The 54,825-nt window shown below is 45.7% G+C and overlaps 1 protein-coding gene and 1 pseudogene across 1 annotated transcript; one reads left to right on the plus strand and one right to left on the minus strand.

Annotated features, from left to right (window-relative positions):
• Nucleotides 1–18,945: 18,945 nt before the first annotated feature.
• Nucleotides 18,946–26,151, minus strand: LOC136356064 (uncharacterized; annotated as a pseudogene).
• A 14,943-nt stretch (nucleotides 26,152–41,094) lies between these two features.
• LOC112938641 (salt stress-induced protein) lies at nucleotides 41,095–42,090 on the plus strand. Its single transcript, XM_026024696.1, has 2 exons — nucleotides 41,095–41,355; nucleotides 41,830–42,090. Exons 1-2 carry the CDS (start codon nucleotides 41,095–41,097, stop codon nucleotides 42,088–42,090), a joined length of 522 nt encoding a protein of 173 aa, XP_025880481.1.
• The last annotated feature ends 12,735 nt before the right edge of the window (nucleotides 42,091–54,825 follow it).

The following is a 54,825-nucleotide window of genomic DNA, read 5'->3' on the forward strand; positions in this document are numbered from 1 at the left end:
ATGAGTTAGTTTTCTAATCCATCAAATCCTTGTCATTCGTAATTGTACGTCTGGCATCATCATCACGTCAGTCGCATGTTAGTTGCAGTCTGTTTCACACATGCAAGTCCCTTTTTCATACGACAATTGCGTGCGACATGTGTGTGCCTTTTTTTATCCGAGATGCACGTGCTCGAGTTCCTTTTTCATGTGCCCCTTGCCGCGCGCCGTGATTGGACGTGATTGGACCTGTGACGGCTCGCGCGATTTGTTTCCTCTGCCATGCAGCCATTGGGCCCACAGTTGCATAAAATTGTATATGATTCTCTATACTGCACATTTTTTACGCATCGACATGATCTCTGTTTCCCATTTTATATATACGTAATAAGTAGCCAGTGTAACCAGTTTGTCTCACTTGGGAAACCGAAAACTCTTGAAGTGACTAAAACTCTTCAAGTGCACTAGAAATTGATGTATGTACCTAAAAAAACATAAAAAGATTGAAAGTTTTGTTTCTCATGCGCATAATCGGCTTATTAGGCTAGAAAATCAGTTTTTTTTTAATCTCTAACAAGATCCCATTCCCTCTCGCTCTAGCATATGCCACCTCCCTTGCTAAGTTGCTGTAGAATAACCACACTATCTCTCCTTCCACATTGCCATCTTACTTGGTTTTTTTCATATTTTCTTCCCGTTGCAACGCACGGGCACTTTAGCTAGTAAAAATAAATTTCCATAGTTGGTAGAAAAAGAAAACAAAAGTCCGACTAAAAAGGTGAAAAAAAGAAAAAAAAAGTCCGACTCAAAAAGCAATAAAAAAAGCTTCTGTGTCGTCAGTAAAAAAAAATTGTCCGATTCCAGAAAAAAAAAGAAAAAATGTCTCGCTAGTAAAAAAAAGTACGTTTGTTTTTTTGCTCCGGTATTTTTCCGAATTGTTTTTGCACGCAAAAGAGTTTGTTTTGTGTGCATTGGTTTTTTTTCCGGTTGTTTAAATCCGTTCACCACGCCCCTCCTAGGCGCTTTTGGATTTTTGTCTGTCAATTTCTCATCATTTTCTCCCTGATTTTCCCTGCTTTATTTCAACGGATTTAATCTAATAGTTGCCAATGATGATGCTTCATATCGATCGTGCGTTTTCTATTCTAATTTGATTGAAAAAAAATCGATTCCCACCCATGCTTCATCATTTTCTCCATGATTTTCCTGGCTTTATTTCGTTGTATTTAATCTAACAGTTGCCGATGATGACGACGATCTTCCCCAATCGTTTTTACCCCGACTTTTATGTTTTGATTTTGGGAGAAACGGAAAAAGAAGATCGAGTGGATAAAAAAACTCTCAACCAATTTTGGGTGGATTTGATAGGTCCAAGAAAGCATGCCAAACGGAGGGAGGTAGTGACTGGCCTAGGGCTGGAAACGGCTTCACTCATGGCTGGGTCAAAGGAAGCAGGCCAAACGGAGAGAGCTAGTGGACTGGCCTAAGGCTGAAAAGGAAGGAAGGCTTTCGATCCAAAAACCCATGAAGTATTTTCATTAACTTTTTTAATTATAATCTATAGCGATCCTAATATTAGGATTTTAATTTATAGCGATCTCAATTGTTGTCGAAACGACAACTACATACGTCGAAAGACGTGGTTACTCAATTGTGTTGGAAAGCATTAAACTATATTAACTTTGAGAATTTTTCTTCGAATCCCCCTTTACATGACCATAGGGGTCTATTTATAAGCCTATTACAGGCCCCCCTATTAGGGTTTAGGTTTTTACAGGAGAATTTACATGGTTGCCCTTATAAAAGGAACATTTACATGGGTACACAGTGTCATTTGCATGCATGGGCTCCTAATGGGCCAACAGATTGGGCCCGGCCTATGGCGAATGGGCTCGTCAGGCCGAAGCAGCCCGTGAGGCCGCTTGCTTGCCGAACCCATCCTGACGAAGGCCTTGCGGCTTCGCCATATGCACCCTTCGCTATATGCCGTTCGCCCAAGATGCTTTTGCTTCGCATGGACCCGACGCGGCTTGTCAGCCTACGGCATCTTCGCCCATAGCCTTCGCCATAGGGCTTCGCCCAATCAGCTCTGATGTCTTTGGCTTGAATCCCCGCTGGTCCTGGGGTTTCGGCAGGCCCGGCCGAAGGGCCTCATGGCATACCGCCAACAAGCCCCTCACGGGCAAGGGTGAGTAAGGAGCTTCGGCCGAGACAGTGCAAACCATGTGGTATTGTATGAGGCGCCCCCTTTCAGCCGACGTTCCTGCTGAAACCTCTTCTCCGAGTCCTGCAGGAAAAAGGTGAACACTTGGTGTTTTCATGGTTTGGTTAGTAAACTGTAGCATTCGCCCTTTCAGAAAGGATGAAACTGCATTGCTTTGACTTTTGGCCCGAAGTGCGATATTAAGGGGCCCTTCGTGGGCCGGTATGTTCCTCTTGGATTTCAGTCTGTACTGTGCGGCCCAGGCCGATGGGAATTTACCATTTCGTCTGCCCCTGGACACGTGTCGCGCCCTGATTGGGCAGAAGTCGAAACGTCGTGGGACTGGATTATATAACCCCGCCCCGGGTTACCACTTTTCTCCCCTCACATTTTACTTTCACCGCTGCTACGTGCTCGCACCCTTAGGGTTCGATACCTTCGCTTTTGTGCGCTCTTGTGCCTTTCGACCACTCCCTTCCTTTCGCCACGGACTCGATGGCTCCTCGCAAGCCTACGAAGGCTGGGTCGACTGGCGAAGACCCTGGCAGCCTTGGCGAAGGATGTCACATCCTAATTTTCGTTTCAGGATTTATAAATTATTTAATAAATTATTATTAGAATTTATATTAAATGTTCATTAATTTACAAGTGAAGTTAAATGTGGGAAATAAAATTTCCTAAATTTAAAGCATGGATGGATTTAATTTTTATTAAATTCTCCATGATTAATTATACTCTCTGAAATTTCCTCGGATTTTTCAGAGCTCAATTATTAATTTTAATGATACAAAGAACAGTTCAATCAATAATCATTAATGATCTAGTTAACTTTGCTTGTTTAAAAATCCTTAAATTATAAATTGTTGTTTAAAAGGAATTATTAGAAATGATCTTAAAAGCCTAAAAGAGAAGATCTAATTTTAATTTGTTAAATCTCAATATAAAAGTGGGCTAGATAAAATTTTGTTAAATACTTCTCTTGTATCTATAGTTCCTAGATTTTTTTGGGAGTTATTTGAGCCAAGTAAGTATTTTTAATAAATGGAACTGCATTTCATGAATAATTTAAATTGAAAAAGGTTTTAAAATCTCTCTTTTGGCTTTGGGCCGAAAGTCGGACCAAAACCCTTTCTATCTCTCTCCCTCGGCCCAGTCGGCCCAAGTCAGCCCGCAACCGAGCCGCCGCTCGCGCGCGCGCGTCCGCCCGCTGACAGGTGGGGCCCATCTGTCAGGGCCGAACCCTAGCCGAGCCGCGCCGCCGTCTCCTTCCAAATTCGCTCGTCCCTTTCCCGATCCGGTGAAATTGATAAAGGGGAAATGATCCCCGAGATCTCCTCTACATTTTCCCTTTTGGAATCTATCGCTAATTCGCTTTGGAAATAGCTGGATTCGATCTCGAATCAGATTCGTCTCTCTCTCCCGAACCCTAATGTTTCCATCTCGCCGCCGGCCGCCGTGGGCCTCCGTCGCCGCCCTCTAGCCCCTATTTAAGGACCCCCGGGACCTCTCTCCGCCGCCACTTTCGCCTTCGCCCGCCGCCGTCTGTAGCGCCCTAGCCCTGTGTAGCCTTGCGCCGTCGTCGCCGCAGTTCGTCTAGTCGTGCGCCGCCGCCGTTTCGATCGTCGTCGTCGCTCGGGAAGGTCGCTGTCGGGATCGCCGAGTCGTCGCCGTCCTTGTCCACCTCTCCATCGTCACCGAGGATCGCCGGAAGACCGCCGTCGTCGTCAACCCGACCGCCGCCGCCGCTTCAACCTCGTCGCCGTCGTCGTCCAGTCGCCGTTCGGGGCCGTTCGTGCCTCGGTAAGGATTGCCGTGTCGCCCGCTACCCGTAGGTGCTCTCCGTTTGCGCCGCCGCGCTGTCGTTCACCGGCGAGCGTGCGATTCTGAGCCATCGCCGGTGATGACATCATCGCCGACGTCATTGTTGCTGTTCACCATGGACCCATGGTAGACCGAATAGATCTCGGCCGTTCGTTGTGGATAGGTTAGATCTCGGCCGCCCGATCCGTAGACCGCCGCCGTGCACCCAGTCCACCGTGAACCCGAGCCCGCTGACGCAATAATCCTCTTTTCCTTTTCAAAAATATTCTTTATTGCGTCATAATTCAATTAAAATTTATATAAAGGTTTTAATCCGATTTAATCTTTGAAAATTCATAACTAATTCATTGTAACTTGGTTTAATGTGGTTCAAGTTGCAAAAGTTGAATAAAATAAAGATATATATATATTAAAATTATCCATAAATTGAATTAAATTTATTTTATCCTTTTTAAATGGGCTTTAATTAGATTGAATCTTGTAAAATTCGTAATTAATTCATATGAAGTCAGAATGAGGTCGTTCAAGTCTCATAATTCATCTAAAATCATGATCTACATGTTTGTTTACTTTTTATGTATTGTTTATTTTGTTTTTATTAGTCTTTTTCCTCGTTATGCGTGTTAGCTTGTCGTTTCCGTCGTTTCGAAGGTTCGCGAGTGCGCCGGAAGTGTTCAAGAAGATTAATTGAAGACCGATTATTGCAAGGCAAGTCACACAGATCCCAAACACAATTCCTTTGAGCATGTTGATCCTATATTTAAATTCTCTATTTATTTCAACTGTGTATTTATTTTCGAATGTAACCGGGTGGTGTGAACCTATTCCTTTGTTATGGCCAATTTGCATTGATTACCCTATTTCTTGATTACCTTGAGTTATTATAATTTGACTAGTTGAGCTTTATATATTGGTTCAGCTAGATGTTAGACATAATTGCTTAGCCATGCTTAGAAATATTAGTACACGATTGGGATAACTAATGTTTCACTATTACTTAATGATGGATATTTAATGATAGCTCACGATGGTTAATCGTGATTGGTTAATTAATTAATTTGCCAACTAAAACTTGATAAAGGTGCGTTGTGAGCACATGGTTTTGATGGTAGTGCTCATGACAATTAAGGACCGGTTTACGAGTTTCGGTTGTGAAACATTAACCGTGCCAACCACAAGCCAGCATGGGCAACGGCTTTACCTTTTGTATAGCATGGTTCATTGCGGGGCACCAGACTGAGAAGTGGCGGAGATAAGCCCACGGGGGTCGCTGGGGAGTCCATGCCTTGTTTATAAGGGAGTGATTATGATCCAGGAACGGTGCGCTGTGGTGGATTGTGTTGTGCAAGGGGTACTGTCACAGTTCCTTTCCGAGGTACCGTGGTGGTATTGAGGCGCATGGTGACATGTCGTGGAGCTGTGTCTTGTGGGTACAGTGGTACACCTCTGGCCAGAGTAAAACTATTCGAATAGCCGTGCCCGCGGTGATGGGCTGGTCGAACAATGTCTTTCGTGATTAGTCTCACACTTCTCACCATAATAAATGATGCTATAACTGGTAATAATTTGATTAGCTCCTGGTTTGGAATGGTACATTCCTGGTTTGGAGATAGATCTGTACAGCCGGGTATGGTTGTTCAGGATGGTTGGGCCTGTGCAGCATGGGTGTGCTGTTCAATGTTGATTAATATTGATGAATAAGTACTCTACTGTTTTACAGTTCTTAAATGTTTGCTAAATACTGCTTTCGAAAATGAGCCCTATATTATGCCATTCTTTGGTATCCTTGTGCACTTGCATATTTGCTGTTGTCATGACCGGAATTAACCCAACGGGCATTCCTTACGTGCGTGTATTATTCCTTGTCCCAGGAGGCAAGGTACACCAAAAGTTGATACGTTTCAGAGTTTATCAAGCGGAAGCGTAAATAGTTAATTTATTACATGGGCGGCGAAGGCCCAGCACACACAAAGACAAACGGGAAACAGCGGAAGACTAGGGTGACGACCACAGGCGCTTGACGGCAGGCACGAGCTAGACACCAAAGCCTTCATTTTCCAGGGGCTCCTCTTCTGGGTTTGGGAAAAATTGAGCAAGACTGACTACAACCACCGTACTCAACAAGACACACCCACAAGTGCAGGATAAATGCAAGGGAGTACAAGGGGGTTATAATATAAGGGTTAGGGTTTGCAGTAAACAGCATTAAAAGACACTTAGTTGCTCAAAGCTATTTTGTAAACACGATTCCAGAGCTATACAATATTATTAATCAAGGCCGTGGACCCACACGAACCTGCCTTAACCCAAGGCCTACGATGATTCAGACCGAACTGGCAACCCGACCCTGGGTCCCAGCTCGTCCCAAGCCAACCCAGGCCAACCATTCCACATTTTAGTTGTTAAGCAGGTTTTAAGAATTAAAACACTAACTTGGGTACATTGCTCGGCTTGCCCATAACCGAGGGCGCGGCTATTCGAATAGATTATACTCTGATCAGAGGTGTACATCTTTACCCACAAGACACATCTTCCTCACGTGTAACCACGTGCCACATACCACCACGGTATACGGACGGAAGACGTGACATAGTTTCCAACCCATCCTAGCCATAGACAAGAGTACCGACCCAACCCCACCTACGGCCGAAACCCTCGGGACAGGTAGGCAGGACTGAGCCCCTAGCAGCAGGACACCGGCCCTGTGCCAGGACATCTCGACTACCGGTCCTTATATGGCCGAGGTGCTACTATCAAAACCATGCACCCCGAGCCCAGCCTAAAACCATTTTGAGGATTTTGAATAGAGGGGGAGGTGTGAATCCAATTCCACAATAATCCAGCCATTCCATAGTGTCCAGGTGATATGAATATCCCAAAGTCTAGAGTTGTAAAACCACCTAATGTTGCCTAATTAACCAGCGAAGCATCTACCTAAAATCATACTAGTGGTACCATGAGTAGAGTGTCCACTAGTTGGGGTTTTGTTTATTCTAGGGTGAACAAGGAAATAATAACAATAACAATAATAAGGTCATAACAAAGGTAAATAGGCATGGCTAGATAAAACAGTGATAACGCGGGAATTTAAATAAAGCGATAATGCAATAATTTAAATCAACATAATTTTATAAACTGGGATTCAATATGTTCAAGGATGATGTGACTTGCCTTGCTCGCTTTCCCAAACGTCGGCTTCAACGTCCACGAAGAGCGGATCTTCCGAAGCTGCAGCGTCTACACGACCAACGGAAAAGAAAAGGCTTTTACTCTAATAAACTCCATATAACAAGCAGGAACAAAGCACAAAAATGGGTTCTTGACTTCTTAAGGAAAAATTAGAGACTAGAACGGTCCAATTCCGAGTTCAAATGGCCAAGTTATGGCCATTTGAAGTTTATATGCTCTTTAAATGAATATTTGCGAATTTCTTCATTTAAATTTTAATTTTAAAAGGGTATATTGCATCAGCCGAGGGGAGGGGGCACGCGGACCGGGTCCACGGGAGTGGGGCCCACGCGGTAGCCTCACGGTCCACGGTGGACCGGGTGCACTCGGGCTCACACCGGCTGGCGCCGTGGGTCCCACGCGTCAGCCGCACCCGAGGGCGCGGGCGGCTGACGGCCGGGCCCCACGCGGCAGCCGCTCGGTGCGCCCGAAGGCAGCCACGTCGGCGCGGCCGGCGGGAGGCGGCGCGCCCGCGCTCCTATGGTCGCCGGCGGCGGCCATGGGCACATCGGAGCGGTGGCCGAGAGAGGGGAGGGAAAGGGGGAAACGAGGCGGCGGTCCACGTCTCACCCTAGGTCGACGGCGACGACGAAAAGGCAGTCGGAGCAGAGGAAGGCGGCGGCGCGGCTCGGGTCGACGGGGACGGCGGCGCTCCGGCGGTCGACGAGCGAAACGGAGGGGTGGACGAGGTCAGCGAGGATGCGGCGAAGCCGAAGGAGGCGGCGCCGAGGTGGGAGGTGGTCTGGGGCGATGACGGTGGCCGACCGGAGCTCGGCGGCGACGGCGGAGAGAGAGAGCGACGGCGCGAGCTCGATTCCGGTGAGGAGGAAGGGCGGCGAGAGGCGGAAACGGACGGAGGAGGTGCGGGGAGGGTTTAAATAGGGTTGGAAGGGGGAGAGAGCGGCCGGCGGGGAAGGAATAGGCGCGGGAGGTCCGGCCGCCATCAATGGCGCCGGCGAGATTTGCGGGGGCAAATCCGCCCGTTTGAACGCGAGAGAGAGGGAAAAATGGGGGGAAAGGGAGAGGGGATCACGGGGAGTGATTTTCCCCTCTTTATTGCACGTGGGGACGGTGGGAGGCGGCGGGATTCGCGGCGGCGGCGGCGTTAGGGCACGGGCGAGGCGGCGGGAGCGGCGGGAGGAAGGGGATGACGGGTGGGCCCCACCCGTCAGCGAGGGTGGCGGGCGGGCCCGCCCGTCAGCGGCGCGCGCGCGGGGAGAGGCCGGATGGGCCGCTGGGAGAGGAGAGGGAGGGGGAGGGAGATGGGCCGTGCCGGCCCAAGAGGGAGAGGGAGGGAAAGGGGACTTTTTAGAGTTTTTCTTTTTATAAAATCATTTTAACTTTGTTTATTTCTTAATAATTATTATTTGTGCTCTGAAAATTCCACTAAAATTTATTTACGCATTTTAGGCTTTTAGGAAATATACAAAAATCCTCCAAGCCTTATTTGACTTTTAACTTTGCACATTTTAATTGTTGGAGGCTTTCACACGGATTTTAATTATTCTAGGCATAATTTAGAGGATGTATTTTAGAGTCGTTTTGGGACGTGACAGCTGTGTGGCTTGTTGAGTATGTCATATGCTCACCTTGCAATAATCAATCAAACCTCAGTTGAAGAAAGATGATCCATAAGGAGAAGACATTTGGCTTATACCCCAGTTGAGCTGCCTGTGGGAGTGGAGCTGAAGCCATCGCTAGATCGTTATTCCGCTGCTGTTTTTCTTTTGGTTTGTAAGTAAGTAACATTATTATTATGATGGATTTGTATATTAAATTGTCAGTTTGTGTACCTCGGCTGATTCCTGGACGAGGATTTTATGCACAAATTAGTTCAGAAATTACTAGTGAATTTCTGGGCGTGACAAAGGGTGGTCGTGCTTCCTTGGCAAATCACTTGTCAAGGAGGCCGCCTTGGGTGAGCTTGTCCTATCTGGCGTTCTCACGGAGGGCCAGGCGACCTGTGGGGGCGAAGCCATCGTCCCTTCGCCCAGTGACAACCAGACTGTTGTCTTCGTCGCCATCTTCACTGTCGGACTTCGCCTCCCTTGCGATGACTTTCTGCCATCCGTGTTGGAAATGTACGAGGTCAAGCTTTCCCAGCTCAGCCCATCAGCGTTCCTGAAGTTAGCTGCTTTTGCATGGATGTGCCGAACGTGTGGGTTCGATCCCACTACCGAGCTGTTCGCCGTCCTGTTTACGGCATGTGCGACGACGAAGGACGTGAGCACACTGGCCGATCCGAAGAGGACGGTGTTTGGGTGCGTAAATTTCATACTCCGCCCTGAGCGCTCGGACGCCTGGCTGGTGCCTTCCTCGGTGGCGAAATGGGAGCGAAACTGGATGCAAAAATGGTTTTACATCAACAACCCATATTCCGCCGAAGATAGCAGGGCGAACTGGTTTAGGTTCGAACGTGCTGCTGTTTCGATCGCTGCTAAGCCGAGCGTGGAGGTCAACGGTGTTCTTGAGTCTCGACTTATCCTCCTTCGCAAGGTCGCGCGGCGGCTAAGTACCCGCGATCTCTGTGAGGAGTTTTGCCTGCTTCGGATCTGTTAACGACCAAATTTGGTAATATCAGTATCGGAAAAGATGATTAGATCGAAGCGGAATCGAAGACGAAGATCGTTGCGGAAATAGAGCAAGAATCAGCTGCAATCCGAATCGGCTATGGTCAGGATCGGCAGAGTTCGAGTCGGACAGGGCTAGCCGATACAGCCGATTCCAAGAATACGACTCGGTGTACATTATCAGGTTGAGTTGATATGCTTCAAGATGATTGCCACGCATGGATAGAGTCCTGATAAGGCAATTGTATCTATTAATTAGGATATTTTATGTAATTTCCTTAGAGATATGTTTGGGCAAAAGTCTACCGCAAAGACTTATAGTATCTTAGGGTTTGTTAGAGATAATAGTCGTGTCCGGTATGGACATATCTTGTAATTCTCGGGTATAAATAGACCCTAAGCCCTATGTAAAAAATAACACACACGTTCAATACAATCTCGGCGCATCGCCACCCTTTTTGCTTTAGTTTTATTTCGACGAGTTCTTGCTTTCGTGTTGAGCTGCATCGGTTTCGATCTTCAACAAGAGGTAAAACTTGTTATGGCGACTTGTGTTTTCGGGATTAGTGCTTCCATCTTTATGAAACTCTAATCTTGTTTATGTGATTCGTCAAGTTATCATATATCTTATATAATCTTCGGTAATATCGTCATCTAACCTACAATCGACTAACATCTGTTAATAGAAAGCGGCCGATTAGGTTAAATAGTGATGTTAGCTTGGATTGTATAAGATATCTACCACTCTATGAAACATCCAGCGGCTTGATTGTCTAGATATTGTTCTTCTTTTCATACTTAATGCTGCATCAGTTGAGTTTGATCTATTAAGTCGTCCTTAGAATATCAATCTCTAGCTTGCTTCCTGGTTACCGATTAGGGTAGCATCGGGGTTTCAGCCGATCTACCTGATTTAACTTCTTTTACCTTATATGCATGATTGACATGTTAAATCTGCCCTTTATGTTAAGATCTTGTTGCATTTAAGTATATTATGCTTCTGTTTGATATATTCTACTTGCTTTAATATCTTAATATGGAGTGGTATCAGAGTATTAGCCGATACATGCTAGATCTATCTGATCGGCCATGCTATGAACGTATATAGTTCTGTTGTTAATTTATATTTCGATCAAAGTGATTTATACGGTCTCGGCGTGGCGACCGATCTATCCCAATCACTTGATTTAAGTATACATCGACATAAGGGTTATATATTGTTAATATCTACAGCCGATCGAGTAGATTTAGTTCTTCTTTAATTATTCACGACTGTCGATCGATGTACACATGACATCAGCCTAAAATAAATGATATGTCATCGGTACCTAGCCGATCGGCTATCATTTATAGGATTAATTGCGGTTTCTTTGTCCCTATTTCTTATTGATTGCAGGATCAAATCAACTGGCATGCTCATACATCCGAAGGCGAGTTTTGGACCTGCACTGGAGTTAAGCAGATCTCCCAGGCCTCGTGTTTTCTATCAACACGCTTTTAGCACGCCCGGTGGGACCGATTAGAAGTCAGAAAGTAATTTTCCTCATGGCCGAGAAGCCGCCACCATCACCGTCCTCGGCTAGCCCAAGTTCTGTTAAAGAAAAGATTCAGAAGTTAGGCTTGCCCGACGTCAATGAAGGGAATATCGTGACCATTGATCCAGAAAAATTCACACCCGACCAGAAAAAAGAGTTCGAGGCAATGATGCAACAAGCACGAGATCAATTCTTAAACTCGTTCATGCAGACTCGTAAGGGAACGCTTGTTCAGAAGTACAAGATAAAAGTGGTTGCTGAGGATACTAAGACCAGTTCTTCTAAGGAGGAAGAAAAGAAACAAGCTCTAGATGACTCGGCTCAACCGAGTGATAAAGATGCTACAGATGGATCAGCTCAGGAGAATCAGGGTAACCACTCTCAAGGAGTTGACTATGCTGTGCACAATGTTTTAATCAATCAATCTGGGGTATTAGTCAATACCTTGTCAAACATGATGAAGTCGATAGCCGATGGTTCAATAGCTGAACATCAGGCTGCAGGCCCAGTCTATTTGCAAGGATGTACCTTTCCAAACTATCGGCCTTTGGTCACCGATATTCATCCGCCAATTCATGTGGTTCCTCCCATTGCATCATCAGCCCAGCCGACGGTGCCAGTATCGATTCCCCCACCTGCTCCGTCAACGCCAGCACCGGGCCAGCTGGTTAATCCTCGGCTGTTGATGAGAGATCAGCCACAGCATAGTGGGCAGGTTGTGAATCGGCTAACGCAAGATCAAGTCGCTGCCATGTTTCTACCACCTCAATCTACTGTTGATCCAGTCCAGCGGCAGCCGATTCGACAAACACCCCCAATCCAACAAGTTGTACAACCAATTCAGCAATAGGTTGTGCAGACGGTTCAACAAATGCCACCAAGGCAGCAGGTTGTACAACCAATTCAGCAAACGTCGTCAAGACAGCGAACCACCCAGCCGATTCACCAGCAAGGCTTGCTGAATCCATCGGCTGTGCAACCTACTCTGAATCAGGTTATTCCAGAGCATTTGGTCCATCATGTGCAGCCGGACCATACAGTAATACCTCAGATTGTCCCTGAGCACTTGGTGCAAAATATTCAACCAAACTACCAGAATTACAAGGGGGGCAATTTAAGTTATCAATATCAACCTCCTTCCCCGCAAGCCCAATATCAGCAAGAGGGGTTAGTTCAGCCTCAATTTGCTCCTCAGTGCAGCCAATTCGAGCCTATGCAGCAACAATCACAAGGAGCAACTCAACAACGACCGTGGGCCGATGTGATTGCTGACGTGATGAGGGAACAGTTCGGGCTTAAACCAAAAGATACTGGAAATATATACTGACAATCGTATCCTGAGTGGTTTAAGAGAGTTCCTCTTCCTAACCGGTTCAAAGTTCCAGATTTTTCAAAGTTCTCAGGGCAGGATAGTACATCAACTTATGAGCATATTAGCCGATTTTTAGCTCAGTGTGGTGAAGCATCAGCTGTAGATGCCTTGAGGGTTAGGTTGTTTTGGTTGTCTTTGGCTGGATCGGCTTTTACATGGTTTTCTGCTTTGCCGTATGGATCGATTAACAGCTGGTCCGATCTAGAGAAGCAGTTTCATAGCTATTTCTATAGTGGGGTACATGAGATGAAATTGTCTGACTTAACAGCAATCAGGCAGAAACATGACGAACCGGTGCATGAATATATTCAGAGGTTCAGAGAGATGAGGAATAAGTGCTTTAGCTTGAGTTTAACTAATGCCCAGTTAGCCGATTTGGCTTTTCAGGGTATGTTTGCTCCAATCAGGGAGAAATTCTCGTCTGAGGATTTTGAAAGCTTATCGCATCTTACACAAAAGGTAACTTTGCACGAGCAGAGGTTTGCTGAAGCTAGGAGGAATTCTAGGAAGGTTTATCATGTCTGTTCTTATATGTGTGGGTCGGATGATGAGGATGACGATTCTGAAATACCCGTAGCTGAATGGGTAAGGAGCAAAAAGGTTATACCATGCTAATGGGTGAAGAATTCTGGAAAAGAGGAGAGGTATGATTTTGATATTACCAAGGCTGACAAGATTTTTGATGTGTTACTCCGAGAAAAGCAAATTCAACTCCCTGCTGGTCATACCATTCCATCGGCTGAGGAATTAGGCAAGAAAAGGTATTGCAAATGGCACAATTCTGGATCTCATACTACCAATGATTGCAAGGTCTTTAGGCAGCAGATCCAAGCGGCTATCGAGGGAGGCAAAATCAAATTTGATGATTCCAAAAAGACAATGAAGGTTGATGGCAATCCTTTTCCTGTCAATATGGTGCATACATCTGGCCGAACAGCCGATGGGGGTCGTGCAAGAGGTTTTCAAGTGAATTCGGCTAAGATCATTAATAAGTACCAAAGGAGGTATGATAAGCAACATGAGAGGTATTATGAGGAAGATGATGATGGCTTTGATCCTCATTGGAGTTGTGAGTTTTTTCGATTTTTTTAGAATGAAGGTATGAGGCTACCATCTATTGAAGATTGTCCTGAATGCGGAAATGTTGCAGAGGGTTCAAGCCGGTCGTATATTAAAGGCAATCAGCTGAAGCATGCAAGGGTTCCTGTTCATCAGAGATTGGGCCCGGTAAATCAAGACCATAACCCAGCGGATGACGAAAATAGGAAGACTCAATGGTGTCCTCATGGTATATTTACGAAGAATCAGAAGAGAAGGGTTCAAAGATTGAGAAGCCGAGAACTCTTTCAGGAAGTCGAGCAAGAAGTCAATCATCGGGTAAAGAAAACAAAGCCGAAGCAGGAATGGCGCGTTAAGAAACGAGCTCCTGTAGCCGATGAAGCTGTGGCTAATGAAGCGAAGAAATTGGCCAAAGGAAAAAGCGTTGTGATTGCGTCAGTTAACATGGTTTTTACCTTGCCAGCCAAATTTGGGGTCGACCAAGCCGATGTTGATGAGATAGAAGAAGAATCGGCTAAGTTGGTTCTATTGCCAGAACAAGCAGTCTTTGAAAAGCCTGAGGGTACAGAGAATTGGCATCTTAAACCATTGTATATAAATGGCTATGTTAATGGGAAGCCGATGTCTAAGATGATGGTCGATGGTGGGGCTGCAGTAAATTTGATGCCTTATGCTACGTTCAGGAAGTTAGGCAGAAATGCCGAAGATCTCATCAAAACAAACATGGTGCTCAAAGACTTTGGTGGCAATCCATCAGAAACCAAGGGTGTTCTAAATGTGGAGCTGACAGTCGGCAGTAAGACTATTCCTACTACATTTTTTGTCATCGTGGGAAGGGTTCTTACAGTTTGTTGCTTGGAAGGGATTGGATTCATGCCAATTGTTGTATTCCTTCAACTATGCATCAATGCTTTATTCAATGGCAAGGCGATAAGGTAGAAATCGTGCCAGCCGACAAGTCAGTCAATGTTGCTAGTGCCGAATTAGCTCTTTGGGAGATGGACGGTCTTGATTGTTTATCTGGCAAAGTTTGGGGTGGAGATTTTCTAAAAGTATCCGATTCTGATATACAGCCAATTGAAGATGGAGAACCCAAGCTATTACTTTGAGGGCGTCATGGAGAGTTCAAACGTCTACACCAAGGACACAGTAGATGATCTTGATGACAAACAAGGACAGGGTTTTATGTCGCCCGATGATTTGGAAGAAATAGATATAGGTCCAGGCAATCAGCCAAGGCCGACATTTATTAGTAAGAATTTATCTGCAGAATTCAGAACCAAGTTGATAGAACTGTTGAAAGAATTCAGAGATTGCTTCGCTTGGGAGTATTACGCGATGCCAGGACACAGCCGATCAATCGTTGAACATCGGCTACCTCTTAAACCGGGGGTTAGACCGCACCAACAGCCTCCGAGAAGATGCAAAGCCGATATGCTCGAATCTGTCAAGGCTGAGATTAAGCGTTTATATGATGTTGGTTTTATTCGTCCTCGCCGATATGCCGAATGGGTTTCTAGCATAGTTCCGGTTATCAAGAAAAATGGCAAGGTCAGGGTATGCATTGATTTCCGAGATTTGAATAAAGCTACCCCAAAGAACGAATATCCAATGCCAGTAGCCGATCAACTAGTTGATGCTGCTTCGGGACATAAGATTTTGAGTTTTATGGATGGAAATGCAGGATATAATCAGATCTTCATGGCTGAAGAAGATATTCATAAAATGGCTTTTAGGTGTCCTGGTGCAATCGGCTTATTTGAATGGGTTGTGATGACTTTCGGCTTAAAGAGTGCTGGAGCTACTTATCAATGAGCTTCGAATTATATTTACCATGATCTAATCGGCTGGTTGGTTGAAGTCTATATTGATGATGTGGTTGTTAAGTTTAAAGAAATAGAGGACCACATAGCCGATTTGAGAAAAGTTTTCGAGTGGACCAGGAAATATGGCTTGAAGATGAATCCAACAAAGTGTGCTTTTGGTGTATCGGCTGGCCAGTTCTTGGGATTTCTTGTTCATGAGAAGGGGATTGAAATAACTCAGAGAAGTATCAATGCAATCAAGAAGATTAAACCTCCAGAGGACAAGATAGAATTGCAGGAGATGATCGGCAAAATTAATTTTGTTCGAAGGTTTATTTCTAATTTGTCTGGAAGGTTAGAACCTTTTACACCATTATTGAGATTGAAGGCCGATCAGCAGTTTACTTGGGGGGCAGAGCAACAGAAGGCTTTAGATAGTATTAAGGAATATTTGAGTTCCCCTCCAGTTTTGATTCCTCCACAGAAGGGGATACCTTTTCGGTTGTATTTATCGGCCGGAGATAAGTCAATCGGCTCGGTCTTGATTCAGGAGCTCGAGGGAAAATAGACGGTTGTGTTCTATTTGAGCCGTCGGCTCTTGGATGCAGAGACTAGATATTCCCCTGTGGAGAAGTTATGCTTGTGTTTATATTTTTCATGTACAAGATTGAGGCATTATCTACTGTCCAATGAGTGTACTGTCATTTGCAAGGCCGATGTCATCAAATACATGTTATCGGCTCGAATTTTGAAAGGAAGGGTTGGAAAGTGGATATTCTCTTTAACTGAGTTTGATCTTCGGTATGAGTCGCCGAAGGCAATTAAGGGACAAGCTATAGCTGATTTTACTGTGGAACATCATGATGATTCAATCGGCTCGGTTAGGTTGTGCCATGGACTTTATTTTTCGATGGGTCAGTCTGTACTCATGGTTGTGGCATCGGCTTGGTTATAATCTCCCGTCAAGGAGCATGCTTTGAGTTTGCCTATACTATTACACCTTATGCAACTAATAATCAAGCAGAGTATGAGGCAGTTCTCAAGGGGTTGCAGCTACTCCAGGAAGTTGAAGCTGATACTATTGAATTCATGGGGGATTCTTTGTTGGTGATCAGTCAATTGGCAGGAGAATATGAGTGCAAGAATGATATGTTGCTAGTTTATAATGAGAAGTGCCAAGAACTGATGAAGAAATTTCGGCTAGTAACTTTGAAGCATGTGTCTCGAGAGCAGTATATTGAAGCTAACGATTTAGCCCAAGGGGCATCGGGATATAAGCCAATGATCAAAGATGTTTAGATTGAAGTTGCTTCCATAATAGCCGATGATTGGAGATATGATGTCTATCGGTATTTACGGGATCCATCTCAGTCGGTTTCTTGGAAGTTAAGATATAAAGCATTGAAGTATACATTGTTAGATGATGAGCTTTATTATCGGACGATTGATGGGGTGTTGCTTAAATGTTTGAGTATCGATCAGGCAAAAGTTGCAATCGGAGAAGTTCATGAAGGGATATGTGGCACTCATCAATCGGCTCATAAGATGAAGTGGTTGCTTCGACGTGCTGGATATTTTTGGCTGACAATGCTAGAGGATTGTTTCAGATATTATAAGGGTTGTCAAGATTGTCAGAAATTTGGAGCAATCCAAAGAGCGCCAGCATCGGCTATGAATCCTATTATTAAGCCATGGCCGTTTAGAGGTTGGGGAATTGATATGATCGGCATGATTAATCCACCGTCGAGTAAAGGACATAAGTTTATATTGGTGACAACCGATTATTTTACCAAGTGGGTAGAGGTGATTCCTTTGAAGAAAGTTGATTCTGGGGATGCTATACAGTTTGTTCAAGAGCATATAATTTACCGATTTTGTATTCCTCAAACCATTACAACTGATCAAGGTTCAATCTTTGTGTCCGATGAGTTTGTTCAGTTTGTCGATAGCATGGGAATCAAATTGTTGAATTATTCACCGTATTATGCACAAGCTAATGGGCAGGCTGAGGCATCTAATAAGAGCTTGATCAAGTTGATTAAGAGGAAGATTTCTGATTACCCTCGGCAATGGGATACTCGTTTAGCCGAAGCATTGTGGTCTTATCGAATGACTTATCATGGATCGATACAGGTTCCTCCTTATAAACTTGTTTATGGACATGAAGTTGTTTTGCCATGGGAAGTTAGAATCGGCTCTAGGAGAACGCAATTGCAAAATGATTTAACAGCCGATGAGTATTACAACCTTATGGCTGATGAAAGGGAGGATCTGGTTCAATCACGGCTGCGAGCCCTTGCAAAAGTTACCAAAGATAAGGAGCAAGTTGCTCGGTATTATAACAAGAAAGTAGTACCCAAAGATTTTTCGGAAGGTGAACTTGTGTGGAAGTTGATTTTGCCGATTGGGACTCGGGACAGCAAATTCGGCAAATGGTCGCCAAATTGGGACGGACCGTTCCAAATTCATAAAGTGGTATCTAAGGGCGCTTACATGTTGCAAGGACTCGATGGCGAAGTTTATGGCAGGGCGCTAAATGGCAAATACTTAAAAGAAATATTACCCAAGTGTCTGGGTTAATACATGATCGGCTGATGTTGTCGATGCATGATAGCCGATGTGTTTACATCGCCTTGAGATGGCCGATATTGTTATATCGCCCTTAGTTCTTTTTATATTGTAATCGGTTGTGATTTGCCGATGTACAATGGCTGATATTGTTATATCGCCCTTAGTTCTTTTCATATTGTAATCGGTTGTGGTTTGCCGATGTACAATGGCTGATATTGTTATATCGCCCTTAGTTCTTTTTATATTGTAATCGGTTGTGGTTTGCCGATGTACAATGGCCGATATTGTTGTATCGCCGTTGGTTGTTTTTATAATTTTATCAATGCTTTTTGACATTGTAAAATTAGGGGGGCATATATATATATATATATATATAGTGGAAATTTTTTAGCAAATTTCGAAGTTGTATTAATCGGCACAATGGACTATCAGAGCAGCAAAGTTACTAGAGTGTCTCAGCTGATTACAAAAAGTTTCTAAAAGTCTATTACACAGAAAGTAATTGAGACAAGTATCGCTGGATAGCCAAAATCGCCCTTTGCCTAATTTGTTCTACTTCCTCAATAGCTTGGGAATCTTGAGTATTGGTTCCGGGGATGACTTTCAGAGACTTGGTCAAATCCGCAACATTTTTGATAGCCGATTTGAGTCTGGCTTTTTGATCTTCGATAGACTTCGGGAGATCGGCTAACATTTTGTGCTCCATATCCAGCTCGGCGTTGCATTCTTGAAGTTGTGCCGTGAGGTCAATCTTACGAGCTTCAAGACGGTCGATATTTGACTTGATCGGGCCCTCAGATAGCTAATCCAGCTTGGATTTCTCTACATGCACAAGCTGCCGATTGTGCTGGATTGTAGCTTCAATGTCTTTGCGCTCCCGGCGATCGGCTAATCTCTGCCTGGCCTTCTCCAGCTTGAATTGGTGTCGTTCAAGATAAACGGCTGGAGTGAGGGCATCGGCCAGTTCATCCGGGAGTAGAGCTTGGATATCTGTGAACCTTGCCCGGATCGAGCCACAGTTGGTCACCAAGTTGTCTAGTGATGCTTCTAGCCGATGAGAGATATCCTCAAGCGTTTTCTTCACATCATCAGACAGAGGGGCTATGGCTTTACTGGTGGTATCTTCCTCTGTTTCGTCGAGATAATCCTTGATGTCGAAAGAAAACAGATCGGCTAAGACCTGTAAGAGATAGTGTTATGGATGGTTAAGGATCAAAACATTATTGGCCGATCTTAAATTTGTGACAACAAGACTTATTGGAATAGTAGGAGCAGCTGGTTGTTCTTCCTCCTCAACATTATGACTGTCTGCAGCCGATGAAGTGCGATTGCCTGATTCTAGCTGCACAGGAGGTGAAGGAGGAGGAGGAGGCTGTAAAAAAGAGACAAATGTTAGACATAATCGGCCGAGATTAGTTAATAAGATAACTGATAATATCTTACTGGTGGAGCTGGTTTGGGAGTTGGTGCTGCCGATTTCTTCCTCATGGCAGTTTTCTTCTTCTGAAAATTATACAACTATGAGTAATCGGCTGAAAGGTGAAGTGATTACAAAGGAAATTGAAGAGAGATGCTTACTCTCGAAAAATGAGCTGGGGCAGAAGGAGTTGGAGGAGTCTGCTTGGGTGAGGCCGATGGTGTTTTTTCTGTATTGCTTATTTCGGCTGCAGCTTGATCAATGTCTTCTTCAATTTCTTCCTCATCTAGCGCTTGTTCGATAGATAGATCTAGGGTAGGCAGATCATCAACTGGCTTGGTTTTCTTTGACTTGGTTTTCTTCTTGAGGGCCGGGGCTAATGTGTCTACAGCCGATGATCTGGTCTTTCTTTTCTTGCCTGCATCGGCTGGTTCCTTGATTGGGCTGTGAAGGAGTGTTGAAGTCCTGGGGGCATGATAGCCGATGACAGGGGGAGATGGTCCACCTCCATTTGGAATTAAACCTGGAGCATATTCAATATCCTTACCACTATTACTCTGGCGAGGAGGAGAGGATTCTGTTGTCTGCAGGTTAGAAGAAAAGATTAGTCAAGGTTCAAATCGACTACCAGTTGTTGAAGCAAGATTGATGTAGTAAAGATTTACCTGAGGGATAACATCTGGGAATAGGTCTGTCATGTACATTGAAGCCGGTTGATGGAACAGATGCAGCTTCCATTCACCCCACCATCTGTCGAAGTTTCTACTCCTGAACCTTGCCAGCTCTATGTAATCAATACTGCCCAAGGGGGGTCCTGGGATGTTGAGTAGCCGATCCATCATCAGAGTTGATGAGATTTCTCCTCGGCACTGAATCTTGTCGGCAAAGAATAAGCCGATTGGGAGTTGGCCCAATCCAAGTTGTCTAGCTGAGCTCATTGGGTGGTAGAATTCATAAGAGACTTGGATGTTTCTGCCCTAATGAATGCCGACAGGAAGGATGCATGGGCTGATTGCAGTCGTAAGGACTTCTCTGGATTTCTGGTATTTTTCATGGTTGATATCTTCAAATCTGAAGTCTGATGGGAGTTCAAGATCTGCCGAGTCTTCATAAGGAAACCAAACCCGGGCATCTTTCTTAAAGCCCTCATAAAAGCTGCAGAACCAATCCTTAAGCAACTCGGCCGACAGCTTTGCTCCAGCATCAGTTGGCGTAGATGCGTATTCTCCATATGACATGCATCTACGATGAGTGCGTTCTTCTCCATCATCTTCCACAATCGGCTCCAACCTTGGAAATTCGGCTTCTGTCACAGATGGTCGATTGACGGCTTTCCTAACTACCAAGTTTAGCCAGGTTTGCAGCAACCACCATGGTCCACCTGCCCCAACTACTGAGCCAACGGCTATCTTGGCCGATGCATTATTCAACATTTGATATAGATAGCCGAGGAGGATTTTGCCCAAGGGAAATTGTTTCTTTGATTTTAGAGCTTCGGCTACAAATTGCCAATTGGTTGTAGGGCCACAGCTTGATCCACAGAAAAGGAATTTTTCCAGCCACATCAGCAAAAAGGCTACATGCTCTTTAGGGGTGACAGACCCTTTACCCATGTATGCTGCTACGTAACCAGACCAACCACCTATGCTTTTGGTCTTGAAATCAAATTGGTTGTTGGTGTTCAAGCTCATGGGATTGGCCGATGAAGTTACATCTAATCCGGTGATCATGGTGATGTCGATCAAAGTTGGGGTCATCGGCCCTTGGTTGAATAGGAAGGCGTTGATGACATTGGACCAGAAGTAGGTGGCGGCAGCCATCAGAGGTTCGTCCTTAGCAGAATTAGCTATGGCAAGGGCAAGCGCTTGGCTGATCCTAATCTCATCCCAGTGAACTGTCTTACTGTCACGTCCCAAAACGACCCTACAACCTCTACAAGTAGCAGAATGGAAATGGGACGAAATTGGGATGGATTTCATCACCGGACTTCCAAAAACCCAAGGCGGATATGATTCTATATGGGTAGTCATGGACCGACTAACCAAGGTAGCTCGGTTTATTCCTATGAAGACCACCTATGGAGGGAACAAATTAGCTGAACTCTACTTCGCTAGGATCGTGAGTCTCCATGGCATTCCCAAGAAAATTGTATCTGATCGGGGAAGCCAGTTCACCTCTCATTTCTGGAAGAAACTCCAAGAAGAGTTGGGTACCCGATTAAATTTCAGCACCGCGTATCACCCGCAGACAGATGGACAGACCGAGCGTCTAAATCAGATTCTAGAAGATATGCTCCGTGCCTGTGTTCTAGATTTTGGGAAGACCTGGGATAAGAGTCTCCCCTGTGCCGAGTTCTCCTACAATAATAGCTACCAAGCCAGCATACAAATGGCACCCTATGAAGCGTTGTATGGCCGCAAATGCCGGACACCGCTATTGTGGGACCAAGTTGGGGAAAGCCAAGTGTTCGGGACTAATATCCTGAGAGAAGCTGAAGCTAAAGTCAGAACCATTCAGGATAATCTAAAGGTGGCACAGTCTCGGCAGAAGAGTTATGCAGATACCCGACGCCGTAACCTGGAATTCGCAGTGGACGATTTTGTGTACCTTCGGGTCACGCCATTGCGAGGAGTACACAGGTTTCTGACGAAAGGGAAGTTCGCACCTCGGTTCGTGGGTCCTTTCCGCATCATTGCTCGACACGGAGAAGTTGCTTACCAGTTGGAGCTGCCCGCCTCCTTGGGCAACGTGCATGATGTGTTCCATGTGTCGCAACTCAAGAAATGTCTTCGAGTGCAGTCCGAGCAGGCCGACTCAGAACAAATTGAAGTTCGCGAAGACTTGACCTATGAAGAGAAGCCGGTGAAGATTCTGGACACCATGGAGCGCAGGACCAGGAACCGGGTAATCCGTTTTTGCAAGGTCCAATGGAGCAACCACGCCGAGGAAGAAGCCACTTGGGAACGTGAAGACGAGCTGAAGGCAGCCCATCCCGATCTCTTCGCTAGTTCTTCCGAATCTTGGGGTCGAGATTCCGTTTAAGGGGGATAGGTTTGTCACGTCCCAAAACAACCCTAAAATATATCCTTTAAATTATGCCTAGAATAATTAAAATCCTCGAGAAAGCCTCCAAAAAATTAAAATGTGCAAAGTAAAAGTCAAATAAGGCTTAGAGGATTTTTGTATATTTCCTAAAAGCCTAAAATGCGTAAATAAATTTTAGTGGAATTTTCAGAGCACAAATAATAATTGTTAAGAAATAAACAAAGTTGAAAAGGTTTTATAAAAAGAAAAACCCTAAAAACCCTCCCTCCCTCTCTTGGGCCGGCTTGGCCCATTTCCCTCCCCCTCTCTCCTCTTCCCCGCGGCCCATCCGGCCTCTCCCGCGTGCGCCGCTGACAGGCGGGCCCGCCCGCCACCCTCGCTGACGGATGGGGCCCACCCGTCATCTCCTTCCTCCCGCCGCTCCCGCCGCCTCGCCCGCGCCTAGCGCTGCCGCCGCCGCGAATCCCGCCGCCTCCCGCCGTCCCGGCTTGCAATAAAGTGGGGAAAAATATTCCCCGTGATCCCCTCTCCCTTTCCCCACATTTTTCCCTCTCTCTCTCTCTCGCATTCAAACAGGCGGATTTGCTCCCGCAAATCTCGCCGGCGCCATTGATGGCGGCCGGACCTCCTGGCTGGTTTCCTTCCTTCCCCGGCCGCCCTCTCCCCCTTCCAACCCTATTTAAACCCTCCCAGCGCCTCCCTCGCCCGTTTCCGCCCCCTTGCCGCACCGTCTCCTCTCCGGAATCGAGCTCACGCTGTCGCCCTCTCTGTCCTCCGTCGCCGACGACCTCCGGCCGGCCTTCTCCGCTCGCCGGGACCGTCTCCCGCCTCGGCGTCGCCTCCTCCGGCTTCACCGCACCGTCGCCGTCCCCGTCCACCCCCTCGTCGAGCTTGCCGACCGCCGGAGCGCCGCCGTCCCCGTCGACCCGAGCCGCGCCGCCAACTTCCTCCGCTCCGGCCGCCTTTTTTCGTCGTTGCCGTCGACCTAGGGTGAGCCGTGGACCACCGCCTCGTTTTCCCCTTTCCCTCCCCTCTCTCGGCCGCCGTTCCACCGTGCCTATGGCCGCCGCCGGCGACCATAGGGGCGCGGGCGCGTCGCCTCCCGCCGGCCGCGCTGACGTGGCCGCCTTCGGGCGCGCCGAGCGGCTGCCGCGTGGGGCCCGGCCATCAGCCGCCCGCGCCCTCGGGTGCGGCTGACGCGTAGGGCCCACGGCGCCGGCCGGTGCGAGCCCGGGTGCACCCGGTCCACAGTGGACCGTGAGGCTGCCGCGTGGGCCCCACTCCCGTGGACCCGGTCCGCGTTCCCCCTCCCCTCGGCTGATGCAATAAACCCTTTTAAAATTAAAATTTAAATGAAGAAATTCGCAAATATTCATTTAAAGAGCATATAAACTTCAAATGGCCATAACTTGGCCATTTGAACTCGGAATTGGACCGTTCAAGTCTCTAATTTTTCCTTAAGAAGTCAAGAACCCATTTTTGTGCTTTGTTCCTACTTGTTATATAGAGTTTATTAGAGTAAAAGCCTTTTTCTGTTCCGTTGGTCGTGTAGACGCTGCAGCTTCGGAAGATCCGCTCTTCGTGGAGGTTGAAGCCGACGTTTGGGAAAGCGAGCAAGGCAAGTCACATCATCCTTGAACATATTGAATCCCAGTTTATAAAATTATTTTGATTTAAATTAATGCATTATCGCTTCATTTAAATTCCCGCGTTGTCACTGTTTTATTTAGCCATGCCTATTTACCTTTGTTATGACCATATTATTATTGCTATTGTTTTTATTACCTTGTTCACCCTAGAATAAACAAAACCCCAACTAGTGGACACTCTACTCATGGTACCACTAGTATGAATTTAGGTAGATGCTTCGTTGGTTAATTAGGCAACATTAGGTGGTTTTACAACTCTAGACTTTGGGAATATTCTTATCACCTGGACACTATGGAATGGTTGGATTATTGTGGAATTGGATTCACACCTTCCCCTCTATTCAAAATCCTCAAAATGGTTTTAGGCTGGGCTGGGGGTGCATGGTTTTGATAGTAGCACCTCGGCCATATAAGGACCGGTCTTCGGGCCTCTGTTGCAAAGCACTACCGTACTTCCACATGTCTAGTGGGTAAGGCTTAGTTTGTGGCTCAGTCTGGTTATAAACAAAAGTACACGGATGGAGATGGACGAAGTCGGGGGTCGATGGACATCTCTAGGGAAAATGAAGACTACACGAGCTGCGGCTCGGTAGTCGAGATGTCATGGCAGAGGGCTGGTGTCCTGCTGCTAGGGGCTCAGTCCTGCCTACCTGTCCCGGAGGTTCCAGCCGTAGGTGGGGTTGGGTCGGTACTCTTGTCTATGGCTAGGATGGGTTGGAAACTATGTCACGTCTTCCGTCCGTATGCCGTGGTGGTATGTGGCACGTGGTTACACGTGAGGAAGATGTGTCTTGTGGGTAAAGATGTACACCTCTGATCAGAGTATAATCTACTCGAATAACCATGCCCTCGGTTATGGGCAAGCCGAGCAATGTACCCAAGTTAGTGTTTTAATTCTTAAAATCTGCTTAACAACTAAAATGTGGAATGGTTGGCCTGGGTTGGCTTGGGACGAGCTGGGACCCAGGGACAGGTTGCCAGTTCGGTCCAAATCGTCGTAGGCCTTGGGTTAAGGCAAGTTCGTGTGGGTTCACGGCCTTGATTAATAATATTGTATAGCTCTAGGATCGTATTTACAAAATAGCTTTGAGCAACTAAGTGTCTTTTAATGCTATTTACTGCAAACCCTAACCTCCTCTATATTATAACTCCCTTGTACTCCCTTGCATTTATCCTGCATTTGTGGGTGTGTCTTGTTGAGTACGGTGGTTGTACTCAGTCTTGCTCAATTTTTCCCAAACCCAGAAGAGGAGTTCCTGGATGATGAAGGCTTTGGTGTCTAGCTCATGCCTGCCGTCAAGCGCCTGTGGTCGTCGCCCTAGTCTTCCGCTGTTTTTCGTTTGTCTTCCTGTGTGCTGGGCCTTCGCCGCCCATGTAATAAATTATCTATTTACGCTTCCGCTTGTTAAACTCTATATTGTATCAACTTTTGGTGTACCTTGCCTCCTGGGACAAGGAATAATACACGCACGTAAGGAACGCCCGTTGGGTTGTTTCCGGTCGTGACACTTACTAGCCGATACACGCTTGTACCATGTGGTCCAACTCTTCTCAGGGGCAGTTTTCTCAAGAGATGGCCAAGATTTGAAGGTATTCTTCCAGTGATTCAGATTAGGGTTGGCTAGTCTAAAGGGGATTCTATTGGTTTCACCAGTGATAAAATCAGTGGGGTCAAGGTTGCCGATTGGACCAAGAAAGTAGTGGTTCTCATGTGACAGACTTGGAATCGCAACCAGGTTGGACAGATGCTACACATGCAAGTAGGGATAGAGATGAAGAAAACAAGATAACGTGAGAGAAAATCAATCTACTGTGAAAGAAAGAGATCTAGCCGATGGGTGCTTACCTCTGCGTATTCGGCTGATGGCGCGGCGGATGGATTGGCGAAAGTCGACATTGCTGCGGGCGGAGATCTAGCCGGGGACGGAATCGTCTTGAAATCGCTTGTGTGCCGTGAGGATCGCCGGAGAGAGAGAGGATCAAGTTTTGCTTCAGCGGTGAAAATGGGGGAAACGGTGTGAAGTTTCTCGGGGGTAACGGTTAGTATTTAAAGAGCTGGAGTAACGATTGGAAAACGGCAAGTGCGATATTCACTCGGAGTCGGTATATGGCAAATCCGAAACATTAACAAATATTCCGGACTTGTTGGGCATGTGTTAACGACCAAATTTGGTAATATTAGTATCGGAAAAGAATATTAGATCGAAGCAGAATCGAAGACGAAGATCGTTGCGGAAACAGAGCAAGAATCGGCTGCAATCCGAATCGGCTATGGTCACGATCGGCAGAGTTCAAGTCAGACAGGGCTAGCCGATACAGCCGATTCCAAGAATACGACTCGGTGTACATTATCGGGTTGAGTTGATATGCTTCAAGATGATTGCCACGCATGGATAGAGTCCTGAGAAGGCAATTGTATCTATTAATTAGGATATTTTATGTAATTTCCTTAGAGATATGTTTGGGCAATAGTCTGCCGCAAAGACTTATAGTATCTTAGGGTTTGTTAGAGATAATAGACGTGTCCGGTATGGACATATCTTGTAATTCTCGGGTATAAATAGACCCTGAGCCCTATGTAAAACATATCTTGTAATTCTCGGGTATAAATAGACCCTGAGCCCTATGTAAAAAATAACACACACATTCAATACAATCTCGGCGCATCGCCACCCTTTTTGCTTTAGTTTTATTTCGATGAGTTCTTGCTTTCGGGTTGAGCTGCATCGGTTTCGATCTTCAACAAGAGGTAAAACTTGTTATGGCGACATGTGGTTTCGGGATTAGTGCTTCCATCTTTATGATACTCTAATCTTGTTTATGTGATTCGTCAAGTTATCATATATCTTATATAATCTTCGGTAATATCGTCATCTAACCTACAATCGACTAACATCTGTTAATAGAAGGCGGCCGATTAGGTTAAATAGTGATGTTAGCTTGGATTTTATAAGATATCTACCACTCTATGAAACATCCAGCAGCTTGATTGTCTAGATATTGTTCTTCTTTTCATACTTAATGCTGCATCAGTTGAGTTTGATCTATTAAGTCGTCCTTAGAATATCAATCTCTAGCTTGCTTCCTGGTTGCCGATTAGGGTAGCATCGGGGTTTCAGCCGATCTAGCGTGCATGATTGACATGTTAAATCTGCCCTTTATGTTAAGATCTTGTTGTATTTAAGTATATTATGCTTCTGTTTGATATATTCTACTTGCTTTAATATCTTAATATGGAGTGGCATCGGAGTATTAGCCGATACATGCTAGATCTATCTGATCGGCTATGCTATGAACGTATATAGTTCTGTTGTTAATTTATATTTCGATCTAAGTGATTTATACGGTCTCGGCGTGGCGACCGATCTATCCCAATCACTTGATTTTAGTATACATCGACATAAGGGTTATATATTGTTAATATCTACAGCCGATCGAGTAGATTTAGTTCTTCTTTAATTATTCACGACTGCCGATCGATGTACACATGACATCGGCCTAAAATAAATGATATGTCATCGGCACCTAGCAGATCGGCTATCATTTATAGGATTAATTATGGTTTCTTTGTCCCAATTTCTTGTTGATTGCAGGATCAAATCAACTGGCACGCTCATACATCCGAAGGCGAGTTTTGGACCTGCACTGGAGTTAAGCAGATCTCCCAGGCCTCGTGTTTTCTATCAACAAGATCTCTCCCCTTGCTTGCGAATGGGGGGTGTCCGTTAGTGAGGACGAAAAGGTGCTCGGACTTCGCTGCCTCGCTTTTCCACCTGGAGTCAGGCGCAAGTTCCTTGTGTTTATCAGCGCCCTTTGTATGTATGCAGACATCTTTCGACTCATTTCGCTTTCTTTTTTTTTCTTTCAGTTCGCATACTTGGACACGCTAAAGCAGAGGCGTCGAAGATGGTTGGGGGCCTTACTTCGGCCGAGTTTGCCCGACTGCTTTCGCGTCACCTTGACAGCCGGGCGAACCGGGTTCACTTTTGCAAACTACCCGGTCGATCGATCCCCACCAAGGCTGGTGACGACGTCGGAACGTCGAAAAAGCGTAAACGGGCGGTCGCGAAGGGTGAGCAAGTGCGATCTCGTCGCGCCACAAAGGACACAGTCAAAAGTGATGCGACAAGGAGGAAGACGACAGGGAGGCCAAGTCTGAGGACGATGGCTCCCATGGCTATACCCCTAGTCCGCCTCCGGCGAAATCTGGGGCGGGCTCTCGCGTTTCACCCGTTCACCCGCAAGACGTTGTTGTGGCGAACACTCTTCTGGCGATCTCTAGCACTACGGCGAAGCCGGTATCTGTCGCCAGAGGGAAGAAGAAAAAGGGGAAGGTCGTCCAGATTGGTCGTGCCTTTTCGGACAGCGAGGGGTCCGACGGGACACCGACTTCGCCGGTTCTCCAGCGCGGTCCTCGGGGGGGGGGGGGGGGAGGGGCGTCTCCTCCGCCTGCTAGCGATGCCGAAGCGACAACAGGTGGGAGCGCTTCGGCGCCAGCGGTCGGGGCGAACATCTCTCAGGACGAACGGGTTGTGGTGGTTCCTTCGCCAGCTCGCCGGTGGGAAGGAAAAGCTCCGGCGGTCGAAGCGACTGTGTCAGACGTGACACTTACCGCCCCGCACTTCATTCCCGCTGATTTCGCCACTCGGCCAGAGATCACCCCTCTTGTGGATGGGGTGTGCCAAGTTATCGTGCCCACCGAAGGCCTTGGTCTCCTCATCGAGATGAACGAGTTCGGAGAGAGCTGCACCGCCGTGGAGAGCTTGTTTGTTTGGGTATGCTTTTTTGTGCGCGAAATTTTCCCTTTTCGCTTATGTCATGGCGTAATGGTTTCAGATTCCCCTTCCCAGGGCCTTGCCGTGCACATGAGTGCGAAGAAGTCCGTCCTAGAAAGGCTGGATGGTTACTGGCTTCGGCAGCGGAAGGCCGAGGACGACCTTTGCCACAAGGAGGACGAAAGGCGCGTCGTGGCGGACACCTTGAGGAGGCCGAATGCGGAGAACAGGTCCCTCCGTGCTGATCTGGAGGCGTCGAACAGGTGGGGCGCCGAGCGTGATTGCCAGCTTGCTGCGGCCGAAGAGAGGATCAAGTCTCTTGAGACTCGCCTCGTTTCGGCTGAAGCCGCTGCTTCGACTTTAGGGCCGGCAACGGAATCCGCCAAGCAGGCCTGTTACACGCTCAGGCTGGCCCTGAACGACCTTGGTGCTCGCGCGGAGGACGCCCCGGGAGATGATGGGATGGCTTTCGACTTTTCTGAGTGGATGCAAGAGGCGGCCGGCTCAGTTGTCGAAGTGGCCAGCGCTTATGGGGATTGCAGTGCTCGCGTTTCGGCGGGCTTCGTCCTTAGCCTGCTACATACGCACAGTTGTGAACATATCAGGGATTTTCCCGGCTATGTGATGGAAGAATGGCCTTCGAACTCGCAATGCTCCGAGGCGGCCTTGAAGGCCTTCCGAAAGGGTTTCTGGGAGGATGGCGGCCAGGACTGTGCGAAGACCCACCTTCGTGAGAATCTTGAGAGGATCGCGAAGGAGGAGGAAGCTGCTGCCGTCCATGCCGGAGGGGACCCCGGGTCGGCGGAACCAGCGGCCGAACACGAGGGCGAAGGCAACAGAGGCCAAAACTACCCTGAAGTGCTTGTGACGTATTTGTGCATGTGTTCCAATGCTTCGACTCTTACCCCTTCAAGGAGTTCGAGTGACACCTCGCGCCCGTCTTCGCCTCCCGAGAACATCACCCTTTGTGAATTAGCCCCTAGCTCAGTTGGGGTCATTGCTTCATCGCCATAGAGGAGCATGAACGGGCTGAACTTGGTTAGCCTTGTGGGGGTCGTTCGAAGGGCCTAGAGAATAGATAACATTTCGTCTGGCCATTTTCCCTTCGCTGCCCCCTCAAGTCTTTTCTTGAGCGCCTCCAGGATTTTGCCATTTGTTCGTTCGGCTGCCCCATTTGACTGTGGGTGCACGACCGAAGTGAACCTGATTTCTAGGTTTAGCCCTTCGCACATTTCTCTCAACTTGTCAGAGTCAAATTGCTTGCCGTTGTCAGTGATGAACTCCTTTGGCACTCCGAAACGGCAAACAATGTTTTTCCACACGAACTTCTGTACGGCCGCCGAAGTGATCGCGCCGAGTGGATTGGCCTCGATCCAGTGGGAGAAGTATTCGATGGCTACAATTGCGAACTTGTACCCATTTCGCGCCACAGGGAATGGGCCAATGATGTCTAGCCCCCATCTGGCGAAAGGCCAAATTGGTGCGATAGGCTACACCTCATACTGAGGTGCAGTTTGGCTTCGGCTGTGCCGCTGACAGCTTTCACACCACTTGGTTTGCTCGACACAAACTTTTAGCACGGTTGGCCAATACACCCCCTAGCGAAACACTTTGGAAGCAACCGTCCTTGCGGCTTGATGTGCACTGCACAGCCCCTGGTGTATCTCTTTTGCCATCTCCTCTCCTTCAGTGAAAGAAATGCAGCGAAGTAAGGGTTGGAGCACCCCGAAACGATACAGCTGGCCGGAGACTAGCTTGTATTTTGTGGCTCTGAGCTGTAAGCGCTTCGCTTCTGCTTCGTCCCCCGGGAGCCAGCCGTTCCTGAGGTACGACGAACGGTGTTCGCCAGTCCTCTAGGTCTTCGCCCAGTTCTGCCTGGTCGATTGCCATGACGTCCAGACTTTCGTGGGCACACTTGGTGCGTAGAAGACTTCAAAAAAGATGCCCGGCGAATGTGGGCCTCCACAGGCGGCAGATTTCGCCAGGGTATCCGCTTCCTCATTCTGGCCTCTAGGTAAGTGTTCGACCGTTATGCCAGCGAAGCACTTTTCCATAGACCGAACGGCCTCCAGATATCTCTTCGTTCCTTCTTGTTTCGCCTCAAAGGATTTGTCAACATGACTAGCCACCAGTTTGGAGTCTGTTTGGATGAGCAAACGCCGAACCCCCAATGCTTTCACCTTTCTTAGGCCCAATAGTACAGCTCCGTATACGGCCGTGTTGTTGGTCGTGTCGAACTGCAGCCTTGCGGCATACCGAATCGGCACGCCCCCTGGCAAAGTTAGTACTGTCGCGGCACCTGCCCCCTTGTGCGACCACGAGCCGTCGGAGTGCATTACCCAAGGCTGTTCGACGGGCTCGGGGTCGGGGGCAATCGACGATGTCCATTCAGCCACGAAGTCAGCTAGGACTTGGGACTTGATGGCAGTACGGGCGACAAAACGCAGGTCGAAGGGTGATAACTCCGCCGCCCACTTGCTGAGTCGGCCAGTGATTTCCTTGCCCCGTAGCACTTCGCCCAAAGGATACTGCGATGGCACAGTGACTTTGTGAGCCTGAAACTAGTGCTTTAGCTTGCACGAAGCCATCACTAGGTTGTAAGCGAGCTTTTCCATTTTAATGTATCTTGTCTTCGTCCCTTGCAAAGCTTCAGAGACGAAATATACTGATTTCTGACCTGACTCTGTCTCTTGGACAAGGGCTACACTGACCGCCACAGGCGAAACTGCTAGATAGAGCAGCAGTTCGCTTCCTGGTGTTGGACTGACCAAGGCCGGTGGGCTTTGCAGATACTGCTTTAGCTCGTCGAACGCTATTTAGCATTCGGGTGTCCAGCTAAACTTTCCCGCGCCCCGGAGGGTTTTGAAGAAGGGCAAACCTGTTTCGGCTGCTTTTGAGAGAAATCGACTGAGCGCCGAAATTCGGCCAGTGAGCTTTTGTACTTCGTGTATGCTCGACGGGGGCTTCATTTGCTGAATGGCGTTGATTTTCTCGGGGTTCGCCTTGATGCCCCTTTCAAAAACAAGAAAACCCAACAACTTGCCCGCGCGAACACCAAAAACACACTTCTCAGGATTCAGTTTCATACCAGCCACGCGCAAATTGTCAAAGGTCTGTTGTAAGTCGGACGCATGGTTGAAAGCCTTGCGGCTTTTTACGACGATGTCATCGACATAGGCCTCCACATTTCGCCCCAATTGCTTGTAAAGGACCATGTACACCAGCCTGGCAAATGTTGGTCCAGGTGGCAGAAAGTGCCGAACGGTGTGATGAAAGCTGTCTTGGGGATGTCGGCCGGATTCATGTGGATCTGGTGATAGCTAGAATATGCATCCAAAAAGCTCATGAGCTCGCAGCCGGCTGTCGAATCGACAAGCTGGTCGATCCCCGGCAGGGGGAAGTCATCTTTCGAGCACACCTTATTGAGGTCTGTGAAATCAACGCACATGCGCCACTTGCTGTTCGACTTTCTCACCAAAACCGGGTTCGCCAACCACTCGGGGTGGTCGATTTCTTGGATCACCCCCGCTTTGAGCAGCTTCTGCACTTCAGCTTTTGCTGCCTTTTGGCGATCGACGGACATCTTTCGCAGCTTCTATTTCCTTGGCTTGGCATCCGGCTTGACCGCCAGATGGTGCATGATGAGGTCTGTCGAAACACCTCCCACTTCGTCGGGGCTCAGGCGAAGATGTCAATGTTCTTCTTGAGCACCTCCAGGATGTTTTCAGCTTCCTCTTCACCTAAATCGCCCCCCAGCAGGACGAGCTTTGCAGGATCGACATCGTCGACTTGCATCTTAATCACCTTGCCATGAGGTGCAGGCTTCGGCATGCGTTTAGCGTGGTCATGTGGTTCAGCCTCAACATTGTGCACTGCCCTGCTGATTGCGGCCATGTCTCCCTTCGATGTGGTCGAGGGTTGAAGTCCCTTGACGACGATCACACCTGTTGGGCCTGGCATCTTGAGCTTGAGATAGTTGTGATGGGAGATGGCTTCGAACATGTTCAAGGTTGCACGGCCGAAGATGGCATTGTAGTTGTATGGGATGTTAACGACATCGAACAGTATTTGCTCTTCGCGCCTGTTTTCACCTGTGCCGAAAGCTATCACTAGTTGTACTTGGCCCAAGACTTGAACTGCTTTGCCGCCGAAACCTCGAAGTGAGGCTGGCGCTTCGGTGAGGGCTAGTGTAGGCAACCCCATCTTGGCATATGCTTCGGCAAAGATGACATCGGCCGAACTTCCCCTATCAACCAGGATTCGCCGGACTTCGAAGCCAGCTACCTTGGCCGAGATCACCAAGGGGTCTTGATGTGGGAATAGCACCCCTTCGACGTCCTCTGGCCCAAAAGATATTTGCTGGTTCAAGTACCTCGGAGCTCCTTTGCCTGCCGCAATTATGTTGTACACCGTTCGCAGCTGCATCTTCTTCTGCCGCTTCGACTGTTGGACTGGTGGATCAGCCCTTGTAATCACTTGGATTACTCTGCGCTGGATGTCTTGGCGTTGTTCGATCGGGGGTGCTTGTTCTTGAGCAGCTTCACGAGGTGCTTCGATAGCAGCCCCTTGTTGCGGCCTTTGGTCTTGAGCGTTGCCACGCTGTCGGATGTTTCGGCATTGCTCGGTGGTGTGTGAGGATCGGCCATGGTATGCGCAATAAAGGTCCTTCCTGACCTTCTTGCGAACAAGCTGTTGATGGCTGCCTGCTTGCTGAGCGTCGAACTCCTTGCGGAGGGCTTGGACGTCTTCAACAGCCATCACCGTCTTGCGCACGCGATCATTTCTGAATTTTCTCCAAGTCGAGGGAGCTTGACCTGGCCTTGGCGGTTGTTCCTGGTTCGCCGGCTGAGGTTGGCGAATGGTGAGAGGAGCGGGTTCGGCGATCTGCGCTTGCACTTGGGCTTGGGTAGCGGCGACGGAGACTTTATCGTACTCAGCTTGGATTGCTTGCCGTCGCTTGGAATCTTCTTCGCCTCTTGCGTACCCGTCGATGATGCGAAGCAGGTGCTCGAGTGTCTGCAGCTCTTTGTTGGCGATTTTCCTTGTGAGTTCGCCTTCGAGCAGCCCGGCCGAAGCGGCATTGATGACAGACGCTTCGGTTTTATCTTGAACTTGGCATCGAGCTTGCGAGAAACGACGCATGTACTCCCGTATTGATTCGCCCGGCCTCTAAAGAATGCCGAGCAGATGTTGCTGCGTCTTCGGCTCCTCGTAGGTGCCTCGAAAGTTAAGAACAAAGACATCGCGCAATTGCTCCCATGAGTAAATGCTATTGGCCGGTAAATTGAAGTACCAAGAACGGGCGATGCCATCTAGAGCGAGATGGATTACCTTTGCCTTGGTGTTTTCGTCGCCGTGAGCGGCTTCGATCGCAGACTCGTAGATGGACAAAAACTCTTTTGGGTCTGTTTCGTCCGAGTATCGCAGAACGGATAGGAACTTGAACTGGGGTGGTATTGGACGGTTCTTTATACGCCCACTCAGCGGTAGCCCCTTTTCGCCCCCCGCTTTGATCGCGGCTCCCTGCTACGGATATGGCATGGCGAAGGGCGAAGTCATGGCTTGCGCGTGAGGTTGGGCCACAGTGCTCGGCTGCCCAGCTCTAAATGTTGTCGCTTAGAACGCCGCCATGGATGGGTCGAACAGGGGCTGAGACCAAGCCATGGCGATTTGGTTCGGCGCCTGATTTGCTCCGAAGCCTGGTGTCTGTGCCTGTGGTTGAATGATAGGTGCTTGAGCAGCGTTGCTGAAGTCAAGCTACGGTCCTTGACTCCAAGGCGAAGCCCCTGGACCTGGCTGGTTCGACGGCAGCCAACTGGGTGCACCTTGACTTGTATTCTCCTCTGGTTGGGCCGAAGGGGCTGTATTTGGAATGTTGTGGGGTTGGCTGAGTTGCTGAAGGAAAGCTTAAAACTGTGCCAGCAAAGCCGAAGCCCCTTCCGCCATTGCTTGTGACATTCGGCCAGGTGGTGGGGGTGTACTTGGGTAGCAACCGACCTAGCCTGCGGCTGTACATGAGGGGCTGGGTGTACTGTTGTTGCTGCCGAAGTCTGCCCGGCGAAGTACACTGTCGCTTGCATGGCTTGCGGCGGAAGGGCCTGAATCAAAGCTTGCGAGTAGACTTGAGGTGGAATGTAGCCTGCCGAATACTGGAGGATTGGGGGCGAAGCGACCTTAGCCTGCCGCGCTGCCTCGTACGCCTGTTGCTGCTCTTGTATCTGGCGAAGCATGTCTTGGAGTCGAGTCATGTTCGGGCGCATGGCCTCCATATCGGCTTCGGCTTGTGCTTCGGGGTTGGGTTGACTTGCGGAACGGCGAGTGCGGTCGAAGTCGTTGCCGGTTGAGACGAAGCGGCTTGGGGCACCAGCAGATGGCTCGTCGCAAGGATCTCTGCCCTGGCCTGGAGCACCCTTGCCGCCGCAGCCGCCTTCGCCACGTCGATCGTATTCAGCACCTGCCCCGACGGAACAGCAGGAGCTGAAGGTGGCGGTTGTGGCGCGGGTGCCGAAGCCGATGGTGCTCCCCCAGCTTCGGCGATGGACGCCGAAGGCTCTGCTCCCTCTTCGGCGGCCATCTCCTCTCCTGCTGCGCTCTCCTTTCGCTTTGCAACCTTCTCCTTCACGACCCTCTTCAGTGGCATTCGCTCTCAGTGGTTTCGCTCGGAGGTCCCCACGGTCGGCGCCAGCTGTTGTCGAAATGACAACTGCATACGTCGAAAGACGTGGTTACTCAACTGTGTTAGAAAGCAGTAAACTATATTAACTCTGAGAATTTTTCTTCGAATCCCCCTTTACATGACCCTAGGGGTCTATTTATAACCCTATTACAGGCCCCCTATAAGGGTTTAGGTTTTTACAGGGAATTTAAATGGTTGCCATTATAAAAGGGACATTTACATAGGTACACAGTGTCATTTGCATGCATAGGCTCCTAATGGGCCAACAGATTGGGCCCGACCTATGGCGAATGGGCCGGTCAGGCCGAAGCAGCCCGTGAGGCCGCTTGCATGCCGAACCCGTCCTGACGAAGGACTTGCGGCTTCGCCATGCACCCTTCGCTATATGTCGTTCGCCCAAGATGCTTTTGCTTCGCATGGACCCGACGCGGCTTGTCAGCTTGCGGCATCTTCGCCCATAGCCTTTGCCATAGGGCTTCGCCCAATCAGCTCTGATGTCTTTGGCTTGAATCATCGCTAGTCCTTGGGTTTCGGCAGGCCCGGCCGAAGGGCCTCATGGCATACCGCCAACATCAATATTTTAATTTATTGCTCAGCTCTTAATATAGCATTAAAAAAATGTCTTTACCCGTTGCAACGTATATGCATTTTTTCTAGTAAAAGAGAAGAAAAAAAAAAGAAAGCCTTATTTGTGGAGCAGCCCATCCAAAGCAGACTTGATTTGTGGGTAATGTGCAAACGCAGCCCGTCAAAAGCAGCAGCAGGCCGGCCCAGAAAAAAGCAGCCACAGCCCACCGGCGACCCACAGAGCAGAGGAGCAGCAGCCAGGCACAGTAGTGCGCGATAATGTAGCAACCGAGCATGAATAAAGTTTGGACACACGAATCGGATAAAAAAGCGATTTTATTACTTAACAACATGTAATCACCAACAAAAATAATTTTTTTACCGACAAAATAAATTATTTTTAAAAAATAAAAAAACAATCACATGAGTCTTTCTTTTTAAAAAAAACATGTAATCACCAATAAAATGTATCATGTTTATATCCCAATTTTTTATATTGCCATGAATTGTGCGTTTCTATTGTGCATATTCAGTTGAATCCTTCTTCTGATTGTTTTAGATGAAATTATCATCAGAATGGTAGGTTCTCAGTAAGGTCAATGTATCTAGTTTTAATTAATAATGGTTATTGGTTATGTTGAGAGGAATAAGTATATTTGGAAGCTTAAGATGCCGCTTAAGATAAAGATCTTTATGTGGTACTTGCTTAAAGGGGTTGTGTTAACTAAAGATAATTTGGTGAGACATAATTAGAATGGCAGCTTGAGATGTTGTTTTTTTTATGAAAAATGAGTCTATTCAACATCTGTTTTTGGATTGTCATTATGTAAAGTTTATTTGGAGAGCAGTTCAGTTTTCTTTTGGTTTTAATCTTCCTACAAGTATATCTCGTATTTTTTATGGGTGGCTTTTGGGGGTTAACAAGGAAAAGAAAAAATAATACTTGTTGGAGCTTCTGCAATTTATTGGGCTCTATGGTCGAGTAGAAATGATATGGTCTTTGATAAATTACCATCTATCTCCTATATACAGGTAATTTTCAGGGCAACACATTGGCTCCGGTTGTAGGCACAGTTATAAAGGTGTGATGATGATCGGGAGTTTCTGAAAGTTGCACGACGCAAGATGGAGATGGTTGTTGTGCAAATTTTTGCCAACTATAGATGCATATTCACAAATAGGCTAGAATAAATGTATTCTCCTTATTTTTGCTTGGTTCACTTTTTTGTGTGTTTGCTGAGTTCTATTTAATTTGAACTCTTTTCAGGAGTGCTACTTTGTAATAATAGGCTATAGCTCTTTTTAGCAAATGTCGGGATGTTATATTCCATTATCTAAAAAAAATCCCATTTTTTTCCCTTGTCAATTTCTCATTCGCCTTAGAACACCTAATCACATCACTTTTTTTCCATTCATTGTATGATTTCTTCTATTATTTAGAGTGAAAGTTATTCTGCGATACACCACCTTTTTTTTCTTTCCATTCATTGTACCATTTCCTTCTGATTTTTTGAGTGAGCGATTATGCAATTAGAGTACAATGAGGTTGATTTGATAGCTAGCGAAAAATATTTCTTGTACCATGGCTACTCTTTACAATATGAAAAATAAGTGTTTATCAAAATATGGAGTACAAAAAATAACCATGTATTGCAACTGACTCATAGTAATACATGACAAAAAATTAAATATTTTTTGTGGTTTCAAACTTTAGTATCCATGTCAGTGGATTTATAGCAGTAAATAATTATATAATGTTAGCGTCTTATTTGCACTATAAAGATTCTATTTGACTATAAAGACCTCAATTAACCTGCTAGCTTTATGCTCCATACAGTAATTAATACTTTTTTTGGCTTCACCTAGTGCAACTTATGGGCATTTCGCTAGCAATTAAAACATAAGTAAGGCTAGCTTCCTGTTTTAGTTTTGGTCTGCCGGTTTTTTTTTGTGTTTTTTCTTTGGTCCGATCCGCATATGGTAATTGGAAGTGTGCTCTTTTTTTCGCGTCCTATCCCCACACGCCCAGTGCCCCGCCTCTGCGAATTAACCTAGCGCTGCCACCATGGGGATCTACCTCCCCGTATGTTTTCCCCACTAATTAATTGCAAAGATCTATTCTCCATTCCTTCATCTTCACTTTCCCCATGACTTCTTCTTTCAATTCAACTTTAATTCATTGAATGGAATTATTACTCCTGTTTTCTATTTTTTTATCTCTAGTTCCATCCGCATGCACGTGGTAATTGGCCTTCCGATCCCCACGCGCCCAGCGCCCAGCGCCCAACCAAGGTCTGCGGCCACGTCGATCTATGGCCCTGTACGTTTCCTCCAATAAATTGCAAAAATAGATTTCTCATTCCTCCATCATCATTTTCCGTATGATTTACTCTTACCATTCAACTTTAATTCGTTAATTCGTTGAATTTAATCTCTATTTAAAAGTTGTTGATGATGGCTTGTCGGCGAGTTTGATTAGACCTGATTTTGGATAAAACGGAAAAAGGAAATCGAGTGGATTAAGAGCTCTCAACTAATTTTGGGAGATCCAAAAAAATTCGGTCGAATTTGTTGGGGAGTATCAGCTCTGGCATTGTACAGTCACGAGACTACCATTCGAAGGATGAAGACGTCACTATAAAAACTGGGTATGCAGCTCCACTTGTGGACTAGGCTGAAGAGAGGCAGGCCGAGCTGAGGAAGGCAGCAGACTGGGCTGGGACTGAAAAAAATAGTTAATGGGCTTTTGGCCCAAAACAAAGGAAAAAATATCATTATTTTTTTTAATTATAACGTATAGCTATTCTAATATTTTAATTTATTGTTTAGCTTTTAATAGTTGTTGTATCTCTGAAAAAAAACGTATTTATCCGTTGCAACGTACATACATTTTTTTTAAGTAAAGAATGAAGTGCTTGAGAGGAGAGATTTTTTTTTGTGACGATGATGTTGTTGTTGTGATTGATTTAATCTCTATTTAAAAGTTGTTGACGATGGCTGGTCGGCGAGTTTGATTAGATCCGATTTTGGAAAATACGGAAAAAGGAGATCAAGTGGATTAAGAGCCCTCAATCAATTTTGGGAGATTGAGAAAGACTCGGTCGAATTTGATGGGGAGTATCAACTCCGGCATTGTACAGGCGCGAGACTACCGTTCGAAGGATGAAGACGTCACTGTGCAAGCTGGGCATGCAGCTCCACTTATGGACTGGGCCGAAGAGAGGCAGGCCGAGCGGAGGAAGGCAGCGGACTGGGCTGGGACTGAAAAAGAAAAGATTTATTGGGCTTTTGGCCCAAAACAAAGGAAAAATATCATTAATTTTTTTAATTATAATGTATAGCGATTCTAATATTTTAATTTATTGCTTAGCTTTTAATAGTTGTTGTATCTCTGAAAAAACATATTTATCCGTTGCAACGCACGAACATTAAAAAAGTGCTTGATTGGTGAGATTGCAAAGAGATGTTGTGCTGAAATTCAAAGTATTGCGCGCTCGTGTATTTCGTGGACTTTTGTTGTACAGCCATGTATATAGACTAGGTAAAATACATAATATTTTTTTGGGGTTTTACCTAGAAAACTGAAAATCAAGAACACCAGTGCGCCGATGGCTATATGGCTATGCCTCTTTAGTGGTGTAAATTTCAAAACATACACATATGAGAGATTTGGAACCGACACCAATGCGTAAAATCAAATCTATGCGCACGCATGGATTAGTCTCATGCAACACCAGTGAAAGCCATTCCATCGAAGCAATCAACCAAGAGTTAGTCTATATTATTCCCATATCTCTTTTACATTTTATCATTTTATCAGATGAACTACGGACATAAAAACATGTAAAACATGTGGTGACTTCGTCAATCTCAATGATTTGCCAAACCAGTCTTCGATGATACTTATAGGGGTATGGTTTGAGTGCGTGCCTTCATAGGAGTGAGTGTGCGTGCGTTGTATTGTGTAATCTCTACTATTATAAAAATTAAAGATATTTTTGCCGGTATTTTGGTACGTCACTCGTGCATGAGTCGGTTTTGAAGTTCGTTTGCTTTTGGAAATACATATCCGTATTTGAGTCGGTTTTTAAGATCGTTCACTTTTGGTAATACAGAAGAAATCATATAAGAAATCTGTTTAAAAAACTCGCCCTAACTTGAGAGTGTGCGTACTTCACCCGTTGCAATGTACGGGCATTTTTTCTAGTTCTTAAAAAAAAAAGAAACTTGTAATACGTTACGTGTAGTCGTGTATGCCGGCATAAAACCTAATTAACCATGCAAACAACACGACTAATTGCAACAGGTATCGCAACGACGTCGATCTATCGTGTCCACCGCGGCCACAAATCTATTTAAACGGTACCAATCTGGACTCCGCATGAATAACTTGTGTACCCCTATATATGGTGGCAGATCGACAAGAGCCGCATCGTTTTAATTTGTTTGGATCCTGAAATAATCCAATTAGTCAAGATAAAGAATAAGAATTCGCCAACGCCATGGGAAACTTCTCCGGTGCCGAAGTGGTGATGATCGTCGCCATCACCATCTGCTTATACAACTTCGCCTTCATCTCCGGCATCATCCTCGGCTGTGGACTGGAGAAGAAGCCACCGCGTGCCTCCAATGCCGCCGTCGACCGTCCCCGCCTTCTCAGCAGCATCAACAACGGCAACAATGCTGAAGATCACCATGGACGACAAGCAGCAGCAGCAGCTGTCGTCCCTCGTGCCGTCAGCACGAGGCCAACGACGACGAACCCTAGCTCCTCTCCATCATCGTCAACGAAGGTCTCCGGTGGAGACCTTCGTTGACGATGATGGAGAGGAGATCGGCGGCGAAGGTTGGGCTTTGGGGTGGATCCGGTGGGCGGCCGTTCGACATTCGTCCGTCGGCGACCGTCCCTCGCCGGCTGAACAGCATCACCTTGTACCACTCCGATGGCGCCATCCACTCCTTGTACTACGACTACTACATGAAATCACAACGGCGAGGAGGTGGTGGTGATGAACTCAAGCTCGTCAAGGACGGTCCATGGGGGCAACGATATTCCTATGATTCCATAGCAGTCCATGACACGGTACTAATTAATTAACTACTCCCTTATTATTATATTTTATTAATAGTAATATGTTTTGACTTTTGTTTTCAAACTATTTTTTAAGGGTTGACCGACCATGTGGAAAAACATAGCCATACTTTTAGTATATATGTAAAACAAACATATATCAAAGTATTTTCAATATTGGTTTTAATAAATCAATTTTGTGTTATAGAGATGTTGCTAAATTTTTCTATATATTTGATCTAACATAGAAAACGGTGTGAGTAGCTTCTCTGTGATATTTTACTTCTTTTTTATCTATATATATCCATTATATTGGTGGATATATATACGCGGCTAGTTTTCGACTAACCTCTTGAAATCAACTGCCAAGTTAATAAGCATCCCATTAGTTGGCATTTTCATGCCAGATTATTCTTCATCATTTTAAGTCATTGCACTAGATGAATATGAAAAATTATCAACTTAATTGTAATCAACGAATTGCAGATCAAGTTGTCGGCGGATGAACAGGTGACTTCGGTGGAGGGCACCATCGGGCGTTTCAGGGACGTGGATGAGCCTGTGATTACCTCCCTAACATTCCGGACCAACGCCGGCAAGACATACGGACCATACGGCGGCGCCAGCGACAAGCAAGCTGGCACTCCCTTCTCGATCCCGGTTGACAATGGCGGCGTCGTGGTCGGATTCTGGGGACGAGCCGGATGGCTCATCGATGCCATCGGAGTCTACATTAGCCCAATCTAAGTTTGTTGTTATATACTCCCTCCATATTTTAATGTATAACGCCGTTGACTTTTTTTATCAACGTTTGACCATTTGTCTTATTTATAATTTTTGTACAAATATAAAATATTTATGTTATGCTGCAAGAACATTTGGTGATAAATCAAGTCACAATAAAATAAATAATACTAATTACATAAATTTTTTACATAAGAGAATAGTCAAATATTGATTTAAAAGTCAACGACGTTATATATTAAAATTCGAAGGGTACTATATATGTGATATGATCTTAATTACTAATACTACATATACATGTATTACATATACAAATGAGTAGTTATCACTACTAAAAAAGGCACGTACATGTTGACACTACAGATGCTGGAACAGCTAAAATCGGCACCTATATTGTTTTTCCAACCTCCACAAGATGAAAATACAAAACCGGCACCTTCAAGTGACTATGTATAGATGTCGTTTATTTTTTTATAAAAGGTACCTTGAATATATAATAGGCGTTGGTTCCGTTTATTTTTTAAAAAAGGGTACCTTAAATTTATAATAGGCGTTGGTGGCTCTGTGGGCGGATCCGGTGGGTGGATACAGTGATGGCAGCGGCGGAGGCATTTCCAGCGGGCGGATCTGGTCGTCCTCTACCCCCTCCCACTCACCCTCCGCGTCCAAGGTTCTCCCGCGACAATGACGGTGGCATTAAATTGGCGCTCATGCGGGCAGATCCGGCAGAGGTGGCGGCGGTGGCGTTTCCGGCAGGTGAATCTAACGGTCTTGTACCCCCTCCCGGCCCTTCGCCCCAAGCTTCTCCTACGGATCTGGCGGCGGCGGGCGGATCCACGGGTGTTGTTGTTTGTGTTGTTTGTATTGTTGTGTTTATGTGACAATGATGTTGTTGCTGTGATTGATTTTTTTTTTGTTGGGGGGGAGCGGGGGGACTGGAACTCGATGCAGACCTTTTTTTTTTCATCCGGGGGATCTCAAAGGTGCCACTATCTACCGGTTGAGAAAACCGGCACCTATCGCCTATTTTCTAGCAGTGTATTAATTCTACATAGGTATGCTATCACAAAATCTAGCTAGCTTTCCATTTAGCTAGTTGTTTTCATGCTAAACCGACCCACACCATCTGTCAATGGAGTTGAGACGTTAATTATTTAATATCCATCTGTTTCATATCATAAATCATTTGACTTTTTGTCACGACCCAAATTTTTTTCCATGACAGTTTGTCGTATCCTTATATGTATACGCATATATACTAATATTTATATAGGTCCATAAGGATACAAGGCAAGATGCAATGTCTAACAATCACAACTAGAGCTTGGACACCTACAACAGTGGTTCCATTTATTATTATTATTTTTCACCAGCTACATTGCATATACATCGGTTGGTTCACTGACCAACTTATTGTCACTAGGACGATACCCTATACCTAGCATGCAAGTATGTCCTCAGGGATGCCTCTAAAGACTAAGTAGACCACACTCTCCACTAGGTCTGCGTGTCACAATTTCCCTCTGACATCTCATCTTGACTACTTTCTGCGCACATCAAATAGTAATAATAATATATATGAGTATGTTATACATGCTCAGCAAGATTAGTACATGTGTACATGTATACATATATATATATATATATATATACATGTGTATATATATAGGGTAAGACTATTCTACAACCGGGGTATAGAATAACTATTGTACACCCCCTCCCCATTCGGCACCGCCCCTCCCCCCTCCTCGCGATCCCCCCCCCCTCTCGATTCCTCTCCCCCTCCCGCCTCGCGATCCCCCCCTCCTCCCGATCTCTCTCTTTTTTCTCCCTGAAACATTTTTTCTCTTTTCTGGGAAAATAAAAAATAAATTGACAAATTCAAGACTTGAACCCATGACCTCATAGTTCAAAGCACATTCCTCTAACCAATTCATCTAATGATGCTATATGTTTGAAGAATTTTGTGAGAAAGTAATATGATTATCAATTCTAATATCTTTCACTACCGAAACTCATAACATGTTACTATGCTCCAGTAGTAACATTGTTGTAAAAGTACAGTAACACGTGACGTCACTGTATAACACATAGTACATTACTGCACTTCTGGCAGTAACGTCGTAGTAAAATTGTAGTGGACCAGGAATCAAAACAAAGATATATGGGTTAAAGCCTCACATGCTAACCATATACTTGTTACTGCACAAGACTAGAAGTGTGTATGTTACCACTTCCAAGTAGCTATGTTACTACATGATAATCGTAGTTTTACTATGTTATTTTTACGAGATGAAGATCGAATAGGTGGGCCATAGGTAAAGTCTGTAGCTGGCTTTGAGCGATGTCTGATTGATGTAGGAGTGTTTTGAATAATTTTATACATTTGATAAAACCATGTTACTGCATGTATATACCCATGTTACTGCAAATTACATATTCTGTTGCTGCATATGGAGTGTTAAAGTTCAAAATGCCAATATTTGAAAAGCAATATCTCACAAGATATATATTATTTTTTAAACCGTTTTCACAATGATGCTATAGTGTTACTGCATGTGGAGGATAGAACATCAAAATACATCTACATACTCCCCTCCTCAAGAAACCATTCTCCGTCCCTCTTCTTAAGAAAACCGGTCTCCTCTCTCTAATATAGTGTTACTGCATACATGTATATGACGTTACTGCACTTTTGACAGTAAATTAGTAATTGAAACAAAAAAATATATGGGTTCAAAGTCTCATATGCTAACTATATACTTGTTACTGCACAAAAGTAAAAGTGTTACTGTGTGACATATACACGTTACCACCTGACAGTTACACATTACTGGATGTTTATGCAGTAACACTATCTAAGAACTACAATAAAACACTTTGTTACTGTAGAACATACAGAACGTTACTGCATATTTGGCAGTAACATCGTCGTGAAATTGTAGTAAACCAGAAATCAAAAAAAATATGGGTTAAAAGTCTCACATACTAAATATACTTATTACCGCACAAAGTGAAAGTGTTACTACATGGTAGGTACACGTTACCACATGTTTATGCGGTAACAGTATTAAAGAATTGCAGTAAGACGCATTGTTACTACAAAACTTATGGTCTTTACTGCACACTTACATTAACGTCGCCGCGATGGGATTGTAGTAACACACAATACATAGTAGTAACGAGTAGTAATGCTATAGTATTACTACTTGTGGAGAGTCAAGATCCAAAAACACCTAAGCTTCGAATAACAATATCTCTCATGTGTTGTATGATTCTTTTAAACCGTTTGCATCATGATGTTAGAAAAAAAAGTGCTTATCAAAAGTAGTTCCATCACGACTATATTTCAACTAAATTTGTATGTTGTTACTGCACGTAAGACACAGCGTTACTGCACTGTTCCGCAAGACGAGAGCTGAGAAGAGGTGGGTGGTGGGGGAGTTGGTAGGCGGTTTGACCGGGCTTTGACCGACGTGGGGATGCTTTGACTGACTTTTGACTAAGGTGGGAGGTGGGTTTGGCCCATGGGAGGGAGGGGGGTATAGAATATTCTATACCTTGGGTGTAGAATAGTTTATATATATATATATATATATATATATATATATATATATATATATATAGGTAAATTAACTGGTGCTACATGGAGTATGGGCTCCAACAATATCTACCATATATGTGCTTTGAGATTTGAGCTGCTCAAACCGGAGTATTAGATATATTAACGGGTTAAACCCGATTAGATCTTTCCATTTTTAGTGTACCCGCATGATTTGCATTCATGCATGTATTGCAGGGGTCATTGCCTTTCCATATAAACGTACTCACATCGTTCCCATATAAGCAAACATGTACGTAATAATTTTCTTCCGATTGCATGATAATTTATTTCCATATATGATACATACTTTCCTTTTTTTTTAATTTTGCACATGCTCACATCGTTTTCCTATGATTGTGTGATAATTTATTTCTATATTTGAGATGGCAATGAATCAGATCCACAAATTTTGAGTAATTCCACTAATTAAGTTGTAATTGATTTATTTCCATCAATACCGATTAATATTTTCCACTTTTTGTGTACATATAAAATGGTATGACATTTCATTTTTTACACACTCCACTATCCAATCCACGCTATTACCCTGCCGGCCGGACGTCGGCGAGCTTTTCGTCGCTGCCGGTTGTCTGCAAGGTTTCGTTGCCGTTGTCAGTCATCCGTTAGCTTCGTCACCACGCCGTTACGCGCCACCGGTCGTTCGCAAGGTTCGTTGTCGCCGCCGCAGGTCGCCCGTGAGGAGGTTCGTCGCTACTGTCTCCGATGATCACCGCGCGTGTGGTTCGTGTGTAATTTATTTCAATTTATTCTTATATTTTGACAAGTCCCTGTTCTACCGTTTTCGCAGATTGAGTACTGTAACAATTTCATTTCGTTGTCAAGACCTTAAGATGGGAATGCATGCTACTAATATGTTTTTGGTTCGTCTTCCTAGTGAGCCAAAGACTACGTACGTATATATGTTGCCCTGGGATCATGCGGAGAAGAAGATGGTCGTGGGCAGAAGAAACACCAGTTGGATGCACGCGCTAAGAGCTAGTGTATTAACACAAGTTTTTTTCAACTGATGTTCTTGACAGTGTATTAACATGAAATTTGCACGTTGTAATCATGCAAATTAATATAGAATATTTTGGTACTATGTATATACCTACCATCCTCCTATTCCGTAAATATCAGCACCTACTTAATCTACATCGGTAGAATATACATAGCACACGAGGCTTATATACCTACATCTATAAATAGTTTATAGGTATATACTCAACTAGACTTATATACATACATCTACATATATCTAATTACATCTGGCCAAGCTACCTAGCTAAAGTATAAAAAAAATTAACTAAAAGGCCTAGCTAACTTCAAATTCAGTTCAAGAAAAAAAAAGCTACTTGAAAATTAAACTTTTTTCACGCGCATTTAGATAGGTATATACCAAACTACAAACTAAAAATGAGTGTCCAAAATATGCAATTTTTAATGGGTATATACCTAGTATGTGTGTTTAGACCGGTATATACCCAAATAGAATCTGTATGTCACACATACCCAATATACGTGTATAAATACCTAAAAATGTGTATCCTAAATGGTATTATACCCAATTAAATGTACATCTGAAATGCATGCATGTAAATACCTAGCTTGTAGTACGTTTGAAACGCATGCACGTCACATACACAAAAAATTAGAAAGCACAACACACGAGACTTATATACATACATCTACATGTACATAATTACATCTGGTCAGCTACCTAGCGAGAGTATAAAAAAAACTTAGCTAAAAGACCTGGCTAGTTCAAAATTCAGTTCAAGAAAAAAAATGTAAGCTACTTGAAAATCAAATTTTTTTCACGCCCATTTAGATAGGTATATACCTAACTAAAAATGGGTGTCCGAAATATGCAATTTTTAATGGGTATATACCTAAATCAATTTTGTTTATTATATTGTACTTATTTTTTCTCCGGTATATACTGATATTTTAGATAGTATATAGTAGATTTTTCAAGTATCCAACATATATTAAATCGAACGGCTAGGCGGTGTGATGCACAACTGTATCTAAGTTTTTTTTTTCACATACTACGATTAATTTTTGAGTATATATCATCTCCGTACATCATATAATTACAAAAAAATGTACTTCTAATACCCAGTTTTTTTTGCCATAAACTTAACATAGAATAAAATCGAAATTTGTTCATTGCATGGGATTTTTTTTCCGTTTCATACCAAATTTTTGAGTATACGACCCATTCGTACCTTAAAATGGAAAGTGACCCGTAGTGCATATTTTGTCACTCAAATTGCTAAATTAATGGAGTCATGAATGCAATAATTTGGTACGGATACATTACCATATAAAGTTGTTGCGATATTATCCATGTTTCCAAATACATTTGAATATAATAAATTTGCTGCGATATATATAATAAATTTCCAACTAATTAGTTTCCATGTTTCCAAAAACCAACTATCAGTATTTAGTGTTACATACTTAGTTTCCATTTTCACATATACTTACTTTCCATTTTTCCAAAAAATTAATTTGTTTTTTATATACTTAGTTTCCATTATTCACAATAATGTTACCATTTATTCAGACCCCAACGTGAAGCAAGTAAGTTTCCATACTTACAAGATATTATTTCCAATTTCACGGGTATTTAATGTTTCCATTTTTGAAATGTACACGCAATTATGGAATTTCTCTCATCCGCATTGCATGCATATAAATGCATTTATTCCTTATGTTACTGTCTATTCAAATATATGGAATCCATTCATTATTAAATACTATACTCTAAACGGGTGTATACCCATTAAGCTATGTACCCAAATGATCAAAACCGATCAGTAAGCATCCTACGGCTCCTAACGTTGGAGCCCATACTCCATGGAGCCCAATCCGTGCGTCCTATATATATCCTATCCCCTTTCCCCTTTGGTCAGTAAAATATATTGCCTTCCCCATTCTCTTTCTATCTCTATCTTTCTCACCTTTTAAGTGCACAAAATTAATTGTTATTAGTATTACTACTACTATTGCTGCTGCTGCTGCTGCTCATGCTGCTGCTGCTGCTACTACAACAGGCTTCCCTACTTTAGAAATTTCATCCTCAAAATTATTGTACCTTGGTGATGGAAAAACTGAGGATAGTTTTTCTGAAGATCATCTTCCTTTTTCCATGTGGCCTCATCCTTGGTGTGATGACTCCATTGTACCTCTAAAAATCTAAATGTTTGGTTTCTTGTTTTTCGATCTTTAATATCCAAGATACAAACAGGATATTCCTGATATGTCAAATCCTTATGCAACTCAGCCATAGGAATTTCAATTTGATCACTTGGCCTCCGAAGGCATTTACGAAGCATGGAGATGTGGAATCATCATGTACCCCAGTGAAAGCATCTGGTAGCTTTAGCTTGTAAGCCACTCCTCCTATTTGCTTGACAATTATAAATGGTCCAACATATCTGGGACTTAATTTTGTTTCCAAGTCCGAATCGCTTAATTTCCTTCATAGGCGATACTTTTAAATATACCCAGTCGCCTATATCAAAGTGAAGATCGCTTCTCCTATTATCTGCATAACTTTTTTGTCTATTTTGAACTGTTTGAAGTCGTTCCCGTATCAGTTGTATTGTTTCTTCTGTCTGTTGTATTATACCCGGTCCTAACAATTTTCTTTCTCCTACTTCATTCCAGCAAACATGTGTTCTGCACTTCCTTCCATATAAAGCTTCATATGGAACCATTTGTATACTGGATTGATAACTATTTTTATATGCAAATTCCGCTAAGGGCATAAATTCTTCCCATGATCCCTTAAATTCTAGAATGCAAGATCTTAACATATCTTCGATAATATGATTCACTCTTTCAGTTTGTCCATCTGTTTGGGGATGATACGCTGAAATATAGTTTTGTTCCCAAGGCTGTGTGTAGGCTTTTCCAAAATTTGGATGGGCGCAGTCTTGCCTTGTCTTCTGTTGTTCTTCCTCTACGTCCCACCTCCTTGCTCTGCGCAGCCCTATGCTCACGCTGGCTTCTATGGTGCGAGTAGTATTCCTAGGTTTTGGGAGGCTTTTATAGCAGCAGCTTCCTTCGGGTCTAAGGAGACACCTGCCCACTTTATGAGAGGAATGGATAGCTTTCACCTCCTGGACATTTATTTGTCCATTATTTTAGCTGGTCCCTATGATCCTATCCACTGGTACATGTCTATCCTATCCCCTTTGGTCAGTAAAATATATTGCCTTCCCCATTCTCTTTCTATCTCTATCTTTCTCACACTTTAAGTTCACAAAATTATTATTATTATTAGTAGTAGTAGTACTACTACACTTTTTTCCTAATCAAACTTCAAGTTTATAAATAAAAATAGTAGTATTTTCAACAAAAAATAAACATATTATGAAACTATATTCAATGTTTTATTTAATGAAACGAATTTAATATTTTTATATGTTGCTAAATTTTTCTATAAACTTGGTAAAACTTCACAAAGTTTAACAAGGAAAAAACCAAACAACTTATAATATAAAATGGAGGGAGTAGCATACAATTCCATCCAATCGAGTGTTTCTATCACTGGTGGAGAAACCATCTTTGGTCGGTCAGCCGAAATCCACAATAGTCCCAGATCCATTTAAAACCGGGACTAAAGATCATCTTTAGTTGTAGAGATGTGAGACGTTGTCAGGGCCCCCGGGATCTTTAGTTCCGGTTGGTGTTACCAACCGGGACTAAAGTTCCAACTTTAGTCCCGGTTGGTAACACCAACCGGGACTAAAGATCGCCGTGATCTTTAGTCCCGGTTGGTAAGATCCCCCACCTTTATATATGCCTTCTTCCTCCTCCAGCCCGAGAGCAAGCTTCAAAATTTCTCAAAGAAAGAGGGGAGGTCATGCCAAAATTTCTTGTGAAATTTTTTTAGTGATTATATACAAATTGGAGGTGTCTAAAAGGTTAGTAACTTCATCCTCCAATGTTTTTTGTTGCTATATTACTTTTGGAGCTATGTTTCACACATTTTTTTCTCCAAAACTTTGTTGTAAGTTGATGAGAGAGAAAATTTGTGTGGGGAAGAAGAATATATAGAAATTTTATTCTCATAGTTTAAAATATGATGAACATTAATCTTAAAAAATAGAAAACAAACTAAATTCAAAATTAAGAGAAGTACAACGTTAATATTAGTTTAGAACTTCAAAAATTGTTAATAAGAATTGCTTGTCGAAAGAGTTTTTAATTATTTTACCATTACTGTTTGACTGTCATTATTGTACGAAAATTTATTTATGTACGATTTTTTTTCATTTCATGTAGATGGATCGGCAATGGATGTACGCTGACCGGCGGTCCAAAGAGTTTATCGAGGGCGTGCATTATTTTTTGAGAGTGGCCGAAGCTAACCAGCGTAACGGTTTTAATTGTTGTCCATGCAATAAGTGTAAGAACCAGAAGGAGTATTCTGCATCCAGGACTATTCATTTCCACTTGTTTGAGTCAGGGTTCATGCCAAGTTATAATTGTTGGACATCCCACGGTGAGCAAGGGGTTGAAATGGAAGAAGATGAAGCGGAGGACGAGAACATTTCCGACTGGGCTCAGTATGCTGGATTTGAAGGAAATCAAACGGGCGAGGTGGACAGGGATGCTGGCAATAACGATGCTGCGGATGATCTTGGTCAGATGTTGCAGGACGCAAAGAAGGACTGTGAAATTGAAAAGGAGGCCCATAAATTTGAGGGGATGTTAGAGGACCACAGAACGTCGTTGTACCCAGGTTGCGAGCAGGGGCACAAAAAGTTGGATACCACTCTGGAGTTCTTGCAATGGAAGGCAAAAAATGGTGTTAGTGACAAGGCATTTGGCGATTTGTTGAAACTCGTCAAGAACATTCTTCCGGAAGGAAACAAATTGCCCGAGACAACGTACGAGGCTAAGAAGATAGTCTGCCCTCTAGAACTGGAAGTTTAGAAGATTCACGCATGTCCGAATGATTGTATCCTATATCGCGGTGAGGAGTACGAGAACCTAGAAGCATGCCCTGTTTGTAAAGCACTACGGTACAAGATTAGACGAGATGATCCAGGTGAAGTTGACGGGCAGCCAACAAAGAAGAGAATTCTTGCTAAGGTGATGTGGTATTTCCGTATAATACCACGGCTAAGGCATTTGTTCAGGAACAAGGGGAATGCTAGAATGATGCGTTGGCACGCTGAAGGACGTCAACAGGACGGGATGCTGAGACACCCCGCCGATGGTTCGCAGTGGCGAAACATCGACAAAAAATTTAAAGACTTTGGAAAGGACGCACGAAACATACGGTTTGGTTTAAGTACGGATGGCATGAATCCTTTTGGAGAGATGAGCAGTGGCCGTAACACTTGGCCCGTTACGATGTGTATCTACAACCTCCCCCCTTGGCTATGCATGAAGAGGAAGTATATAATGATGCCGATTATTATTCAAGGCCCCAAGCAACCTGGTAACGACATCGATGTGTACCTAAGACCACTGGTCGAAGATCTTAAACTGTTGTGGAAGAAGGAATGTGTCCCCGTGTGGGACGAGGACAAACAGGAGGAGTTTAACGTACGAACGCTGCTGTTCGTAACCGTCCACGATGGGCCTGCACTTAGCAACCTATCCAGGCAGTCCAACAAGGGGTACAAGGCTTGTACTCATTGTATAGATGCAATAGAAAGTACGTATCTTAAGCACTATAGGAAGGTTGTGTACAAGGGTCATCGTCGATTCCTTGCTGCAAACCACCCAGTACGGAAGAAAGGCAAGCACTTTGAACATAAGGCGGACCACCGTACGAAGCCTAAACATCGCAGCGGGAAAACAGTGTTTGCTATGGTGAAAGATCTTAAAATAGTGTTCGGAAATGGGCCTGGCAGCCAGCCTATAGAGAGCGAAGATGGTCACGCGGCGATGTGGAAAAAAACTGTATATTTTGGGAGTTACCCTATTGGGAATTCTTGGATGTCCGCCACGCAATCAACGTGATGCACCTCACTAAGAACCTTTGCGTAATCCTTCTTGGCTTCCTAGGTGTATATGGAAAGTTGAAAGATACACTGGAAGCATGTAACGATCTGAAGCATATGGAACAACGCGGCGACCTTCACCCGGAACCAAAGAAGAAAGGAATCCATTACTTGAGTCCAGCCAGCTACACTCTTAGCAAAGCAGAGAAGGAAAGTATGTTTGAATGCTTGGAGAGCATCAAGGTACCGTCCAGATACTCCACGAATATAAACCGAATAATAAGCACGAAGGAGAAGAAGTTGTAACGCCCCGATTTTCGTTCGGGATTAAAAATCATTTAATAATGCATTTCCTAGAAATTGAATAAAAAGTTAATCAATTTAATCAAGTGAAATAATGGGAGAATTAAAATTTTCCCTTAAAAATCATTGGCCGGGAATATTTTGTAATATTCTTTGTGCCTTAAAATACTCTCCGGATTTTTCCGTGAATTTTCGGAGCTCAAGAAGTAATTATAATAATACAAAGTTCATTTAATCAATTTAAATAAAAAGAAAAGAAAATAATCTTCCCCTTCCTCCCTTTCGGGCTCGGCCTAAGAATCCTTCCCCTCCCGCGGCCCGCGCCCTCTCTCTCCCTCTCCCGGCCGGCCTCCCTCCCCATCTCTTGGGCCGTCGGCCCGTTTCCTCTCTCCCTCGTGAAGTCTGTTTTACGTCCCCCATCCAGCTCTCCCTCCCTCTCTCCCCGACAGGTGGGACCCGTGGACCCACCTGTCATCCCCTTCCTCCAGCTCCAACTGCCGCCATGGCCGCCCGAGCCGCCCCACGTCGCCGCCTCTCCCGCGGGACTCCCTCTCCTGCGCGTGTGTGGACGCGGTCATCGCCCACGTCCGCGCCGTTTCCCCCCTCTCCCCGCAAAATCCGGCCACGTCGCCGCCTCCCGCACCTCTCTCTCCTCCCACGTCGCCGGCCAGTTTCCACCCCTCTCGGGCTCGATCCCGCCTCCCCTCCCCTATAAAAACAATCCCCGGCCTCCCCTCATCCATTTTCCCCCTTTTCCCCAAGCCGCCGCGCCCTCCCTCGCTCTCCCCGCGCCGAGCCCACGCACCGCCGTTCTCCGGCGAACTCCAGCAGCGCCGCGCCGCCGCTCCCGTCCACCCCGCACTGCGCCGTCGCCCTCCCCAGCACCGCAGCCGCCGTGCGCACCTCGTCCACCGCTCCGTCCTCTCCTTCCACCCCCGCAGCACCATTCCCACCGTCCAAGCCGAAACCACCGCCATTCACCGCCTCCAGCCGCCTGCTACTGCCGCCCTAGGGGTTGCCGCGCCGTGCCGTTTGTGTCGTCGGCATCGCTGTGCCGAGCTCTACCCCGGCCCCTACTCCTTTTCCCCTCCCGGCCTCCAAAACACCGCCACCACGTGCACCACCTCTCTCCGCTGTCGCCGCTCCCGCACCCTGCCACCACCGCAGCCGGCTTCGCCGCCGCGAGGACAAGCCTGTCGGCCGCTCCCCTCCCCCAATCGACCGCCAAGCTGTCACCTCCACTGCCAACCCGAGGCCGCCGCCGCTTTCGCCGCCCCTCGCCGCTGAAATTCCACGGGAGCCCGCTTTTCCCCGTTCAAGGTCCCGGAGGCCCCCGGCCGTCACTCGTCGCCCGTCGGCCGCCGTTAGGGCGCCGCCGTCGTCCTCGCCCGGGGAGCGCCGCCGCTACCTCGCCTCCGTCCGGTGCCGTGCCGCTTGGTGAGCATCCCCCTTCCTCCTCTCCTTTCCGCCGCCGGTCGCCTCTCCGTGGTCGTCTCGCCGTCGCCGCCCTCGGTGAGCACTCCTCTCCCCTCCCTCTTTCTCCCCTTGGCCGGCCGTCTCCCGTGCTTGCGCGTGCCGTGCCGCCGCCGCCGGTGGCCGCCCGGCCCGTGTGCCGCCGTCACTTCGGTCCCGGCCGCCGCCGCCGCCAGCTTTGTGTGAGCGCTGGCCAGGCCGCGCCGCCCGGCTGTCCCCAGCCGTCCGATCGGCCTTGGCCGATCTGGGCCGTCCTCGGGGTGGACGCGCACCCGAGGCACGTGTGGACCATGTCCACCGTGCGCCCTCCCCCTTTGACTCGCTGACGTGTGGGGCCCGCGTGTCGGCGCCGGCCGCCCCTTGCTGACGTCAGCGAGGACCATT

The sequence above is a fragment of the Oryza sativa genome, chromosome 4 (genome assembly GCF_034140825.1).
Source record: "Oryza sativa Japonica Group chromosome 4, ASM3414082v1".
Lineage (NCBI taxonomy): Eukaryota > Viridiplantae > Streptophyta > Magnoliopsida > Poales > Poaceae > Oryza > Oryza sativa.

What these genes read in the sequence shown, in the direction of transcription:
- LOC112938641 (XM_026024696.1), top strand. Translation starts at nt 41,095, where the DNA reads ATGGAGAGGAGATCGGCGGCGAAGGTTGGGCTTTGGGGTGGATCCGGT. An exon ending in CCATAGCAGTCCATGACACG is followed by an intron (nt 41,356 to 41,829) that starts GTACTAATTAAT and finishes AACGAATTGCAG; the next exon opens with ATCAAGTTGTCGGCGGATGA.